The sequence below is a fragment of the Balaenoptera physalus genome, assembly GCF_965194825.1.
Source record: "Balaenoptera physalus genome assembly, chromosome: 1".
Lineage (NCBI taxonomy): Eukaryota > Metazoa > Chordata > Mammalia > Artiodactyla > Balaenopteridae > Balaenoptera > Balaenoptera physalus.
Window position 1 is genome coordinate 99,195,024 of NC_138882.1, and position 72,089 is coordinate 99,267,112.

Below are 72,089 nucleotides of genomic sequence, written 5' to 3' on the forward strand. Positions count from 1 at the left end.
ATTTAATCCATTTACATTTAAGGTAATTATTGATATGTATGTTCCTATTACCATTTTCTTAATTGTTTTGGGTTTGTTTTTTTTAATTTTTTATTTATTTATTTATTTATTTTTGGCTGTGTTGGGTCTTTGTTTCTGTGCGAGGGCTTTCTCTAGTTGCGGTGAGCAGGGGCCACTCTTCACCAAGGTGCGCGGGCCTCTCGCTGTTGTGGCCTCTCTTGTTGTGGAGCACAGGCTCCAGATGCGCAGGCTCAGTAGTTGTGGCTCATGGGCCTAGTTGCTCCATGGCATGTGAGATCTTCCTAGACCAGGGCTCGAACCCGTGTCCCCTGCATTGGCAGGCAGATTCTCAACCACTGCACCACCAGGAAAGCCCTTGGGTTTGTTTTTATAGGTCTTTTCCTTCTCTTGTGTTTCCTGCCTAGAGAAGTTCCTTTAGCTTAGAAGGTCCTTGTTGTAAAGCTGGTTTGGTGGTGCTGTGTTCTCTTAGCTTTTGCTTGTTTGTAAAGGTTTTAATTTCTCCATCAAATCTGAATGAGATCCTTGCTGGGTAGAGTAATCTTAGTTGTAGGTTTTTCCCTTTCTTCTCTTTAAATATGTCCTGCCACTCTCTTCTGGCTTGCAGAGTTTCTGTTGAGAGATCAGCTGTTAACCTTATGGGGATTCCCTTGTATGTTATAAGTTGCTTTTCCCTTGCTGCTTTTAATACTTTTTCTTTGTATCTAATTTTTGATAGTTTGATTAATATGTGTCTTGACATGTTTCTCCTTGGATTTATCGTATATGGGACTCTGCATTTCCTGGTCTTGAGTGACTATTTCCTTTCCCATATTAGGGAATTTTCAATTATAATCTCTTTAAATATTTTCTCAGACCTTTTCTTTTTCTCTTCTTCTTCTGGGACCCCAATGATTCAAATGTTGTTGTGTTTGTTTAATGTTGTCCCAGAGGTCTCTGAGACTGTCCTCAAGTCTTTTCATTCTTTTTTCTTTAATCTGCTCTACAGTAGTTATTTTCACTCTTTTATCTTCCAGGTCACTTATCCGTTCTTCTGCCACAGTTATTCTTCTATTGATTCCTTCTAGGGAATTTTTAATTTCATTTATTGTATTTTCATCATTGTTTGTTTGCTCTTTAGTTCTTCTAGGTCCTTGTTAAACGTTTCTTGTATTTTCTCCATTCTGTTTCCAAGATTTTGGATATCTTTACTATCATTACTCTGAATTATTTTTCAGGTAGACTGCCTATTTTGTCTTCATTTGTTTGGTCTGGTGAGTTTTTGTTTTGCTCCTTCATCTGCTGCATATTTCTCTGTCTTCTCATTTTGCTTAACTTACTGTGTTTGGGGTCTCCTTTTTGCAGGCTGCAAGTTCGTAGTTCCCACTGTTTTTGGTGTCTGCCCCCGGTCGGTAAGGTTGGTTCAGTGGGTTGTGTAGGCTTCCTGGTGGAGGGGACTGATGCCTGTGTTCTGGTGCATGAGGCTGGACCTTGTCTTTCTGGTGGGCGGGACCATGTCTGGTGGTGTGTTTTTGGGTGTCTGTGAACTTATTATGATTTTAGGTAGCCTCTCTGCTAATGGGTTGTGTTGGGTTCCTGTCTTGCTAGTTGCTTGGTAATGGGTGTCCAGCACTGGAGTTTGCTGGTCATTGAGTGGAGCTGGGTCTTAGTGTTGAGACGGAGATCTCTGGGAGAGCTCTTGTCGATTGATACTACGTGGTGCCCAGAGGTCTCTGGTGGTCCAATGTCCTGAACTCGGCTCTCCTACCTCAGAGGCTCAGGCCTGACACCTGGCTGGAGCACCAAGACCCTGTCAGCCACATGGCCAGGTACGTGGGTAGTTTCTTGCCTTTTAGGAAGTCTGAGGTCTTCTACCAGCATTCAGTAGGTGTTCTGTAGGAGGTGTTCCACATGTAGATGTATTTTTGATTTATTTGTGGGGAGGAAGGTCATCTCCACATCTTACACCTCCGCCATCTTGAAGGTCCCCCCTAAATTTTTTTTAAAGATTTAATTTTATTTTAATTTTTTTGGCTGCATTGGGTCTTTGTTGCTGCGCACAGGCTTTCTCTAGTTGCGGCAAGCAGGGGCTACTCTTCATTGTGGTGTGCGGGCTTCTCATTGCAGTTGCTTCCCTTGTTGCAGAGCACAGGCTTTAGGCATGTGGGCTTCAGTAGTTGTGGCACACGGGCTTAGTTGCTCCATGGCATGTGGGATCTTCCTGCACCAGGGATCAAACCCGTGTCCCCTGCATTGGCAGGTGGATTCTTATCCTCTGGGCCACCAGGGAAGTCCCTAAATTTGTCAATCCTTGATTCACCTTATGGAAGCCATTGTTATTACAATCCTATTTGGAGACTGGCCCTTGGGGGGTCCATCTCAGATGACACTTCCCTTGTAGAATCTGTTTCAGAGGGGCCACCCAGCCTTTGGCTTTTTCCCTTTGTGGGATCCCTCAGGTAACCCTAATCACTTCTCTGTGTACAGGCTGTCTGCCTCCACTGACCCACTATTTTGAGTCAGGAGAAGTAAGACAAGCAGGATGGTAGAGTAGCTTAGAGATGTTCTAGGCTCAACCTCCAGTTCTGCTACTTCTACCTGAGAAGTTATTTAACCTCTCTGAGTCTGTTTCCTCATCCATAAAATGGGGGTAAAGCAGTTTTTTACCTCTTAAAGCTGTTGTGAGTATTAAATGAGTAAACACATGACAATAGACTAGAATATTGCCTGGCACAGAGTAAGCACTATAGAAGAATTTGTTGTTATGATTATTTTTAACTTTAAAGAGGGTTAACATAGCATGGAATCTACCTGATCAACCTGGAGCATTCTTCCTAGAAGTGCAGCTAATGAGTGTGTTCAGCAATCCACCAAAATCTCTCTCTGGCACAGTCTTGACAAGTCCTGGTCCTAGGAGACAGAGCAAGAGAGACTTAGAGGACTGAGGGGATGGGGGAGGTACAAAAAAAAGGCCATATTAACACTATTGTCCAGGAGCAGTCCTTCCCCCTGTGTCACCACAGGAGTTAGGGGAGACCGTTCCTTTAGATAAAGCCTGCTGTCGTTTAAACAATGTCCAGGTAGCCATTTCAGCATTCTTTTCTTACCATCCCCGTGCATGCTCCTTCTCTGTCTCCTGCAGGTAGCCAGTGGGAACAGGGCCCTTCTCTGGTGGCTTTTAAGAAAACCCAGCTCAGGTTTGGGGCTCAAGTCACAGATGATCTTGGAATCAGGCCACCAAGGGGATGTGATAATTTCTACAGATCCACCACCAGAGGGCAGAGTGTCACCGCAGGAAATCTTGAGTCAGCAGCTGTTAAGCCCACCGACCAGCGTGCTGGGGAGAATCCTCCAGAACGCCGGGTTGCAGCTCTTCCCAATTCAGTTTCCCTGGTGCTTGGCCCAGGATCTTGGAGATCATGATGATTACAGACATTCCTGCTGCTCAAGACCTTTGCCGCAGGCTATGTCCACGCAGGTGTCTAGACATTTCTGTCCGGGGCATGATTTATCTGCTGAGGAGAAACGTGGGTGAGGGAAGGGGTGTGGGAGAGGGGTTGGGACAGAGGGACAATGGTATTAGCCAAGCATCATCCCAGGCTGGGGAATGTCACTCCCTGCTGAGGCCCCTGGAAATAGAGCATGTTCGTTTGATGCAAAGGAAGGGAAAGGAAGGCAAATCAAGATGAGGTGTTGGTTTGCTCCTCTGAGTTGCTGCTACGCTTTCACATCTTAGAATCCTGAAAGCTTTGGCTCTAATTGAGGGCCCCCATCAGGGCAGATTTAGTTGTCGGGCATTTGGATGGTCCTTCATTAGCTGGCATAAAGTGGCATAATTCCTAAATTAGCGTTCCCATGTCTTAGATCCTTCTCGCTTATTTTACCTTTTAAACAGTGTTGAGCATGAAAACAAAGGTCAGAGTGGGGTTTGGGGTGGATGGCAACAGAACTCTTGTACTCCAGTGCCTCTGCAGGGATTTAATAGATTGCGTTATCTACGGCCATGCAGAGAAGGCCCAGAGTGGTCCCACACATGTGACATAACTTTCTGGCTTCCCTATCACCTCTAGCACAGGCAGGATAAAACAGCGCCTTCACCCCAGGCAGGCATAGGGCAAAGTGTTTTGGGCCAGGAAACAGGGAGCCAGGTTCTAGCTCCTTTCGCCCTTGGCTTACTCGTATCTTCTGGGGGAAATTACTAAGCTGGTCTGGGCTTTCATTTCTTGCATTTGAAAATGTTAGTTCCTCTTGAAGGGCAGTACTGCTGGGGAGGGGAGTTTTTTTGAAATCTGGGACTTGTCTATCCCATTTCGAAATGATTACTGCTCAAGCCTCAGGAAGGTATCTGCATGAAGAACGAGGAACCAAGATTCACTGAATAGAAGTTATCAGCCAAGGTCACGGAAAGAGTGTGAAATGTCAGATTAGCCTGATTTCACTCCGTGTTCTCACACACACATTTCCTGTCCCCAGAGTTTAATTAGTCTCTCCTGGAAGAGGAAATGTGGCACATCAGGAAATACCTCACGTTTAGTGTATTATTAACCTGCTACGAAACGCCTCTTGTTGTGATAATCACCTTCCGCAACATCTCATGGGAAAATCTCTGGCAGGCAGTCCTGGGAGCAGTGTTGTAGCCATATCCATGCCCACCTCATCCCCAACACACTTTGGGGTCATTTTTTTCCCCAGTACGATCTTGGGCAAATCACTTACCCTCTCTGGTTGTCATGATGGTTACAGCATTTTTAAATTGGAAGTCAGAAGAAAATACTATTCTGCTCCCTTCCTTCTTCTCTTGGTGCTACTTCTGGTTTCCCCGAAAGCCCCATATCCCCCGCAGCAGATTCTACACTCCAGCCACTTCTTGCACTAGATACATGCAATGCTCTCGGCTTTGAATTCCCTTTCCTGCTAACTCCCACCAATCCTTTGGGACCCAGCTTTGCCATCATCTTCTCCAGGAAGACCCCCACCCTGCTCTCTCCCTGACACCACTTTGCCTGGGTTTGATGTCCCTGTGCTATGCACCCATAGCACCTACACACCCTCCACCATGGACTGCCATTGTCTAACCAATTTGCCTTCCCTTCTGGACCATCAGCTTACCTTTGTGCATCCAACATCAAGCTCTGGTCCTCATACTGTCTTTCTTGCTAAGTGCAGTTTTTAGTACAGATTTACATGCTTCTCACCCAGACCCTACTTTGGATGCCAAGTAGAAAGTCCTGGCTATGCTCTTAGATTCTCTTGCCACTGTGGCAGAACTGTACACCCGAGAAGCCAAAGCTTTTAGTCTCCATCCCAAAGGTTGGTGGGTATTTGTGAATAGTTTCTATTGAGGACTGAAACCTTCCCAAGAAGAGGAAAACACATGCATCTCATGTAGTTGACAATGGGCAGTTTTCATGTGCCCTTTAATGCTCCAGAATAACCTCAGATACAATTATCTTCTTTGAGAGAGTAGGAAACTGAGGCCCTGAGAGGGACTGACTCAGGGTTCCAGAGATAGGAAGTAGTGAAGCTGTGACTAGAAGTCAAATGGCATCTGTCCTGGACTCCAAGCCAGGGAAAACAGTGCTTCCTCATGCTTCCCCCCACCTCCCATCCTTCTAGTGTTGTCAGCATCGATCATGCCTGCAGAAACTCCAGGAAGAGTCACAAAGGCTGATGATGGAAGGAGACAGCTCTGCAAGCGCCTGCCCTCTGTGGTCTCAGAGAACACTGTGTACTCTTCCCCTCCCCATCTCAACAGTGCATCGATCCCACATTTGGAAAAATCAATGTTGGCGAAGACAGGAGAAAGATTTGCTCAGACACTTTTGTCATTTGAGGCGCCTTCAAACATATGCACACAGCAGTAGCCCTCAGCCTCTGTTCCCCCATCACAGCCTCTTACTCAGACCAGACTACCTGCTGCGGGCAGAGATGAGTGTGGGGAATTGGGACCGTGGAAGGTCAAGGTCAGAGGGATCTCAGAGGTCCCCCGGCCCAACTCCCTACTGCACAGCTGAGGAATCTGAGACCAGAGATTCAGAAGCTTACCCAGAGTTACACACTTAGGAAGTGGCAGCAGTGGGCCTTGAACTCTGGAGACCAGGCTTTAACTACTGTGCTGTCATGCTGCAAGCTGAACGCCCATCTCCTACACACCCACCCCACCCAATCTGGCAAGCACCGGCACCTACCTGCAGATGACAACACACCTAGGCCAGGTATACTCAGCTGCACGCTGGACTATTGGTCTGTTCATCCATGGTTGGCCAATAGGAGCAGAGAAAAGGAAAACCGTTAGTCAACTTGGCTTCTTCAGGGTTCCACAGGCTGTGTTGCTGTGTTCCTCCATAAATGTACATTTGCAAGGCATTCTTTTATCACCAGAGCCTGGTTTGGCTTTGGGTGGACTTATTTCTGAAGCTGAAGGGTATAGTGGCTTTTGGGCATATGAGGAAAGATCTGACAAACAGATGGCTGCTTTTGACCCAGCGGAGTCCCACAGTAATCTGCTTCCATACTGAGGACAGCCTAGGCTGGATACTCTCAAACCTCTCTCCACTCAGCACATTAACTATTCATCATGTCCTTAAATACTCTTCTGTGACGAAATGCTAAGTGACTCATTAAATATTCATCACGATGCACCTAGCACAGGGCCAAGGGTAGAATTAAGCAGAAAAAATGTAATTTCTGATTATATCTCTTTAATTCTAGGCACTGAACACCCCCAGGCAGCTAGGACTCCATCCCATTCTGAAAGGAAGCCAGGAAAGTAGGTTCCACAACATCCCTTTATGTGCTGCCAAACTGTCTTTAGAATCTTGGCAAGGAGTTCTTTCCTTTCTCTTTCTTTCTTTTTGAACTTTTAAAAACTGAAGTATTACTTACATGCATATATATATGCACCCACAGAACCACCACCTGGATCAAGACATAGAATATTCCAACAGCCCCGAAGTTTTCTTCATGCTTCTTCCCAGTCAATACCACCACCCCCATAAACACACAAACAAGAAATCACTATTTTGACAAGAAATTGTTTTTTCTTTAACACCAACTTTGATTCTTCCTTCTGTCATTTTTGTTCACTCCCTCTCATTTTTAATTTGAAGGCAATGGCCAAGCAGTTACCTACCGTCCTTTGATTTGAAGTTCATTAGAGAGGAAGCAGAGGAAACAAGAGGCTTTTAGGACAGTCTGGGGAGAGATGGTGCTGGCTTGGTCGGGAGCAAGAGGCAGAAAGGTGGAAAGGAGGAGAGACTTGTGGGATGCATTTGGGAGGAAGAGGTGACACGATCGAATGTGACAGTGAGGGGAAGAGTAGAATCAGGCATGATCTATAGGTTTTGACTTGACTTTCCCGTAGGAGGGTGATTCCATTTGTTGAAGTAGGGAAGGCAGCAAAGGAGCACGTTTGGGGGCAGGGCGAGATCAAGAGCTCTGTTTGGACTTGATATCTTGAGATACCTGCTAGGCATCCAGGTGTAAAGACCAAGTCACCTAGAGCTCAGGGAAGATGTCAGGCCTGGAGAAAGATATGTATTGGGACATCATCAGTCTATAGATGGATTTCAAAGCCTGGGATGGCATGGGATTACCCAGGTGAACAGAGCAGAGAATAGGACCCAAGACAGAGCCCTATATTTGTTCCTGGTGATGCTGATACTTGCCTTCCATAAGCTCTAACTAACATTAGAAAAGGGAAAATAAGCATTATCTAATACATAATTCAGCCTCAAGATTTAACTAATTTATTTTCGGCTTGGAAAAAATATTTTTAAATGTCCAGCAGCCTCTTGTGATGATACAAGGGAGTTCTGATAATTAATTTTGGTCAGATCAGCCATCCCCATAGGGTCCCAGTAGTCCCTGACCCAGTGAACACACACCTCTAGATGATCTCACAAGGGCTTTTCATGATTTCAGAACAATTGATTGAAACTGTATGTTTACCCACCATAAAGATGTATAAGCTAACCACAATATCAGGTTTTTCTGCTCTGACAAGAATTATATCTACTGGCAACACTGGATATCTTGTGATGATCAGCTTGGTTTGACAGTGACATGTCTTCAGTTATTTGTTTAAATGAGCAAATGTAGGACTTCCCTGGCAGTCCAGTGGTTAAGACTCTGCACTTCCACTGCAAGGGTGCGGCTTCCATCCCTGGTCGGGGAACTAGGATCCTACATGCCACGTGGTGCAGCCAAAAAAATAAAATAAAATAAAAATAATAAATGAGTAAATGTACAAGTGCCTAATCAATGCACTTTTTAAGGCAGACAATTATTTCAAAGAGTCAGTTTATTAATCTGTAAAAACGAGAAAAATAATCATTCTCACCTCTTTGGGTTATTCTGCAAGATTGAATGAGATAATGTATGTGAATTATCCAATACATGGCAGTGGTGATTGTTACTTTTGTAATTATTCTTGATACAGCACAGACTCCAAAGGGAACAAATAATAAAAGTTCCTCTTTGTGTGGAAGGTGTGGAGACCACACTAGCCTTCTGTTCTTTGAAACGTCCTTTGGTGCCAATCATAATAAACCATTGCACGGAGTTAGGGGGTACTTGCTACCAGTTCAGACATTTCTGTTTGTCAGATGGCATGACCCAACCCCTACTCAAAGAATCTTCAAGAAAAATGGGAAACGAGCCTTACTCCCTCTCAGCTGGGCCCCCAACTATAAGAACAAGCTAGCATCTGTAATGAAGAAAAAAATCCAGACTTTCCTGAGCTGACTCAGATGAGCAGTCAGTGACAGAGGTAGGCTGAAGTAATCTGGCCCTTGGAAGTAATTTCAGCTTATTTGTTATTTCGTTTGCCAGCAATATTGCCTTTGAAACTCAAAAATGACAACAATGATAATACAAAACAGGACAATTTGTACTTCCACTGTCAAGAGCCATGCCTCCCGCTCCCAGCACAGGTGGAAACGGCACACACAAAGTCTGAGAAATGGTGTGGGAGGGTTTAATTATGAAGCAGCAAGGAGGGAGGCAGGTGTGTCCAGCCCCAAGGGGAAAGGAATGACATTTTAACAAGAATATCTGATTAATGCTTTAAAGTTTTCAAAGCACTCCCACATAAATCATCCCATTTGACCTTCAAAATGGCCTTGCCGGATCGGTGGTATTATACTCATTTCAGAGATGAAGATTCTGATGCTCAGAGAAATTAAGAAACTTTTCCAAATGCTGGATACAGAACTCAAACCCTGGGTTCCCAGCCACTGTCCTCCATGGAAAACCTCAATGGCCCTGCAGCCTATGGGTCTGCCTCTGGCTCCATCAGGGATGGGTCTGTATGGCCTGAGTCTATCTTAGCCAAAGGGGTGATTCTGCAGTTAAAATAAGTGCACAGCCCTCAGGGGCCCAGGGTAATCGTTTAAACCCTGTTTTCAAGGTTTTTAACAACTTGTTTTGTGAATAAAAACATTCAGTCTGGATATCTGGATATTTTACTCTAGCTGGAGTCAACTACCTGGATACTTTAATATATACACATCTCTATTTTTGTTCTGTTTTATTCCAAATGTTTTGGTCTTTACAACTAGAATAATTCTCAGTCTCATTTTTATTTTGGCAGAAACATAAGACACTGGAAAATTATGGTTGTTCACAGTGTTCTACTTGAACTATAAAATGCCTATGTGATCCAGGGCAATTCACTTAATTCTCTAGACCCTTACGGTTCAATGAAACCTCTGGAAATGTTCTAGATCTGACTGTCCAACATGGTAGCCATTAGTCATCAGGTTATTGATAAATTGAAATGTAACTAGTGTGACTCGGAAACTGACTTATTAATCTTAATTTAAATTTAAATAGCTATATATGGCTAGTGGCTGTCATATTGGATAAAGCAATTCTGGGCCTGTATCCCTACCTATAAAATGAAGTATTTATGCTAGAATCAACCTCTCTAAGATTCCAGCCACAATTTCTAACACAATGGCACATATTAGACACTCAATAAATATTTGTTGAATAGATATTTGTAGAATAAAATGATAGCTAAATGAATAAAGAAATGAACAAATAAATTACTGAATCTTAAGGGAACATCACAAATGGAATTAATTTAGGATGTCTCCCTGGAAAATCTAGAGTTTTGAGGAATGAAGAGAAACACTGGTGTTGGCTGCAGCTGGGTGGGAATGCTTGGCATTCACAGTTCACAGTTCACATGGGAACAGAACCAGGTACAATTCAGGTCAAATTTGCCTTTCCACTTCCTCCAGACCCGGAAAAGCAGCTTCCTCCTTGGAGGTTTCTTCATCATCCAAGTGTCCCTGTGAGAAGGAGTCTCAGTGCTAGAACTATGGGCTGGGATGAATGTCAGGAAAGAGGGGACAATTGTCAGGAAGCCAGAGGGATAGCTGCCAAGACTTCCATTCCAACCCATGGGAAAGAGTTCCTTCAGACACAACTGAAAATAGCACTGCCCCCAGATGTGCTGGTTAAAACAGTTGAGTGAGTCAGGAGCTTCCATCTTGGCTTTGAGGCTCCCCTCTCCATTTCTGTGCTGAGGAGTCTCTCCCTCCAGGTGAGACCTGCTCAGAAACACTTCCTCTTCTCAACATGGATTATGGAAGGTGCCTGAGAAGTTTCAGGGGGAGTCTGACCCAGGATGCATGTTCCCTGTTGCTAGAAGACCCAGCTGAAAAATGTGCCTTTGGCAGGAACATGAGCTTGGCGTGCGGTGAGAGCAGGGGCACCGCGTTCCTCCCACCTCCTCCGTGAACGAGCACTGCCCCCCATCACTCCACCGAGCTCCGCTCAGAGCCAAAGCTTGTCAACTTGGCCAGGTTTATCCTCTCTCTCTCTCCCTTTTAGTTAACTAGATGTTTCTCTAATCTGTGAACTTTTTGCTTTGATTTTTTAACTTTGGGGGAGACTTTTTTATTGTGGTAAACATAATGTAAGAGTTACCATTTTAATAATTTTAAATTGTATAATTCAGTGGTATTTAAGTACAACATTCACATTGTGCAACTATCACCATTATCCATCTCCAAAACTTTTCATCATTCCTAACTGAAACTGTACCGTTGAATAACAACACCCCATTCCCCCACTCCCTTCAGCTCCTGGTAACAATCATTCTGTTTTCTCTCCGTGAATTTAACTCTAGGCACCTCATATAAGTGGAATCATACATTCTTTGTCTTTTTGTGACTGGCTTATTTCACTTAGCAGAATGCCTTCAAGATTCATCCATGTAGTAACGTGTATCAGAATTTCCTTCCTTTTTAAGGCTGAATAATATTCCATTGTATGTGTATATCACATTTTCTTTATCCACAGTTGGATTGTTTCCACTTTGAGGCTATTGTGAATAATGCTACTATGAATATGGGTGTACAAGTATCTGCTTGAGACCCTACTTTCAATTTTTTTGGGTATATGCCTAGAAGTGATTGTTTTAGCACATGGTAATTCTCTGTTTCACCTTTTGAGGAACTGCTTTTATTTTTTAAATCATTCCTAATTCTTTTTCTTTTTCCTTTTAGTTCTTGAATTTTATACCTAATCCTCAAATCCTATACATTTTCATCTTTTCATATCCTGGATTTTAGCTTTTCATTTGAAATCTTAATCTCATTTCTTTTTACTTTTCTAAAAATCTTGACTTCTAGCATTTTATCTTTTTATTTTGAACTTTGTCTATTTTACCTAATCTAATGTGTTTCTTTAATCTGTAAGCATTTGGTTTAGTTTATTTTTAAACCATCTCCAAATAATCCTTTTTATTTCTATAGTCTAATTTGTTTTACCTAGGAATTTATATAGCTGACTTCATATGTCTATAATGTACGTCCCACAAATTTACCATATTTCTGATACCTTTAAAAGTTTCTCTTCTGGGATGCTGTAAAGAGGTGGGGGCAGGGGGGATAAGGGAGATTGAAGTATGTCGTGGGTCAGGTTCCCTGGGAAACAGACTGAGGCAGAAACTTGCATTCAGGAGGCTTGTGGGGGAGGGCACTCAGAAACAGCACTTGTAAGAAAGTGAGAGAAGCAGAACGGATAGAGGGAGAAGTTGAACTAGGATGCAGTTGCAACCGAGGTCTTAGTCCCATGGGAGCTCTGAAACCGAGATGGACCCTCAGAGATACGGCAGTTTGAGGTTGGGGACTGAGCCTTTATTCACCTAGAACCCTGAATGCACCAGGAGGTGTAATCTTGGGTATGAAGTCCCTTCCCTTGAGGGCAATGCTGTTGGGGAGGGGATTGGTGGGTGTGTGCTAGCAGCAGATAATACTCCTGGGGGCGGGGGGGGGGGGGGAGGGAATTGAGTGATGCTGCAGTGGAAGAGAAAACATACTATATTCTAGGGAGGTAGAGCCCCATAATCCAGCCCAATGGTGGTCAGCCAATTTGGAGTAGTGTGTTAAAATTACCTGGGGAAAAAACTTGATGAGACTCTTCCCCACCAAGTACGTGTATCTTGAGAAAGAAAATCTGATCATTCTCATATACCTCCAGCACACCTTGAAGTGGAGAACTGCTGGCAAGGCCAAAATGAAATACCCCCACTTCTTATCAATGGCTTCCATGAAAGTTACGTTCAGTCCATTCATAAGACCCTACAAAATATGTGCTTTCTCTCCATGACAAGTACTATGTAGGGATGGATTCAGATTTTGTGGGGTCCAAAGATTATATAATTTGGGAGATCTCTTCAAGAAAAATAATATAAAATTATGAATATTAAATTGGCAGGCATTGCCCAGGGCCTTGGAGCAAGCCCATGCAAGTTAAGGGCCCTGGAGCTAAGTTTTGCTAGCTTTGCTGTAAATCCTTCTCTGGTCCAAGGCCATTACTGCACAGCCTGGCTGAAAAGCCTCCCTCACAATTTCAAGAAGGGTCACTTCCCCTGGAGGGCTACACTGATAAGCTCTTGAGCTACCTTCTCACTTTAGAGAGCCCTGAGGAATTCTTCCTTGGCTGAGTCCCAACTAAGTCTCTCCTCAGGGCAAGTGATCTCACCTGGACACCCTGAAGATACTCCATTTCCAGGAACTGGTTGGACTACCTTAGACCAGAGGAATGAGGCCAGGCAGATGTGGGCCGTTTACTGGGAGCAGGGGATAAATTATCTAATGATAAAATTAGTAATAATAGGTAACAATTGTTAAACATGTGGCATATGCCAGCCCTAGTTCTAAGCACTGTATATGAATGATCACATTTAATCTTCATAGGCACACTAGTCGGTATATATTATTTCTATTGCCATTTTACAGATGAGGGAATCGAGGCATAGAGATTTTACATAATATGCCCAGAGACTCACAACTAGGAAGCAGTACAGCCAGGATGAAAACTCAGGCTCTTACTCCAGAGTGTTGGCCCTGTGATGATGCCCCACACCCACCCCCGTGCTCTATGAGAAGGCCAGGGGTGGCTTGTGTGTGTTTGCTGCTCCTTGTTAACTAAAGATCCTCACTTCAAACATGACCAATTGAGATCCTATGGTAAAGACTCCAGTGTGTTAGGTTTTCTGAGAGTTTTAAGGTTCTTTGCTGAAGAGTTTTAAGTGTTCAAGTCAAGTAAAGCACTCAAGGGATGCTTAAAAGGGCAGATGCTGTACTTTGTGTATGGACCCTTCAGATGGATCCAGAACAGAGTCTAAAGCATGCTTTCAAAGGTCAGCTCTTTGTTCCCCCTCAAACTAACATGTTTAAAGTCACCTTTCATTTTAGGACATTCTTTTTCCATGGCGGGGGGCGCTGTTTATTTCTGTGACTGTCAAAAGGAAAAAATAGGAATTTTGATAACAGTTGTGGTGAATGGGCCACCCTTATCTCATTCAACCTTTGCTCCACAGCTTGCTTGAACAGAATTCCTTTCTCCCGGCTTTGATTCATTTTCCTGATAAGGTGAAGATTCTCCGCCTTACCACACACTGCCCAGTCTGCTCAGACAAACAGTCTCCTTTTGAGGATAATCTGTGTTTATTCTCCAGGTTCAAATAACATCTCTGGAGATCTAAACACCAGGATTGGCAGTGATTCCAATGAGCCCTTGTTTCAAGTTTTTAAGGAATGAGTAGACTCCCATAGACAATTCTTTCACAGATAGATTTATTAATCTAAATTTTTAAAAAATCCTTGCCAAATGTATTTTCTTCAAAAAACAGTGGTACAGAATGGTAGTACATAGAATGAATCTCAGGGAACTTACATTTCTATCTATATTGTACATTTTATGTTGTGGCCAGCCTTTTTTTTTGCTGTGGTCTGAGTAAAAAGTATACATTTTCCCCCTCACTTATTTTTGCATAGCTTCCCTGGAGTCTATCTGTACTTATGATTGTGCTGGGGAGGTCAGGGGCCAGGCAATAAATGCACCAGGTTTCTCTTGCTCTATTTGAGCTGTTACCATCAAAGAATCTTTTAAACCTTGGATGCCTCAAAGGAGAGGTTTCTCCTCTCATCTCCTCTGAATAGATTGCCATTACCTTAAAATGATTTTATTCACACTCTGCTCCAGCAAATATAGCACTTACCCTCCTGGTGCCTTGCTTGACAGGGAAGAAACATGTAAAGGAGATATCAGAGGAGGCCATCCAGGAATTTTTCAGATGACTTTATCATAGACTTCCTATTGCCTAAGAAAACTCAAAGCCATAGGAAAGCACCTAAGAGTGACTGTTATAGCCTCTATGGACAGGAAGTGCTTATGAGAAAAGCTACATGATCTTGATATTGATCCCAATTCTTGATGCTTGTGCAGAACACGCCTTTCACCGCTCTAAGAGTTGGAGGAGTTGGAATGTGATTCTGATGTCTAGTGGACACCATTCAAATGGAGTGAGATAAACAGGGATGTGTCCTGGACTTTTAAAAAATTGTATGCAAAAGACTTGATAACACTGGTGTGATACCCACACATTCCCACTGCACCAAAAAGAATACAAAGATAACATTCTCTTATATTAAAATGGCAAAAATATGCTCAATATCACTAATCATTAGGTAAATGCAAATCAAAACCACAGTGAGATACTACATCACACCCATTAAGATGGCTGCTATCAAAAACCCCAGAAAATAACAAGTGTTGGTAAGGAAAGAAATTGTAGAAGAAATTGAAACCCTTGTGCTCTGTTGGTATGAATGTAAAATGGTACAGGTGCTATGGAAAACAGTATGGTGGTTCCTCAGAAAAACAAAAATAGAATTACTATATGATCTAGAAATTCCACTTCTGGGTAAATACCCAGAAGACTTAAAAGAAAGATCTCAAAGAGATACTTGTACAGTCATGTTCATTGCAGCATTATTCACAATAGCTAAATCGTGAAAGCAACCCAAGTATCCATCAATCGATGATAGATAAACAAAATGCGGTATGAACATACAATGGAATATTATTCAACCTTAAAAAGGAAGCAAATTCTGACAAATGTTACAGCACAGATGAACCTTGAAGATATTATGCTAAGTGAAATAAACCAGTTACAAAAAGACAAATATTCTATGATTCCACTTACATGAGAGATCTAGAATAGTTCATAGAGACAAAAAGTAGAATTGTGGTTTCCAGGGTCTGGGAAGAGGGGGAGTGGAGAGTACTGTTTAATGGGTACAGAGTTTCAGTTTTCCAAGATAAAAAGAATTCTGGAGAGATGGATGGTAGTGATGTTTGCACAACAATGTGAATGTACTTAATACTACTGGACAGTACCCTTAAAAATGGTTACGGTGCATCTTAAAGGACATATCAAGAAGGGTTCACTGTTCAAGGTTAAATGTTCTATGAATGTCCTACTGAAAATTGTTATGGCTAGGTTGGTGTTTCACCTGCTTTATTTTTATTCCTCTGCTAAATTCATTATGGCATTGTGATCACCCAGTTGGTGGTTGAATCAGACCCCAAGTTCCTATGAATAACAAAAACCTGAAAAATAAAGGTGTAACTGAGGCAGAAGTCCAAAGGCAGGTAATTCAGGGCTGACATGGCCATTGCACGGTCAGCAGAGACCCAGGATTTTTCAGGATCTCTGCTCCATCATCCTTGATGTGTGGTCCTCAACTTTGTGGAGCAAGATAGTTGCTGGGGCTCTAGCTATCACACCAACACTCCAAAGAGCAGAATGGAGAAAGGAGGAAGAAGGGCTAATTACATTCAATATGAGAAAATTTTCAGAAATCCCACATAACATTTTCACCTATATATCATTTTTTAAATTTTAGTCACATGATCAAACAGTCTCTTAGATTGTCAATGATGTGTCCATACAAAAGTCAGTGTTCCTACTGGGCATATACCCTGAGAAAACCATAGTTCAAAAAGAGTCATGTACCAAAATGTTCATTGCAGCTCTATTTACAATAGCCAGGACATGGAAGCAACCTAAATGTCCATCGACAGATGAATGGATAAAGAAGATGTGGCACATATATACAATGGAATATTACTCAGCCATAAAAAGAAATGAAATGGAGGTATTTGTAATGAGGTGGATGGAGTTAGAGTCTGTCATACAGAGTGAAGTAAGTCAGAAAGAGAAAAACAAATACAGTATGCTAACACATATATACGGAATCTAAGGAAAAAAAAAAAAAAGGCCATGAAGAACCTAGTGGCAAGACGGGAATAAAGACACAGACCTACTAGAGAATGGACTTGAGGATATGGGGAGGGGGTGGGGTGAGATGTGACAGGGTAAGAGAGTGTCATGGACATATATACACTACCAAATGTAAAATAGATAGCTAGTGGGAAGCAGCCGCATAGCACAGGGAGATCAGCTCGGTGCTTTGTGACCACCTAGAGGGGTGGGATGGGGAGGGTGGGAGGGAGGGAGATGCAAGAGGGAAGAGATATGGGAACATATTGTATATGTATAACTGATTCACTTTGTTATAAAGCAGAAGCTAACACACCATTGTAAGGCAATTATACTTCAATAAAGATGTTTAAAAAAAAAAGTCAGTGTTCTATTATTTCTAGATAGAGGGAAAGTTGATATCCAGAAGACAGTTAGCAATCTCTGCCACAGTTGGAAAGAGACTAGACAGATAGAGATGAATTTAATTTCAAATCCCATCTAATTTCTATCCCTCCATTGCTCTTCACTTCAGGATAAAGAAATAGCATTAGCCAAAGCACAAAGCCTTTAATATTTGGCGTGTCTCTAATATTAGGCAAGTTGTTTAATTTCTTTGTGCCTCAGTTTCCTCACCTGTACAAAAGTTAATCTAAGTAAAGTGTTGAAGACAGTGCCTGGCATATAGTATGCTCTGTAAAACTGTTGATGTTGTTGTCGTTGTTATTATTTTCCACGCAGCCAAAAAGAGTGAAGCAGGAGGCGTTCTCTTGGTGCTGAGAGACACTAAGGGCTTCCTCCACAGCCTCGCCTGGTTTTACAGGGGTTGGTCAATGCAAGGAGGACTCCTTCCTGAAGCGAGAAGAGGATATGGATTTTGGTGAATTTGGAACAGGACTCCACTCCAGATTTTTCTTCCTTCGAGATATTCCTTGCTTTTTCGTGGGCTCAGGCTTTAGGCTAGACACCTCCAGGCTCAAGATCCAATTTGTCTTTCCTGAAAGCCAGACCTGGACTCAGTTGAGGCAACATCACTTTAATGACCCTGTTCTGCATCTACTCCCAGAGGAAGGGAAGCTCATCTTGCAGCTAGAATCCTGCAGCAGGAAAGAGCTTATTCTCCCTATCCAGCAAGAGGCCGACAGTCCCCTACAGCTACTCTTCAGGGCCAGAGAATTTCCGTGGGAGTCTCCAAAAGCATCAGAAATCCCAGCTGCAGTTCTCCGCTTCAAAGAAGAAGAGCTTAACCCCAGTCTAATTTGAAAGAAAAACATCTTCCCAAGGGCCTCGGGAATAATTAATATAACTCTGAAAATAAAATCATTTCTAATAGCATAGCACTTTCCCCAGGTAATACTTAGATTAGTTTGAGGAGAGTCTTGCCAAGATGTAAAACCGGATGCTGAAAATGATTTCTTACTCCAGCAAGATTGCCACTCTATATTTCATGAGAGCAACAGCAAAGTGGTGTTGTGAGGTTGGTATCATCATCACTATCTTCAAGATGAGGGAACAGCGGATAGGAGGGTGACGGAGCTGAGTGAGGCTCAGTCCCGGGACTTCTTATACCAAAACATGTATAATTTCCTGCTGACCAGCATGTGGTGCTGTTGTCCACTATCTATTTCTGGTAACTCTCTCCTTCTGACTTCTATGATCCTAACTTCCTCTGTTTTTTCTCCTTATGTAACTGATTATTCTCCCCTCTCTTTACTGTCTTCTTTTCATCTGCCTATTCCTCAGAGACTGACAAATCGCAATAAGGCGTTTCAGAAATATATCTCAAATCCAACCTCTCCTTTCTTTTCTATTTTAGATTTTTAAAAATCCAAACACATAATTTTAAAAGGCAAATAGTGCTAAAGTGTATATAACTGAATAGAGCAATCCCATTCTCTCATCAACCTGCCCCATACTGGTCCTGCTTCCAAAAGGCAGAACTTCTGCATAAAGCTGTGTAGGTTGTGCAAAACTCAATTTGGGGGGCACCGTTTAAACACTTTGCGATGGGAATGGCACCCTCCAGACTTGTGTAGTGCATAACCTTCACCATCATATATAGTAGCCTAGCCAAGCTGTAGCCACTTTCAATTCTTTTAGCTATTTCCTCTAGTATTTACCTTTATGATTCTAGATGATAAGCCTGTATGGCTTTTTCTTGATTCTCCAGTATCTGTTATTATGTACAGAATTTCTCTGATAATGAATGATTACTTCACTTTCTCAAACTCACCCCATGACATCTCCTCTTTTATCTTTTTATCTGAATAGTTACATCACAATTTCATTTCAATCAATATTCAATATTCAACCTAATTGGGACCACATAAATACTGTTTACTGCTATATCAAGTAATGTACTATTATTGTGGTTGCTTCCTTGTTCAACTGTAGCTTTTTTGCAGGGTTAATATGTGCCTTTTTCCCCCAATTTTCTTAGTATTCTATGTACCAATGACTATGCATTCAATCCTCCCATTTCCTCCAACGACTTCCCAAATGCAGTTTGCTATCATACCATATATATATACATATATATGGTATGATAATATATATGTATATTTTTTTTGCCTAGAGAGTTATCTCCTGAGCCTTTAATCTTCCTGTTCTATGGACTGGTTCCTCTCTAGTCAGCTACATGGCTCTTGTCCTGAGACTTTCCTTCACCACTAGCCCAGAAATTTTCTTCACCTTTCTCCCATCCTTCTCGGATCTCATGCTTCCTCTTTCCTTGTTGAGTGGAGCATATCACCTAGTAGCTTCTTCAGACATGATACATTGGAGGTAAGTTTGTTGAGATTTTTGTGTGTCTGAAACATCTTTCTTCTGTCATCACAAACTTGATAGTTTGGCTAATTGTACATTCCTAGAGTGGAAATAATTTTTCTTCATAATACTGAATGTAGTTCTTCACTGTCTTCTAGCTTCAAGGGTAGCTGCTAGTTACTAAACCTTTGTACATAACCTGTTTTTCTTTCTGGAATATTTTTCTATCAATTCTTTAGCCCTGGCATACTGAAATTTTATGATGTGTCCTGGTGCAGCCTTTTAAAAACTTTATTTTGGAAGGAACACTTTTTAGTCTTTTAATACCTTGGTATTTTGGTTTTCCAAAATGTCCTCAAATTATTTCCTTGATAATTTTGTTTCATCCATTTTCTCTGTTCAATCTTTCTGTAACCTCTATTAGTTTGATATCAGAGGTTGAATCCTCCAATTTCCTTATCTTTTTCTCTCTTATCGTTTATATCTTTGTCCCTGTGTTCTGCTTTGAATATTTCTTCAACTTAATCTTCCAATTTTTCTTTTGAATTTTTAATTTAATTATATTGCTAATTTACAAAAGCTTTTTCTTATTCTCTTATTGTTCCTTTTTCACAGCATCTGAGGATGCTAATTACTGTTTTCCTTAAAGTAAGATTTCTTCTGCTCCTTGTTTTCTTGGAGTTCTTTTTTTCTCTCTCTGCTTTTTATGTTGTCAGCCTTTCTAGACCCTGTACTTTCTGTTTATTTTTAAGAGTGAGACACTAAAAGACTGATTAGAAGTCCTCTGTGATTGGGCAAGGCTTGATGACTGCTGGAGTTCAAATTACTGACTGATGTTTTCCTTGGGGAAGCGTGTGTGTGTGTGTGTGTGTGTGTGTGTGTGTGTGTGTGTTTGTGTGCACGTGCGCCCTTCCCTCCTCCTCTGCCAGGGCCACTGGGATTCTCCAGAGAAGGATGCTTCAGTCTCCTCTCATGAGGGTGTAAAGGCAGCTTGTCTTCTATAGGGTAGGGGAAGGGGACTCAATACCTCACCATTCAAGATGCAGCCTTTCATGTAATTCCTCTCTTTTCAGTTGGCCACCTCATCCAAGCTCTCTGCCATGCCTGGTGTCTCTGAATTCATAGGTCTTCTGGTTCAATTGCTTTAGAGAATAAATCCCTTCTCTCCCATCAAACTGAGAGAGGGATAATCACCTTGAGGTACAGGGTGGGGTCCTTGAGGTCTAACCAATCCTTTTACACACTTTCAATGTATTCCTCTTTTTTTCAACTATATACACCTCCACCTTCCATAGCACTTAGTACCTCTAGACTTTTGTTCTCTTTTGGGTTCTTCAGAATGAACAGCATTGCTTCTCACTGATATACCCATCCACAGTCCCCTAACTTTAATCTTTAAAGCTTTCTCTGCTCTGCCAAATCAATTCCCAACATTCCAAATAGTTTTTGTCTTTATATATTGTGGTTTGGGATTATGTCTCTTTTCCTAGTTTCACCAGTGATGAAACACATGTTTTATTCTAGTCCTTCTTATTGCTTTGGTGATTTTTAAAAGAGAAGTAAGAGAAATGTAAGCTTAAAACCAGAAGACACTCATCCCTTCCTTCCTCTTCCACTGCTTAATTCACATCTTCATTGACTTTCACCTGTACCTTTGAAGTATCATCTAGCTGTTCCCCTGGTCCAATTTCTTTCCTTTCCAGTTCATCCTTCACAGATGCCCTGACCTGATTGCATCCCTCTCCAACTCAAGAACTTTCAATGGCTGCACTTTGGTTTCAACCAAACTTTCCAGTTTTATTTACCTCCATATTTGTAAACTTTATTTTCCACCAAGCGTCTCTTGAAAAGTTGCCATATGCCAAGGCCATACTAAGCATTGTAAATACAAAGATGGAAATACAGTTCATGTATTCAGAAACCACAGAGTCAGAGACAAGTAAAGAAATATTCGTTCTACCTGGCATCTGCTTCTCATCCCCATATCTGTCTGTCAAAATTCTATCCACTCAAAGGCAGTCTTAAGCAACAAGCCTCCTTTATCTCCGTGTTGGAATTAATCTCTTCCACACTGCCCGCACACTCCCCTGAGCTCTTTCTGTGTACTGCCGTTAGAATATTGAATCCAGATTGCCTTGAATATGGCTGTAGGTATGTCTGTCTCCCGCACCTGATGGAGAAGTCCTTGGTGGTAAGGAACACAAAGATCTCTATTATATCAGAAAAGTGTTTTGAAAAAAGCATAAACTCAATAAAAATATATTGGAAATAATCAAGCTTTCCTGTTACTGAATTTAAGGAAAAGTGTTTAGTTGGCATTTATATAAGGGACACTGAATTGCTTTATTTATCTTTTGATGTTTAAACATTTATTAGCCCTTTGTGGACCAGACTCTGCCATTCACTGTGGCTACAAAGATGAAAAAGACAGTCATATTGTAAAGTGGCTCACGGTCCAGCAAGGAGACGATAGTGCAAACAACTGCAAAAACATGCAATAGGTGCTGTAAGAGAGGAAGGAGCAAGGCAGAAAGGGTTTAGGACTCTGCCTGGGGAGGGAGAGGGCACCAGAAAGAAGGTGCTATGCGGCTAAGATGTGAAGGATGAAGAGCAGTTCCCTAGAGAGAGAAGAAATAAAAAGGGAATTCTAATGGATGTTATTTTCACTTATGACTGTATTGAGGGGGAAAAAAACCACAATTCTTGTTCAAACAGATTTACCCTTTTGATATTCAAACACTTAGTAAGGACCTACTAAGGACCAGGTCCCATGCTAAGTAGATATTTTTTAATAATAAATTATTATCTCTAAAAAGTAGATAAAGGAGCAGCACATTTTAATTCAACAAAGGACTTTATAGAGAATTGCAATTAAGTAGACCAGGTAAAGTGTTCTGATGATAATTCAAAGAAAAAGCTTAGAAGAATTCATGTAGATGACACATCCCTTAGGCAGTTTCTCTCAAATATCAACTGTCCCAGCAAGCATTTGGCAAGAGATACATTGCAATCAATCCCTGGTTGAATTCTCCGATGAGGGTCAGAAATGCCATCATTCTGAGCTGTTGATTAAAGAGGGATTCACATGCTTTACATGCCAGATGTGCAGGAGGTGGGGCTGATGGCCTGTGCTAGATGATTAGGAGCCTGATATATATTCTCTCTCAGAGACAGGGGCAGCGTTCTTCTCAAAGTGGTGGAGGAACGAAGTGTGTGTGTGTCTGTGTGTCTGTGTCCGTGTCTGTGTTTAATACTGACCTCATGCCAAGCACCATGCTATGCACGTTACATTATCTTATTTAATATTCACTGAGATAATCTTGAGATAGATGGGTTCTAGAGATGCCTGCTGACACAGAAAGTATTTATTTTCTTTTATCTATTATTGTTATTATATATTTTAAATTTTAGCAGGGAAACTGCCAGCCAACCCTCAGTATATGTAAATACAGATAGTCACTTTGGGACATATCTTTCTGTCTAGTGAAGAGTTACTTGAGTAGCCTCTCTTGCTTATGTAAATATAAAACAAATGGATAATCCATGCCCGAGAGAAGGTTATAATAACACCTGTTTTGTGATCAACTATGCTTTTCCCTCCTAATTCCTCTGAATATGTGGAACTCATAGGTAGAAAGGGACAGTGCACATTTGCATAGGGCCAAGAAGCTCCAGGAAGCTATGACATGAAAGCCTTTACTTTTGAGATTCAACATTATTAGAACCTCTTGGAATAAGTGCTCCCCCAACTTAGATATCAGCTCCACAAGATCAGGGTTCACCTCTGTATCCACAGGACCTACATGGTGGCTAGCACATAGTAGGTGCTCAGTAAATGTTCTTGAATGACCTTAATCCCCTAATTCTTTGCCCCACACCCCTGCTCCCAAGTTTTCCAGACTAAATATTTACTCTTCCTTTAACTTTTCATTCCTGAAATAACTAACCAAAAGTTTCAGCGCTTCTAAAGTCTTTTTATATTTTCGCACTCAATTGAAAATTATAAAATCATGTCCTCAAGTAGAAGAGAATGTTTGTCTTCTTATTACTATAATAATTCTCTGGTTGCAGAGAATGTGCAACCAGATTATCTAGTATTTGTGCCTAGTTGTTTAAATAGATAAGCTAAAAAGAGGCGGTAGGTAATAAGAGGGTATTATAAAGTATTTAGTATTGAAACTGTATCCACTATTAGGCAGATCCTACTCCTTTCTGATTTTAGCAGTAAGATTTCTTCACTGGAAGCTGTGATAAATTTATTGTTTTGAGATGGCATGTTGTTTGTAAAAAGATTTTTTTAAATTTTTATTTTATGTTGGAGTATAGTTGATTTACACTGTTGTGTTAGTTTCAGGTGTACAGCAAAGTGATTCAGTTATACATATACATATATCCATTCTTTTTCAGATTCTTTTTCCATATAGGTTATTACAGAATATTGAGTAGAGCACCCTGTGCTATACAGTAGGTCCTTGTTGATTATTTACTTTATATATAGTTGTGTGTATATTTTAATCCCTAACTCCTAATTTATCCCTCCCCCCACTTTTCCCCTTTGGTAACCATAAGTTTGTTTTCGAAGTCTGTGAGTCCGTTTCTGTTTCGTAAATAAGTTCATTTGTATCAATTTTTTTAGATTTCACATATAAGCGATATCATATGATATTTGTCTGACTTACTTCACTTACTATAATCTCTAGGCCCATCTATGTTGCTTCAAATGGCATTAATTTATTGTTTTTTTATGGCTGAGTAATATTCCATTGTACATATGTACCACATCTTCTTTACCCATTTCTCTGTCAATGGACATTTAGGTTTCTTCCATGTCTTGGCTATTGTAAATAGTGCTGCAATGAACATTGGGGTGTATGTGTATTTTCCAATTGTGGTTTTATCTGGATATATGCCCAGGAGTGAGATTGCTGGATCATACAGTAGTTCTATTTATAGTTTTCTCAGTAACCTCCATACTGTTCTCCATAGTCGTTGTACCAATTTACATTCCCACCAACAGTGCAAGAGGGTTCCCTTTTCTCCACACCTTTTCCAGCATTTATCGTTTGTAGACTTTTTGGTGATGGCCCTTCTGACTGGTGTGAGGTGATACCTCACTGTAGTTTTGATTTGCATTTCTCTAATAATTAGCGATGTTGAGCATCTTTTCATGTGCTTTTTGGTGTAAAAAGATTTAAACTTTAGCTGAATTCCACTCAAAGTGTTTTAAAATGACTTTGTAATCATTATTTAGGTGTTTTTAGAACTCTTTATAAAACTAAATCAACAGCCTATTAATCTATGAATTAGAGGAAATCAATGTTTCAATTTGATTCAATTAACATACATTGAAAACCAACTATGTGCCAGGCATTATGATATGAACAAAAGATAGAAAAATGTAAAATATGGTCCCTCCCTCTAAGAAGCTTACAGTCAGTAGAAAAATGTAAAATATGGTCCCTCCCTCTAAGAAGCTTACTGTCTAGTAGGGCAAGATGGATGACTAAAGAAGTGGTTATGATGCAGAGAGAAGAGATGGAATCAGATCTAAGGAGCTGCTCTTTTATAGGACAGAGGCAGTGTCTATCCATTGTAACAGGAGAGAAGGCAAAGTGGACATTTACAGATATATGTAGTTTCTGTTCTGAGTTGAAGGGGGGTTCATTCCATCTTAATCTTCTTTATTCACTAAAGCCTCTATTACTATTATGTGTATGGTCAGACATAAGGCAATAATATTTAGGTTTAGAATAAGCTTAAAGGAGACATGCTGACCTTCAATCTTGTCTCAAATATCTGTCTGAAGGATTGAGATAAACAATGAAGGGTAGACAATTAAATAGTCAATAATGCTGGCTCCTTGTTAAAGATGTAAATGAAATTTCCTCTCAATTTATTCTACAGACTATCATAAATATATTTAAATTGCTATAGTAAATGGTCTTGGCTGTAATTTCATCTTTTGGTCAAGCAGCTCTCCTTGGAAAAGAGACCAAGAAGAACAACCTTCAGACCAGATATTCTAGAAATCACTGCTATTCTGGCAGACAACTCTCCCACGCTATTATGTCTGTCAAGAGATGTCTGAAAAATATCAAATTCAAGAAGGTGTTTTCTTTTTCCCTGACATTATTACTTTTTAAATATGTTCCAGGGCACTATGCTAGGCACTTTCCCTACATTATCTCATCTAATCTCACAACAAATCTATAAAGAAAGCTCTATTGTCTTTCCTTATTTTAAATGAAAAAATAGAGCCACAGGCAACCAGGATATAAGGCCCTTGTGGGCAGAGATTGTTGTTTCTTTTGTTCCCTGCTATATCCTCAGAGCCTAGAACAGAGCCTGAAACTACATAGATGCTCATAAATATTTGTTAAATGAATGAAAGGATGGATGACTAAATGGTAAAGAATTTGCTCAAGGTTACATAGCTAGAAAAGAGTAGAGTCAGGACTCCAACTCAGGTCTGTTGGATTGCAAAGCCTCTGCTTCTAACTCTGATGATTTATTTTCTGCCCATGGCTTGAAACTGCCTTTTTAATCAGTTGCAGACAACTCAAAGATTAGAATATCCATTATTTCCAGAGGCACAAATTGGCAGGCTGAACCTGTTAGTCTTGCCAAGAGACTAGATTGGGAGTGGAGGAAGCAGTCCTTGTTTTAAGGGGACCCAGAGAAAGGACCATTGATGGTTAATTTACTCTTAGATTCCATCAAAGTTAGGGTCTTTGAAGATACGTTCTGAGGGTTGAATAATAGCTTATATGTAATGGGCTTAGCCTGGTACTTGAGACATAGTAAGTACTTAACACATTGTTGCAGGAATGAAGGAATGAAGGAGATGACTGTACATTTTGTAGAACATAGTAGCTGCTACTAAATTTTTGAAAGTAACTGATGGTAGAGATTTAGAGTGACTTTAGATGGTAAAACCATACCCAGCGTGGTTGCCTGACGCATACATTAAATAATCATTTGAAAGATTGAGTGAGCCTTCTATTTGCCTTCTTATTTTAATATAACAAGGAGATTGGGAAATATATTTTCAAATTTCTATTCTAAGCACTTTACAATCCTCACCTAACCCTCATAACAACCTTTGAGATAGATATCATCATAGATGATCCCACTTTACAGATTTCATTTCAGCCTGTCAATAATCTGTTGAGCTATGATTTGAGAGGAAACAGAGGCACAAAAAGGCTAAGCAATTTGCCAAGATCACACAGCTGGTAAATGCAGGGGTAGGATTCAAAAATCAGGCAGCCTGGGTTTGTCTGTGCTCTTAACCAGGACACTATAGCAAAAAGAATGGTATAGTCAGGCCTAATTCCTAAGTCGTATGGGGTCTGGAACTGGCTGTCCCTATGGCCTTGGGTAAAGACTGTATAACAGACAGCAAAGTAAGTATTTGTGATACATCTGATGGCGCCAGAGTGGGGTCATGAACTCACAGTAAGCTTTTTTGCACACCTGAAATAATAAAACCTGTGCCACCTACTACTTAGAGAAGAGCAGTACAGGACACTGATAGATACAAAAGTGTTATACATAAGTAGGGGACTGCTATTCATTGTCCTCCTCCAGTTTCTCTCTTATAGCTTTTAGGTTACTCAGCCTGAATATAAACTCTTTAAGGTCAGGGTCTGAACTCCCGTTTCTTGTTAGGTCTCACTCAGGGGCAAACACAGGAGATCCCCATAAATGCTCATCAGCAATGTCTTACATTGCTCTTTAGAAAGAATATCTGGAGCCCCAGCAATTTTGATTACTGTCCCTCTGGCTTATAGCAAAACCAATTGTCTGTCTGACTTGATTATATTTAAATGAAACCCCAAGGCTATAATGTAATGAGGTGGGAAAGAAGTAGTTGCTGTTCATCAGATTCCTAGAAGCATGTTCATGGGACTGGGTCTGGATATTGTCTTAGTTCCTTGTTAAGACCTTTAGAGTTTACGTCTTTGGGAGACGAATGCCTAATCAAAGTAAACAAACAAAAACAAAAGCCAGTTGGTCCCTTCACTGAAGTATGGCCAGGTTTTACCCATAGCATTCTTTCTTTTCCTTACTCACGTGGTGACAAAGGCTATTTAGGATCATAGGCAAACACATCTGATTACAAGCAATCTTCCATTATCCTGTTGACATCTTCCTATTCTTTCAAAAGCACATAAGCAGCTCCTAATAGCAAGACTTCAAAATAAATGAAGCAAAACTTGAGCGAATTAAAGGGAGAAATAGACAATCCACAATCCTAGTTGAAGATTTTAATACTCATCACGCAGTGGTTGATAGAATCAAATAGACAAAAAAATAAGAATATAAAAGATTTGATCAACACTATCAATCACCTAGATCTAATTGACATTTATAGAGTATTATACTATATCCAAAAACCACATAATACACATTGTTTTCAAGTACACACAGAATATTCATTAATATAGGCCATATTCTGTGCCAATTAAACAAGCCTCAATAAATTTCAAAGGATCAAAGTATACAGAGTATGTTCTCTGTCCATGGTCAAATTTAATTTAATGAATGACAATCTAGAAAAGGTCCAAATATTTATAAATTAAGTAACAATAGCCATGGGCCAATGAAATAATCACAAGGGAAATAAGGAAATATTCCTAACTAAATAATAATAGTTCCACAACATATTAAAAACTATGGGATGTAAGTAAAGCAATGCATATAGGGAAATTTATAGTTTTAAATATCTTTTTAGAAAAAGAATATAAAATGATCATAAAATCAATCATCTAAGCTTACTTCCACCTTAATAAGCTGGAAAAAAAGGAGCAAATTAAATTCAAAGTAAGTAGAATAAAATAAATACTAAAAACAAGAACAGAAACAAATTAAATTTTTTAAATGGACAAACAGCAAATAAAATCAACAGAGTCAAATACTGATTGAAAGGATTAATAAAATTATAAAATCTACCTGCACTGATTGTGCAGTTTGCAAAATGTGATTGAAATTTTATGCTCTTCCCATCAAGAGGTGGAATCTGTGTTCCCTCCCCTAAGTCTGGGCTGGACTTAGTGTCTTTGCTTGTAACCAATAGAATTTGGTAGCAGTGGCACTGCTTTACTTCCAAGCTGTGTCAGACAAGGCCAAGCAGCTTCCACCTGGTTCTCCTGGGATGATTGCTCTGAAGGAAGACACCTACTATGCTGGAGAGACCACATGGAGGCAACCCATGAACAGCACCAGCTGAGGTCCCAACCAACAGCAAACACCAACTGCCAGCCTGTGAGGAAGCCATCTTGGACATCCAGCCTAGCTGAGTGTCACATGATTGACACCCCACCTGACAGCTGAATTCAACTACATTAAGAACCTCAAGCAAGAACTGTTTACTTGAGGTCTTCTCTAATTTCTGACCCACAAAATTATGAGTAAGTTAAATTGGTGGTTTTAAGTTGCTAATCTTAGGGATAATTTGTTATGCAGCAATAGTACCCCAAACACTGATCAAAGCCAAAAAAGAGAAAATATAAATTTCCAATATCAGGAGTGAAGGAGAGGACCACACTATAGACAGTACACACATTAAAGGAAAATAAAACTATACTATGAACAACTTCGTGCCAATATATTCAAAATTTAGATTCGTGGACAAATTTGGAAAAACACAAATTACCAAAACTGATAAGACATAGAAAATATAAAGCCATATACCTGTATGATAACAAAAAGAAATTAATTCATATTCATATTCAAAAATCTTCCCACAAAGGAAACCCCAGTTACAGATAATTCAACAACAAATTCAATCAAACATTTAAGGAAGAAATACTGATATTACATAAACTCAAAAAATATAAAAGCTAATTAGGAACACTTTCCAACTCATTTTGTGAGGCCAGCACAATCCTGATATCAAAGACAAAGACATTATAAGAAAATGAAAGACTATTGAGACCATTAGTCTCTCATCAACATAGATGCAATTATCAATGTTAGCAAATAATATACAGAAATCCATTAAAAGATAATAAAATCTAAGTGAGTTTATCCCAGGAACACAAAGGTCATTGAACATTCAAATATAAATTAAATTCAACATATAAAAATCAATTGAGGGGGCTTCCCTGGTGGCACAGTGGTTAAGAACCCGCCTGCCAATGCAGGGGACACGGGTTGGAGCCCTGGTCCAGGAAGATCCCACATGCTGTGGAGCAACTAAGCCCGTGCACCACAACTACTGAGCCTGCGCTCTAGAGCCCGTGAGCCACAACTACTGAGCCCACATGCCAAAACTACTGAAGCTCACATGCCTAGAGCCTGTGCTCTGCAACAAGAGAGGCCACCGCAATGAGATGCCCACGCACTGCAGGGAAGAGTGGCCCCCCACTTGCCACAACTAGAGAAAAGCCCTCGCGCAGCAATGAAGACCCAACACAGCCAAAAATAAATAAATAAATAAATAAATAAATAAATAAATAAATAAATAAAATTTAAAAAAAAAATCAATTGAATGTCCATATAGTAGCCACAAGCAAATGAAAAATAAAATTTAAAAAATATCATTTGCAAGAATATCAAAAAGATTAACTATATAGGAATGTCTCTAATGAAAAATGTGCAAGATGCCTACTCTGAAAACTACAAAACATTGCCAACAGAAATTTTAAGACTTAAATAAATGGAGGTATATGCCATATCACGATTGCAAGACTCAATATTGTTAAGATAGCCATTTCCTTCAAATTAATCTATAGATTCAATGAAAAACCAATCAAAATGTCACAGACTTTTTAAAAGAAATTTGAGCTGATTCTCAGATTTTTACGGAAATATAAAGGATCTAGAATAGTGAAAACAATATTTTAAAAACTGAGGAAAGTGGGAAGACATACTACTTGATTTCAAGAGTTACAATAAAATACAGTAGCCAAGTTGTGTGGTACTGGAATAAGGATAGACAAACAGGTCCAATGGAAAAGAACACAGAGTCCAAAAATGGTTCCACATGTATAGAGTCAATTAGGTTTTGACCAAAGTTGATTCTATGGGGAAAAGAAATTGTTTTTAACAAATAGTATTGTAACAATGATATCTATATAAGATAAAACAAACCTGAACCTCTGTTTCACACTTAACACAAAAATAATTTGGGATGGATCATAGACCTAAGTGTAAAAGCTAGAACCATAAAATTATAAGAAGACGACATAGGAGAATATCTTTCTTCTCCTATACCTTGAGGAAGGCAAGGATTACTGGAACACAAAAAGCACTAGGTATATAAGGAAAAAAATGATACTTAATAAATATTTTTAAAAATCATTGTACTTCATAAATATTAAAAGTTTCTGCTCATCAAAAATCACTATTAAGAAAATAAATAGGCAATCCATAGACTGGGAGAAGATATTTGCAATACATATATCTGACAAAGGACTTATATCCAAAATATGCAAAGAATTCCTACTAATCAACAATAAAAGATAATTTTTTAAAAAATATGCACCAGATTTGAACAGACACTTCACAGAATGTGATATATAAGTGGCCAATAAGCACATGAAAAAGTACTCAACATCACGAGTCATCAGGGAAATATAAATTAAAACCACAGTGAGGTACCATTTCATGCCTAGTAGAATCACTAAAAATCAAAAAGATTGATAATACCAACTCATGGGTGAAGTCATGGAACAACTAGAACTTCATGCATTGCTGATGAAAGAAGCTGAAATAAATTTAAACATGTATCTACCTATGACCCAGAAATTATACTCCTAGGTATTTATCCCCAAGAAAGTAAAAACAAACCAAAACAAAGTCCATAAATGGCTTCTACAGGAACACTCAAAGCAGCCTTACTCATAAGAACCAGAAACTATAAGCAACCCCAATGCACACTGACAAGGGAATAGATAAACAAATTGTATTATCTTCATACAGTGGACTACTATTTAGCATTACAAAGGGATGTACTGCTGATACGTGCAATAACATGGACAGATCTCAAAAACATATGTTGAGTGAAAGAAGTGAGTCACAGAAGAGTCCGTACTTCATGTTTGTACTGTATGATTCCATTTATGAAGTCCAAGAACAGGCATAACTAATCTATGGGAATAGTAATCAGAAACTGTTTGCCTCTGGGTGGATGGAGAAATGGGGGATCAACTAGATATGGAAGAGTACATGGAAATATGCAAAGAATATTTGCATACTGAAATATGCAAAGAGTACATGGAAATATGCAAAGAACAAAAGAGTACATGGAAACTCTTTGGAGCTATGGTATGTACATAGGTGTGTGTATACAATTGTCAAAACTCATCAAACTGAACACTTAAGATCTGTGAGTTTTATAATATGTAAATGATACCTCATGTAAAGATGTGCATGTGTGTGTAAACATACAAGCGCGCGCACACACACACACACACACGTGCTTCATATCCCACAGGGAGACTCCCCAATCCAGTCTCAAAGCTTGGTGAGGGAGGGGAATTCAGTCTAAGACTCCAACTAAATGAAAACAGGAGGGGTTGTAGAACAGAACTAGAATGCACTGACCTCACTCCCCACTACCATAACCCCCAGAGTAAGGTCATGGGTATCTTGCTATGGTGAGTAAATGATTGAGCAGGTCTGGGGACGAATACCACGGGAGATCCGACAGAATAGGATTAGGGGAGTTGTCAACTCTCCTCCAATGTCTGTTTAGGCTCCTCTCTCCTTGTGCTGGGCTGGGTGCACTGCATTGGTCTGAGCTTACACACTGATGTTTCCTCTTCTGCATCAACACCCTGAGTAATTCTGCAGCTAAATAAAAGCCTTCCTCCTTTCTCCCATCACCTCACCATAGTAGTTTTCTAGTTATTTTAATGAGAACATTCTATTTCATTATATCTCTATAGGCAGAATATCTTTTTTATTTTTTATTTTATTTTTTTTAAATAAATTTATTTATTTATTTTTGGCTGCGCTGGGTCTTTGTTGCTGCGCACAGGCTTTCTCTAGTTGTGGCGAGCGGGGGCTACTCTTTGTTGCAGTGCGCAGGCTTCTGATTGCAGTGGCTTCCCTTGTTGCGGAGCTCAGGCTCCAGGCACATGGGCTTTAGTAGTTGTGGTTCGTGGGCTTCAGTAGTTGTGGCTCATGGGATCTAGAGTGCAGGCTCAGCAGCTGTGATTCACGGGCTCAGTTGCTCCGCGGCATGTGGGATCTTCCTGACCCAGGTCTCGAACCCGTGTCCCCTGCATTGGTAGGCGGATTCTTAACTACTGTGTCACCAGAGAAGCCCCAGAGTATCTTTTTAATGCCCTTCCTATCTATTCTTCCCTGCTTCTCATTTCACTTTCAGAAATGTTTTTAAGATGACTCTCTGCCTGGGCTTTTCAAATTTTAATGCATATGAGTCACCTATGGATCTTATTAAAATTCTAGTTCTGATTCAGTAGATCTGGGGTGGGGTCTGAGCTTCTGCATTTTTAAAGAAGTGCCCAGGTGGTACTGATGTATTGGTTTGAGGATCCCACTTTAAGTAGAAATCTCTCTGTAATATGCTAGCAGTACAATAAGTGCTGTTCACTCCTCTTATTTGCAGGGTAGGTAAATTAATGCAGAGTGTGGTGTCAGAAAGATGGCGAAGAAAAAAGCAATTCTGATTCTCTTTCTCTCTCTTTTTCTCCATCTCAAACCCTGCCTTTCGTGCTTCTTGCTACGAGACAAATGACTCTGTTTTCCTAAGATCTATACACACCCGCCCCCAGTGACAGCTGTCTTCTTCTAAAGATGTATCAGAGAAGGAGGGAAGGCAGGATTACTCATCAGAGTCATGATTTGCTCTGTCCCACACTGCAGACAGAAAAACTGAGGCATGAAGAGGCAAATCTTCTGAACTATAAACTAATACGACATAAAAGTGCTACTATTTACAACCACAATTGTATGACATTAGAATTAGATATGTTGGCCAGGATTTTCTTAGTGGCTTATGCATTGAAATGATAACAGCTCCTTTCCTACAGTTCTTAGATTAAACCTTAGATCAACCTAGCATTTTAGAAGGGCTCTGGATAGCATGGCAAGGCATTTCTTTCCACCCCATGTCTTCCAGTTTCTGACTGATACTTACTGTTTTCATTCAACAAACATTTACTGAGCATCTACTAGTCCAGGCTTTGTATAGTTATTGAGAATGCTGAGAAGAATAAGCTCATTTCTTACCCTGCAGGAGACAGACACACAAAGAAATGATGAGATAAAGGAAGAGAATAGTTATCAAGCAGGCACCACCTGCCGGAGGTGATGCAGCCTTTTTCAAGTGGCCTTGATAGAGGTGGGCACAGAGTGCTTAACTCTGCCAGGGGGAATGGAGAAACTCAAGACCAGTTTCATTTGAGCTCTGCCTTGAGAAAAGAGCAGCAGTTCCTAGGTGGACAAGGCACAGACGGGCATTCTAGGCAGTGGGAGGACAGCATGAGCAATTATGTGGTATTCAGGCCGCGGGTGGTCCTGGGTGACAGGAGTGTGAACCGTGGGATGGGGGTGGATAGGAGCAATCCCTTCCATTTGCAGTCTTTCGAGTTTATGCAGTATCTTCACACGCTTTATGTTACTTGATCTGAACAGCCTGCACCTCCATCCCCAGTCATAGCACTAATTACCTGTCAGCTGGAACGAGGGAGGCTTAGGACACACCTAGGAAGGGCTAGAAAGGATGTTAATCAAAGCCACTCTGAGAAAGTGATTAAAATTTCCAATGTGCTCTACAAGCCTTCTGCTTCCCCGGAATTTTCAACACAATTATTCAGTGCAATCCCATTCTTTGAGAGCCAGCAGCTCTCCAGAGAGGCTTCCCGAGCAGCTCTGACATTTCAGAATCAGAGCCTGCACTCCAAGCTGGCTGAGCTGGCCCGACAGCTCCCTCTGCATCTCCAGCAGCGACCTGGATCTACCTGACAGTGCCCTCTGTTTTGGACCAAGCCTCCGGCACACCTCCGCTGGAGGCCTCAAACAACTCCGCTGGCACATAGCCAAGATCTGAGGCCTCTCAGATGCCTAAGGTATGCAGAATTCTCAAGAACAGCTGCTTAAATACAATGGCTCTCAAACATCTCTGTGTGTATTTCATGGCCCCGGTGTGTGGGCTGCTTTTTAAAAGTTCAGGTGGTCTGTTCCCAACCCACAGATTCAGATTCAGAGACTTTTTGAAGCCAGCCCTGAAAATCCACTTTTAAAAAACACATCTGGGACTTCCCTGGCGGTCCAGTGGTTAAGACTCTGCACTTCCACTGCAGGGGCACAGGTTCGATCCCTGGTCAGGGAACTAAGATCCCACAAGCCGCATGGCATGGCCAAATAAATAAATAATTTTTAAAAATTAAAAAAACTGAAAAACACATCTTCCAGTCGACAGGGATATAAACCAAAGTTTGAGAATATCGGTGTTAGGGTTTGGAGATCTCTATAGTGAGAGAGTCTAGACTCCCTCTCTCCACTTTATGAGTTTTCCCCGGGCTCAGTTTCTGATGCGAAACCAAAGGTAATGTTGGGAGTCACAGATTAAACCTCATCAAGTTCCCAGTGCACACTATGACTCAGGAGTGGAGGAGAGAATGACCTTTGTTATTATTCTTTCAATCCCATTTGCTGTGACATGTCCTTCTTGCCCCATCATGCCTGTGACAAAAATTACTAAGTGACCCGGGAGATACTGAGGGCCTCTGCCCCACCCTTTGCAGGGAACACTGAAGCCACAGGAGGATGGTGTGAGCCTTCCCATAGGACACAAAGCCCCCAAGCACCATCATCTGTTCACCCACAGCAGCCTCTCTGAGCCTGCGTTGCCTGCTTGGGCAAAGGAATCTTTGAAAACCATTTCCAGCCTGGCTAATGATGCAGCGCTTCAAAAAGTGTCACCAAGATGAAAAACAGCTCACAAGTGGGGAGTCTTTGTTATTTTCACCACCACAGCCGGCAAGAAGCTCCTGCCAAGCAGGATCAAACTTCTGGGGAATGTTTTTGAAAAGCTGATGGAAACGAGGGCCTCTGTCGCGCTTCTGTCACACCTCACCCCAGCGTGTGCGGAAAGCTTTCTTGGAATGGATGTTAGCTGGTCTCGGAGACACACAAAATCCTTGTCTCCAGCATCACTGCCATTTTCACTGCAGACTTAAAGCTGTATTCTCTGGTTTCTAATGCAGAAAGGGCAGGGTTAGAGAAACGATCTAGGCTTTTTCTAAAATAATTGGAGCTGGATAAAGTGCTGTCTAAAAAGATGTCTCCCAAAGATTCCCACCAGCCTGAGCCTGAGCTGAGCTAATTACGTACATAATTTCCTTGGCTCCTGTGCTGGGGTCCAGGTGCCCTCTCTGTCCACTGGAAGCTGAGCCATCTGCCAGATACCTCCAATAGCATGGGGGCTGACCTTTCTGCTATGATATTTATTTTACCTCTGCCAACTTTTTCAGCTAAATAGCAGGGAGGGGATTCCCCCATCCAGAGTCAGCTCTAGCCTTCCATGGTTCCTTTCTCCAATCTGTTAGGGAAAGGATCCTGGATGCACTTAGAAAGGGAGGAGATAATGTTTTCTTAGCTGTTGAGCAATGAAGATCAAGTCCTCCTTGCCAGGCTCAAAGCAGAGAATTATTCGTTTCTTTCTCCAAGTAGCACTTGTGTGTCACTGTGAGCAGCAGACAAATCTAGAAAAGTGAATCCATACTGTGGATCAGGACAAAGGCAGGAAAAAAATTAAAAGTGTCCTTTGGAAACAAACAAAAAAGAAGTTGAATAAAATGACCATCTTTAATCCACTAGTTATTTTCCCCCTCCACAAACTTTCAGCCCCAGTTTGAGTTTTCCTGGGATTTAGGTAGGGTTTTTTTTTTTTAATTTATTTTTATTTATTTATTTATATTTTTGGCTGTGCTGGGTCTTCGTTTCTGTGCGAGGGCTTTCTCCAGTTGTGGCAAGCGGGGGCCACTCTTCATCACGGTGCGCGGGCCTCTCACTATCGCAGCCTCTCTTGTTGCGGAGCACAGGCTCCAGATGCACAGGCTTAGTAGTTGTGGCTCACGGGCCTAGTTGCTCCGCGGCATGTGGGATTCTCCCAGACCAGGGCTCGAACCCGTGTCCCCTGCATTGGCAGGCAGACTCTCAACCACTGAGCCACCAGGGAAGCCCTAGGTAAGGTTTTATGAGAGAAATGAGATTGAGCACACAGGGGTGAGCACAGTGATGGGGGTTGGGGGGTGGAAAGGTGTGCACTCATCTATAGATCACCCAGCCAAATAAAACACCTAGGGAGTCCACACCAGATTAATTCGGCCAATGAATCAGTGACAGGCAGAATGTAATTGCAATACAATAAGAGCCAGAAACATGGAAATATCCTCAACACTTCCCTCTCTCCCATCCTCCACATCCAACCCATCATCAATCTTACAGGATCTGACTCTTAAGTCTCTGTTAAACTCATCCTCCTTCTCTCTATTCCCACAGCTAAGGCTCTAGTTCAGCACCACTTTTTCTTGCGTGAATGACTGTAACCGTCTCCTGATTAGCCTACCTGCCCCTTCCAATCTACTTTTCACATAGCATCCTGTGTGCAAATCTCATGCCATTCTCTCAATAAAACCCTTCAAGAATGTATTTTTCTCCTTTCTTTCCCAGGCCTTGCTTTTCTCTCCAAAGCCTGAGATCCTGCATAATCTGGACCCTGCTTATTTCTGCAGCCTCAGCTCATGACTTCTTGCCGCAAACAGTGGGCTCCAGCAAACTAAACTACTCTTGTGCAAAATAGACCATGTGCTCTTTTACTCTGGGACCACCATGCATGCTGTTTTCTCTGCTTGGGACAATCTTTTCAATACTCTTAAGCCCACTTAGTAAGCTATTTCCTGCCTGAAATTTAGGTCTCAAATAAAATGCCATCTCCTCTAGGAAGCCTTTACTAACCATCAAGGCAGCTGGGCAGTCTCTCCTCTGTGCTCCCATAGCACCTTATGCAGCCCCACTTCTATTCTATCCTCCAAGAGAGCAGGGCCTGTGGCTATCAGGGTCACCACTTTATCCCTAGCCCTGGAGAAGAGAACAAAATGGACTCAATAAAGATTTTTTTTTAATAAATAAATTTCTGTGTCTCTGATTTTTTTTCTACTTAATGTTGGAGAGATTACACCTATACCTTATTTCTGTCCAAACACCGTAAAAATTATCCCCTTACTTTATGGGATTAAAGATAAACTAGTATCTTTTTCTCACCTTTCCTTTTTTTCCCCAAGGCCTGCCTGTCAAGAGGATCTCCCTCATTGCATTTTGGTGGAAATTTTCTTTAGTGCCGTCTCTATACCAGTTTACCCCTTGAGCTATGCTCAGTCCAATTCAATCTCCTGAAATCAATGTATAATACCTCAAGATCATAGTGTACTTGTCTGCACCACTTATCTGGGAATCAATCAAATGCTGCCTTGTGATAGCTCTTCTACTCCTGTTTTAAATTGTTATTATTACTCAATATTTCACAGCTTTATAGCATGTCTCCTGACAATACTGTAAGTCCCTTTAGAACTTAACCATTTGGGGGTCCCCTCACAGCTTCCCCACAGGAAATAAAGCACATCTAACAAGGAAAGATATAATGAAATATTGAATGAATAAATGAGTGTTAGGTACTCAATACAGATTAGAGCTGTTAACTTTTTGGCCAACATTGAAAGAGTTTACAACAATTGGCCAGAATTTAAAAGTGACTAAGGTAAATAACTAAAACTTAAAAAAATTTTTTTGAAATGGTCTGGCTTTAAGGTAGGAGGCAAGACTTATCCAGAATAAATTAATCCTGCCAAATAGAATCGAGGAACACATAAATAATTCTGCTGTTTCTGTTAGCGTCCAAGAGAGGAAGAGTGTCTCTGTAACTGGGAGGGGATGGTCTCTATCAGGAGACCTCTCCCAAAGATCCTCCCACCTCCAGTGACCCTAGGAGGGCTGCTGAGTGAAGCAGCTAAGATTCTGAGGCTTTTGTCTTAATTTTGCCTTGGCCCTCTATCAAACAATGGGAGGAATTCTTGGGTTGGAGGTCAAGATACTTCAATTTATTTTCAAGATCAGCTACAACGTATGGTTTTGTTGGCCAAGACATTTAATGTATCTGAGCCACAGTCTTAGATGTTTATAAGGATTCTAATGCTTAGGCTGTCTACCTCATATGCATGTTATAATGATCAACTGGAGTTGGATAGGATGACACTTCAGAAGAGTTTAAAGAAAAACACACATGTGAAATATTAACATCATTACCTCTTACCCATTGGCTAACTTTCTTGGGCTTTGGTTTCTTACCCCACCCACAACCCTCAGTCCAGCAATAGAGCAATGATGGGGTTGAGTATCCGGTAAAGTTTTGTTGTGATTTACCATTGTAAATCATTTCTTATGAGGAAACAGTGTAGAGGAAAGTGGAATCCTCCCCAGTCAGTGGTCTTTTCTCTAGATCTTTTCCACAGAAAATCAAGTGTCAACTGTTTATTTTCATTGCTAAAAGGATGTCTTGAGAGTCCACCAGTGCTAATATTGTACTAGATGTATTGTACTAGATTGTATTGAGATAAGATAAATAAACCCTAATAGGACTCATTATGTGGTAGGAAAGATCCATGAACATGTCAACCTGATTCTGAAGGTACATCACAACATGGCAGCTGCAAGATGCAAGGAAGAGGGAACAGAGCGTGGCTTTAGAGTCAGACCTGATTTTTATAATTTCAGTATATGTAATAAGAGCCATTCTTGAAATAGGCGCATACTAAGTCAGAGGCATGAAGGGGTCTGGGGGAGCTAAGGCTGACTTCCTAAGCCACTCTCAGACATCTTTGTCAACCAGGCACACACCTGGGGCATTTTAGTATTGATCATACCATCTCCTTCTCAATGAAAATAGTGTGGAGATCTATGTCTCATCACTCCCCCTCAACCCACCACCACATCTCATAGATAACAGGCACTTCCAGGGCAAGGGCCCCAATTTATGGGCTGTACTTCAGCACCAAGGACAGAGGCACACCATCTTCTCCACCTTCAGAGGTTGACCATGATTTGGGGACTGAATTTAAGACTGCACCAGTCAGGAGGATTAACCAAGATGGCGGAGTAGAAGGACGTGCTCTCACTCCCTCTTGCGAGAGCACCAGAATCAAAACTGGCTGCTGGACAATCATTGACAGGAAGAACCTGGACTTCACCAAGGAGGATACCCCACATCCAAGGACAGAGGAGAAGCCACAGTGAGACGGTAGGAGGGGCGCAATCAGAGTAAAATCAAATCCCATAACTGCTGGGTGGGTGACTCACAGACTGGCGAACATTTATACCACAGAAGTCCACCCACTGGAGTGAAGGTTCTGAGCCCCACGTCAGGCTTCCCAACCTGGGGGTCCGGCTACGGGAGGAGGAAGTCCTAGAGAATCAGACTTTGAAGCCTAGTGGGAATTGATTGCAGGACTTTGACAGGACTGGGGGAAACAGAGACCCCACTCTTGGAGGGCACACACAAAGTAATGTGTGCATCGGGACCCAGGGGAAGGAGCAGTGACCCTGGGGGAGACTGAACCAGACCTACCTGCTGGTGTTGGGGGGTCTCCTGCAGAGGCGAGTGGTGGCTCTGTTTCACTGTGGGGATAAGGACACTGGCAGCCGAGGTTCTGGGAAGTTCTCCTTGCCGTGAGCCCTCCCAGAGTCTGCCATTAACCCCACCAAAGAGGACGGGTAGGCTCCAGTGTTGGGTTGCCTCAGGCAAAACAACCAACAGGGAGGGAACCCAGCCCCACCCATCAACAGTCAAGTGGATTAAGGTTTTACTGAGCTCTGACCCCACAGCAACAGGGAGGGAACCCAGCCCCACCCATCAACAGTCAAGTGGATTAAGGTTTTACTGAGCTCTGACCGCCACAGCAACAGTCAGCTCTACCCACCACCAGAGCCTACCATCAAGCCTCTTAGATAGCCTCAACCACCAGAGGGCAGAGAGCAGAAGCAAGAAAAACTACAATCCTGCAGCCTGTGGACCAAAAACCACAGTTACAGAAAGATAGAGAAGATGAAAAGGCAGAGGGCTATATACCAGATGAAGGAACAAGAAAAAACCCCAGAAAAACAACTAAATGAAGTGGAGATAGGCAACCTTCCAGAGAAAGAATTCAGAATAATGATAGTGAAGATGATCCAGGACCTTGGAATAAGAATGGAGGCAAAGATTGAGAAGATGCAAGAAATGATTAACAAAGACCTAGAAGAATTAAAGAACAAACAAACAGAGATGACCAATACAATAACTGAAATGAAAACTACACTAGAAGGAATCAATAGCAGAATAACTGAGGCAGAAGAACGGATACGTGACCTGGAAGACAGAATGGTGCAATTCACTGCTGCGGAACAGACTAAAGAAAAAAGAATGAAAAGAAATGAAGACAGCCTAAGAGACCTCTGGGACAACATTAAACGCAACAACATTCGCATTATAGGGGTCCCAGAAGGAGAAGAGAGAGAGAAAGGACCAGAGAAAATATTTGAAGAGATTATAGTCGAAAACTTCCCTAACATGGGAAAGGAGATAGCCACCCAAGTCCAGGAAGCGCAGAGAGTCCCATACAGAATAAACCCAAGGAGAAACACGCCGAGACACATAGTAATCAAAGTGGCAAAAATTAAAGACAAAGAAAAATTATTGAAAGCAGCAAGGGAACAACGACAAATAACATACAAGGGAACTCCCATAAGGTTAACAGCTGATTTCTCAGCAGAAACTCTGCAAGCCAGAAGGGAGTGGCATGATATACTTAAAGTGATGAAAGGGAAGAACCTACAACCAAGATTACTCTACCCGGCAAGGATCTCATTTAGATTTGATGGAGAAATCAAAAGCTTTACAGACAAGCAAAAGCTAAGAGAATTCAGCACCACCAAACCAGCTCTACAACAAATGCTAAAGGAACTTCTCTAAGTGGGAAACACAAGAGAAGAAAAGGACCTACAAAAACAAACCCAAAACAATTAAGAAAATGGTCATAGGAACATACATATCGATAATTACCTTAAACGTGAATGGATTAAACGCCCCAACCAAAAGACATAGACTGGCTGAATGGATACAAAAACAGGACCCATATATATGCTGTCTACAAGAGACCCACTTTAGACCTAGGTACACATACAGACTGAAAGTTAGGGGATGGAAAAAGATATTCCATGCAAATGGAAATCAAAAGAAAGCTGGAGTAGCTATACTCATATCAGATAAAATAGACTTTAAAATAAAGAATGTTACAAGAGACAAGGAAGGACACTACATAATGATCCAGGGATCAATCCAAGAAGAAGATATAACAATTATAAATATATATGCACCCAACATAGGAGCACCTCAATACATAAGGCAACTGCTAACAGCTATAAAAGAGGAAATCGACAGTAACACAATAATAGTGGGGGACTTTAACACTTCACTTACACCAATGGACAGATCATCCAAAATGAAAATAAATAAGGAAACAGAAGCTTTAAATGACACAATAGACCAGATAGATTTAATTGATATATATAGGACATTCCATCCAAAAACAGCAGAGTACACATTCTTCTCAAGTGCGCACGGAACATTCTCCAGGATAGATCACATCTTGGGTCACAAATCAAGCCTCAGTAAATTTAAGAAAATTGAAATCATACCAAGCATCTTTTCTGACCACAACGCTATGAGATTAGAAATGAATTACAGGGAAAAAAACGTAAAAAACACAAACACATGGAAGCTAAACAATACGTTACTAAATAACCAAAAGATCACTGAAGAAATCAAAGAGGAAATAAAAAAATACCTAGAGACAAATGACAATGAAAACACGACGACCCAAAACCTATGGGATGCAGCAAAAGCGGTTCTAAGAGGGAAGTTTATAGCTATACAAGCCTACCTAAAGAAACAAGAAAAATCTCAAGTAAACAATCTAACCTTACTCCTAAAGAAACTAGAGAAAGAAGAACAAACAAAACCCAAAGTTAGCAGAAGGAAAGAAATCATAAAGATCAGAGCAGAAATAAATGAGATAGAAACAAAGAAAACAATAGCAAAGATCAATAAAACTAAAAGTTGGTTCTTTGAGAAGATAAACAAAATTGATAAGCCATTAGCCAGACTCATCAAGAAAAAGAGGGAGAGGACTCAAATCAATAAAATCAGAAATGAAAAAGGAGAAGTTACAACAGACACCGCAGAAATACAAAACATCCTAAGAGACTACTATAAGCAACTTTATGCCAATAAAATGGACAACCTGGAAGAAATGGACAAATTCTTAGAAAGGTATAACCTTCCAAGACTGAATCAGGAAGAAACAGAAAATATGAACAGACCAATCACAAGTAATGAAATTGAAACTGTGATTAAAAATCTTCCAACAAACAAAAGTCCAGGACCAGATGGCTTCACAGGTGAATTCTATCAAACATTTAGAGAAGAGCTAACACCCATCCTTCTCAAACTCTTCCAAAAAATTGCAGAGGAAGGAACACTCCCAAACTCATTCTATGAGGCCACCATCACCCTGATACCAAAACCAGACAAAGACACTACAAAAAAAGAAAATTACAGACCAATATCACTGATGAATATAGATGCAAAAATCCTCAACAAAATACTAGCAAACAGAATCCAACAACACATTAAAAGGATCATACACCACGATCAAGTGGGATTTATCCCAGGGATGCAAGGATTCTTCAATATACGCAAATCAATCAATGTGATACACCATATTAACAAATTGAAGAATAAAAACCATATGATCATCTCAATAGATGCAGAAAAAGCTTTTGACAAAATTCAACACCCATTCCTGATAAAAACTCTCCAGAAAGTGGGCATAGAGGGAACCTACCTCAACATAATAAAGGCCATATATGACAAACCCACAGCAAACATCATTCTCAATGGTGAAAAACTGAAAGCATTTCCTCTAAGATCAGGAACGAGACAAGGATGTCCACTCTCACCACTATTATTCAACATAGTTCTGGAAGTCCTAGCCACGGCAATCAGAGAAGAAAAAGAAATAAAAGGAATACAAATTGGAAAAGAGGAAGTAAAACTGTCACTGTTTGCGGATGACATGATACTATACATAGAGAATCCTAAAACTGCCACCAGAAAACTGCTAGAACTAATTAATGAATATGGTAAAGTTGCAGGATACAAAATTAATGCACAGAAATCTCTTGCATTCCTATACACTAATGATGAAAAATCTGAAAGAGAAATTATGGAAACACTCCCATTTACCATTGCAACAAAAAGAATAAAATACCTAGGAATAAACCTACCTAGGGAGACAAAAGACCTGTATGCAGAAAACTATAAGACACTGATGAAGGAAATTAAAGATGATACCAACAGATGGAGAGATATACCATGTTCTTGGATTGGAAGAATCAACATTGTGAAAATGAGTATACTACCCAAAGCAATCTACAGATTCAATGCAATCCCTATCAAATTACCAATGGCATTTTTTACGGAGCTAGAACAAATCATCTTAAAATTTGTATGGAGACACAAAAGACCCCGAATAGCCAAAGCAGTCTTGAGGCAAAAAAATGGAGCTGGAGGAATCAGACTCCCTGACTTCAGACTATACTACAAAGCTACAGTAATCAAGACAATATGGTACTGGCACAAAAACAGAAACATAGATCAATGGAACAAGATAGAAAGCCCAGAGATTAACCCACGCACCTATGGTCAACTAATCTATGACAAAGGAGGCAAAGATATACAATGGAGAAAAGACAGTCTCTTCAATAAGTGGTGCTGGGAAAACTGGACAGCTACATGTAAAAGAATGAAATTAGAATACTCCCTAACACCATACACAAAAATAAACTCAAAATGGATTAGAGACCTAAATATAAGACTGGACACTATAAAACTCTTAGAGGAAAACATAGGAAGAACACTCTTTGACATAAATCACAGCAAGATCTTTTTTGATCCACCTCCTAGAGTAATGGAAATAAAAACAAAAATAAACAAATGGGACCTAATGAAACTTCAAAGCTTTTGCACAGCAAAGGAAACCATAAACAAGACGAAAAGACAACCCTCAGAATGGGAGAAAATATTTGCAAATGAATCAACGGACAAAGGATTAATCTCCAAAATATATAAACAGCTCATTCAGCTCAATATCAAAGAAACAAACACCCCAATCCAAAAATGGGCAGAAGACCTAAATAGACATTTCTCCAAAGAAGACATACAGACGGCCACGAAGCACATGAAAAGCTGCTCAACATCACTAATTATTAGAGAAATGCAAATCAAAACTACAATGAGGTATCACCTCACTCCTGTTAGAATGGGGATCATCAGAAAATCTACAAACAACAAATGCTGGAGAGGGTGTGGAGAAAAGGGAACCCTCTTGCACTGTTGGTGGGAATGTAAATTGATACAGCCACTCTGGAGAACAATATGGAGGTTCCTTAAAAAACTAAAAATAGAATTACCATATGACCCAGCAATCCCACTACTGGGCATATACCCAGAGAAAACCGTAATTCAAAAAGACACATGCACCCGAATGTTCATTGCAGCACTATTTACAATAGCCAGGTCATGGAAGCAACCTAAATGCCCCTCAACAGACGAATGGATAAAGAAGAAGTGGTACATATATACAATGGAATATTACTCAGCCATAAAAAGGAACGAAATTGAGTCATTTGTTGAGACGTGGATGGATCTAGAGACTGTCATACAGAGTGAAGTAAGTCAGAAAGAGAAAAACAAATATCATATATTAATGCATGTATGTGGAACCTAGAAAAATGGTACAGATGAGCCAGTTTGCAGGGCAGAAGTTGAGACACAGATGTAGAGAATGGACATATGGACACCAAGGGGGGAAAACTGCGGTGAGGTGGGGATGGTGGTGTGCTGAATTGGGCGATTGGGATTGACATGTATACACTGATATGTATAAAATTGATGCCTAATAAGAACCTGCAGTATAAAAAAACAAACAAAACAACTAATACTAAACTTTCATTGGGTTATTTGTATGGAAATATGTTAATATAAATGTTTCAGACATTACATGAAATTCCTAAAAATCTTATATTTGTATTTGTATGGAAATATGTATGGAAATATGTTAATATAAATGTTTCAGACATTACATGAAATTTCTAAAAATCTTATATTTGTATTTGTATGGAAATATGTATGGAAATATGTTAATATAAATGTTTCAGACATTACATGAAATTTCTAAAAATCTTATATGTTCTGGTATAATGTTATAAGTAATAATCCTAGTTATTACTTTAAAATGTATATCTCAGAAATAACTAATTTTCTTGTCAACTGCAAAAAAAAAAAAAAAAGAATGCAGCCTAGGAGCAAACCTTTATTGTTTAATATACAGTTAACACTACTTAACTGCACATGTGATTTTCAGTCAATAAAACAATGAGCATGAAATTTTTTTAAAAGAATATTAACATTATTTATGGAGAAAACAATGTCATGATTAGGCTTTTTTGGCTTGATAAATGTATTCTTTGAAACACTTTTACATTAGTTGAGATGCAGGAAGAAGGGTAAAACAATGACAGGAAATTTTAAGAGTCCAATCCACAATACAGGGATTAGGGTTTAATTGGAATCAAAATGCTCATTTCAGAAGCTGGAATCTTCCTGACTAATAAGTATGGCTCACCTCCGGTTTCAGCTCCACTGTTCAACTTATTCAAAGGCCAAATTTTGTACAAGTAAACTTTTGTAGGTAGTTCTTATATATAGAATGTGTTTTCCCTTCTCTTTTTCTTTCTCTCTCCAACCCTCCCTGCTCCAACCCATACCCACACAAATGCACACAATGGCCTTTTTTCCCTTAATAAATGTTTATATTAGAATAGACTTAGGTTTACAGAAAAGTTGTGAACATAGAGAAGAGGTACCCCACACCCAGTTTCCTCTGTTATTCATGTTTATATTAGGGTGGAACATTTGTCCTTAATGAACCAGTGTTGATACATTATCATTAACTAATGTCCATAATTTGTTCAAATGTCCTTAGTTTTTTTTACCTAATATCCTTTTTCTGTTCCAAGACCTCATCCAGTATGCCACATTACATTTAGTCATCATGTTTCCTCAAGTTCCTCTTGGTTGTGACAGTTTCTTAGACTTTCCTTATTTTTGATGACCTTAACAGTTTTGAGGAGTATTTTGTAAAATGTCCCTCAATTCAAATTTATCTGATGTTTTCCTCACAATGAGACTTGGATTATGGGTTTTGAGAAGAAGACCATAGAGGTAAAGCGCTATTCTCATCACATCACGTCAAGGGTACATACTATTTACACGACTGATCACTGTTGACCTGAATCTTGATCACCTGGCTGAAGCAGTGTGTGTCATTTCTTTACTGTAAAGCGACCCTTCTCCTTTCCATACTGTACTCCTTGGGGGGAAGTCACTAAACACAGTCCGCACTTAAGGAATGGACAGTTATGCTCTGTCTCTTTGAGAGCAGAGTATCTCCATAAATTATTTGGAATTCTTCTGCACTGGAGTTTTGTCTGTTGTTCCCCACTTCTTCATTTTTTCAATCATTTTAAAAAATAAACTTATTTATTTTTGGCAAAAAAAAAAAAAAAAAGACTGCACCAGTCAGTTTAACCTAAAGTCTATTTTATTGGTGTTCTTTCCTCACTAAGCTGAATAGTCATATACCTGAAGCACTGGATAATTTTGATACCATGTGCCTTTACTGACCTGGACCCTGAGATATAGGAACTCAGTGCTTAGTGGCCATTGCCAACTTTAGGACTGACATTCTTGCTCACCTACAGCCTAGCTGTCTGGCTCTATGCCTGCTGTTTAAAATCCATCTGCCTGTCTCAAAAATTGCCTTTCCATGCCATGGTTTATTGTTTTCTGTTCTACTTCACAAATCACATTTCCAAAGGCTAATCCAGATGAATCCTATCAACATAGTAGAACTTAATTTATCCTTGAGGCCACAGGAGACATTAGGTACCAGGATTATAACTGGACTGACTAGGTAAGGATTAATCAGTAAGGTCAACAGAGCAAGAAGAGAGAGGACACAGGCCCAGTGAGCACTCTTCCATGAGAGGTTTTGTAATAGACCATGAGCTTCTTGAGGACAGGAACTAAATTTTTTTACTACTCTGTTTTCAGTACCTGGCACATGGTAGTCATTTATTAAGTGACTGTTAAATAAATGAATAGTTGTAATATGTATCTCAGAACCCTATATAAATTTGATTTTATTTGAATAGATGTGGTCCTTCCTTCAAGGAGCTCACAGTCTAATAAGGTAAACAGAGTCATATGGATGCAAGTTTAAAACAAGATATAAAATACAGAGCTGTACACAAGGTTTATGGAGGACAATAGTACAAAACCTAGAGCGGGCATACAAGGCAAAGTAGAATTCAAATAAATGGAGACAGCATTGATTTTGTAAACAGGTAAAATTTGCACCCATGTGACCTGGAAAAAGTTTATTAACTTCTGGTCTTCATTATATATAAGTTGCTCATTCACAGAAGGCAAAGCATTCCTGATTCACCATATTCCCAGAGGAATCAGAGAGCTTCATTCCCTCCAAACCAATACAACTGGCAAGTTTTCTCTGGCTCTCAGCCTATTCCTGCCCTGGGTCATTAAGCTGTGACCAGAAACAGTCTCTGGTTTGGCTTCCTCATCCTGTCCCAGAACTACTGTTCTGGTCTCAGGGCACTTGTTCCTAGACCCCGGTCCCTGATGTGATCCAGGTGTCAGGAGATTCACAATCTGGTTCTGGCTTTACCAGTACTTTCTGTGTGTCTTTGGACAAAGCAGTCTCCACTCCATCTTTCCTGCCTTTCTCCCATTACTCACTAGGTGCACTGTTTACCACACAAACAAGACCAGCTATTCCTGATCATGTCTCACGTTTCCTCACCTGTGTTTCCTGCTCATGTGTGTCCTCATACCTGTGGGAGGCTCCCCCATTGCAAGCTCCACCTATAGAAATCCAAACTAGCTTTCCAAGCTCATTGAACAAAGCCTTGAACTTTCCTTGCTTCCCCTTATTGCCCTAACTCTCCGCTCTCTTTACACAGCGATTGTCAACCCTGACTTCCCACTAGAATCACATGAAGAGATTATAAAAACACCAATGCCTGGACCTCACCCCAGACCAATCAAACCTGCACCTCTGGTGGTGGAGTAAGTATAGTACTAAAGCTTCCTAGGTGATTGTAATGTGCACCTAGGGTTGAAGACACTGCTGCTCCACAATAGCTTCATTTCCTCCTATAGTGTTTGATACCAAGTCATAAACTTTTTGGTGGCACAGATTGTCCACTTATTTTCTGATTCTAGAACAATGCCTTACCCGTAGTAGGGGCTCAATAAGTAATCGTTGAATTGAATTGTTCTGGGTTGAATTGATCACCATTGGAATAAAAACAATTGGACACTGGACCCAGATCTGCAACGAAACAGCTATACAGACATGGGCAAATCACTTTCTTTGATGTGTTTTTCAACACCACCAAGCAATTCCCCAATTCTCAGTGGACATTCCCACAAATTTAACTCAATTCTGACACTATCTACCTGGAGATAGCATCAGATCCTACAGGTTAACTGCTCAGTCCCACAAGACTGCCCCCACTTTAGACGTCAATCACAAGTCCAGGTTGTTACATGTGCTTCCAGCTGACTGGTTATAAATCAGAGGTTCCCATAACCTCCTCACTGGGTTTGATTAACTTGCTAGAGAGGCTCACAGAACTCAAAGAAATACTTACATTTAGTCATCTATAATAAAGGATATTATAAAAGATACAGATAAACAGCCAGATGAAGAGGTACATAGGGTGAGGTCCCAGAGAATCTCAATTGCAGGAGCTTCTGTCCCTGGGGAACTGGGGGACAGCACCCTCCTGACCTGTTTACCAACCCAGAAGCTTATCACATCTTGTTGTTCAAGAGTTTTTATAGAGCTTTAATCTGCAGGCCCCACCCCTTCTTCTTCCCAGAGGTCTGTGGGTAAGGCTGAAAGTTCCAACCCTCTAATCACCTTTTTTTTTTCCTAATGCCCAGTCCCATCCTGAGGCTTTGTAAGGATCCATCCTCAGTCACTTCATTAGCATAAATTCAGGTGCGATTGAAAAGGCTTATTATGAATAACAAAAGACATTCCTATCACTTAGGAAATTGCAAGCGTTTTAGGAATGCAAGACCAGATATATTTCTTATTATACCACACTTCCCTTCTTTTGTTCTCCTAGCAAGGAGAATTCTTGGCTCTCTCTCCCTACACCCACCTCTCTGCCCTCCTTTCTTTTTCTTTTTTCCAAGATAATAAATGTTCATTGTTGTTTTAAGTCACTAAGTCTAGAGTAATTTTTTTACACAGCATTAGCGAATAATTCATTTTCTTTTTCTTAAAGTCTGTGATCATAATTGCTGTTATACTTACTAGTTTGTTAGATAGGTATCAAATCTTCCAGATCTCTCTCAAGGTGGTGATTTGTTCTTTTTTTTTTTTTTACCTTTTAAAAAAAATTGTGGTATAACTGACATATAACATTATATTAGTTTTAAGGGTACAACATAATGATTTGATATTTGTATGCAGTGTGAAATGATCACCACAATAAGTCTAGTTAACATCCATCACTCTACATAAAATGTTATTTTTTCTTGCTATGAGGCCTTTTAAGATCTACTCTCTCAGCAGTTTTCAAATATGCAGAACAGTATTATTAACTATAATCACCATGCTGTACATTGTCACTTTGACTTAATTATAACTGGAGGCTTGTACCTTTGACCCCCTTCAGCCATTTCTCTCCCCCCCCCTCAACCCCACACCTCTGGCAACCACCAATCTATCCTCTGTATCTATGAGCTAGGTTTATTGTTGTTGTTTTAAATTTCACATATACGTGAGATCAGAGAGTATTTGTATTTCTCTGTCTGACTTATTCATTTAGCATAATGCCCTCAAAGGCCATTCATGTTGTTGCAAATGGCAAGTCTTCATTCTTTTTTATGGTTGAATTGTATTCCACTGGGTATATATGTGTGTGTGTGTGTATATATATATATATATATATATATATATATATATATATATATATATATACACCACATCTTTTAAATTAATCCATCCATTGATCTGCCCTCCTTTTTGCTCACCCCTACTCCTTGTTTCTCCCCCAAAAGAGGAAAAGCTATTGTGATTGATGATGAGAGCCTAAATTGTTGATTGGAACACATCTCTCCATAGGCAGAATCACTGTTTTCTTAAAGGTGTCACCCCACTCCTCCTTTGCTTGCTTGCTTCCATTGCCTCTGGGAGGATATGTTGCAGCCAGACCTGGCACCTTTGTGCAAGCCAGATATTCATTCTCTCTCTCTCTCCCCAGCCCCTTCCTCTGAGGTTCCTTTCTTTATTGAGGGTGGAAATACTTTAAGGCTTGCATTGAGACTTGGAGAAGATATTGGAAGTTCATTTGAGGCAAAAGCCACATTCTCCATTGAGATTTATGGAAAAGATCTACAGTGAGTCGAACCATCTTGTGACACTCTGTATTCCATATGGCTACTATTCCTTGAGTGTTTCTCCCTTCACACTCTCAAGAGGAAAGATGAATGGAGAATTCACCTAGTTCTGAATCCTTGCTCACAGTGTCATCAAAACCCCATCCTCACTTCTAATTGGCCTCATTTTTCTCTTTGCAAAGTAAGAGAGTTCTCCTAGATAGCCAGGGCTGCTTCTTGCTCTAGGACTCAAGAATTATAATTGCATAAGAAATAATAAGCCTTGAGATCAACTGGGGGAGGAAAGAGGGACAGTTTTTTTCTTCCTCTTCCAAAATACTCTTTGCCCTCCTCCTATTCCCATGCTATGTACCACATACAGCCCAGCACTCCAACACCTTCCCTCACTGTGGGAGGTGTGAGAGGAGCTAGAATTTCTGCAGAGCTATTTTGGTGCTGCCCAGAGGGTAGGTGAACTTGAGAGCAAAGTAGGTGAGGCTGAAACAAAACCCACATCCTGCCTCTGCCCCCAAACCCAGGCAGAAACAGGGCAGGGCTTCTTCTCCAACCAGTTACATCACCTACAGGAGCATTTTGACAGCAACAGCTATGACCTCTTTTATCTTAAAGCCAGATCTAGCCTCCAAAGAGAAATGTAGAATTGTATCAATAAGCTAATTGAATGCTAAAGAACCCTCAAATGTCTTCTGGCAGTGGGGGAGGAAATGTTTAAACTTATTCGTTGTTGTGATTGGTTTTCTTATCATGCACGAGCTTATTTATCTGTATATTTTGTTACTTTATTATTGTCAAGTTTGCACCTTACTGCAAATTGTCTTGTCTTCCTCAGAATGTTTTACCAGTGCCACACTGCCAGGAGCTGGTTTATTATTTTTTCTACATGTATATCGTATATATGTTATTTTTTCTACATGTATATCATATATAAGTTATTTTTTTCTCTTGCCACAACACCCAGCACAGTAGTGCTTATGTAGGACTATGTTATGTTAGTTTCCTAGGGCTGCCATAACAACATACCACAAACTAGGTGGCTTAGACCAACAGAAATTTATTGTCTCTCAGTTCTGGAGGCCGAAAGCCCAAAATCAAGGTATTGACAGGGCCATGCTCCCTCTGAAGGCTCTAGGAAAGCATCTGTTTCAGGCCTCTGTCTCAGCTTCTGGTAACATCAAGTGGTCCATTACTTGTAGGTACATCAGTCCAATCCTCAATCTGTACACAGGGAAACACAGGGAAAACACACGGAAAGCTGGTGTTTTCCCTGTGTCTTTATACCATCTTCCCTCTGTGCACGTCTGTCTCTGTGTCCAAATGTCCCCTTTTTCTTTCTAATTGGCCATGTTCTTATGAACATGAGTCATATTGGAATGGGGCCTACCCACATGACCTCATTTTAATTTGATTACCTCTGTAAAGACCATATTTCCAAATAAGATCAGGACCATATTTCCAAATAAGATCACATTCTGAGGTACTGGGGGTTAGGACTCCAGCATATCTTTTGTGGGAAAACCCGATTCAAACAATAACATATGTCAATTCTTTATTTCTTTTGTATTAGTATAGAAATAACCAAAATGCTTTAAGTAGTTGGTTGAATAATGAAGTCCAAAGTTCTTTTCCTTCTGTGCATTTGCATCATTGCTCATAAACATGCAGTTGCTTCTGCTTCTTGGGACAAACCATGGTATCATTGAATATCAGGATCCCAGGATGCCTTAGAGACCATCTGTCCCAACCACCCATCTGTGGCTTAAATCTCCCCCAGAACATCCAAGACCCATGGCCACCCAGGCTCTGCTCACACACCCCTGTGCCAGGGAACTTGTTGGGGTCTATTCCTTCTATGATCATGCTGCTCCGCGGCATGTGAAAAAGTTCTTCCTTATACTGGACCCAAATCTCTCAAATTCTGCCACAAAGAGTCAAATCCCTAGTCTGGGGTTAAACAGAGGACTTCAGATATTTCAGAGGTTGGGAGGGTGGTCATGTGCCCCATCTGTTCTCTACCCCAGACCCAAGCAGCCTCAGTTTCTTCCACCCAGACCACACACAAGACCAGAGGTTTGATCTGTACAGAGCAGAGTAGGACAGTTACAATCCTGTCATAGTTCTACAAACGCGGCCTGAAATTACATTGACTCTCACAGCAGACACCTCTCTAGCTCCAACTTTTCTTTACACAGTTAAGTTCACTTCCTGTTTAGAGTCCGCAAGATCAATTATGTATCCTGATCAAGTCATGTATTCAACGTTTACTAATCTCAGTAAAGCCTTTTGTTAGGGGCTTTCATTATCTTACCTAATCCTCACAGATAATCTGGGTGGCACAGTAGATTTTTCTGTCCTAGCATGCTGTCTTTCAACCCCTGCTCAGGCTGCATAAAGATAGATGGACCTTGGGCCTGAAACACTTTCTTATCACGAGATAAAGAGTCCTCACAGCCTGTGCTGGACTTGTCACCGTGTGGGAATATCTTTCTCTGTTTCAGACTCAATCTACAGTCTTTTTATTTTTTAATTTTTTATTTATTATTATTTATTTTTGGCTGTGTTGGGTCTTCGTTTCTGTGCAAGGGCTTTCTCTAGTTGCGGCAAGCGGGGGTCACTCTTCATCGTGATGCACGGGCCTCTCACTATCGCGGCCTCTCTTGTTGTGGAGCACAGGCTCCAGTTGCGCAGGATCAGTAGTTGTGGCTCACGGGCCCAGCTGCTCCACAGCATGTGGGATCTTCCCAGACCAGGGCTCGAACCCGTGTCCCCTGCATTGGCAGGCAGATTCTTAACCACTGCGCCACCAGGGAAGCCCTCAATGTACAGTCTTTTGTTCAGCTGAGCCATGTGTGTCAGAAGGCGCCTGGCCAATCCCAATGATACATCTGTCCTCTGCAGGGAGGGAACAGGGTCCTCCTGTTGCACCACAAGAGGGCCAACTGCACCGTGTCGGCTGCCAGGAAGGACCCGCTGGCCATGGGAGACCAACGCCCACTACTGAAGCTGATCTTGCTGTGTCTCTTCTCTATGTGTGTAAAGCACTGTTCCATTCAGTGCTTGATTGTATTGTGCTTTCCTTGTGGGCAGTAAGTGCTCTGATTTCTACTCCTGATAATAGGCAACAGATGCCACTGGCTCAACGCAAGCCAAGTGAATTTTCTATTACAGTGTGTCACCACATCAAAATTACTATTTAAAAGCCCCAGTTTGTGGTGGCAAAAGGTTGGGCGCTTTCCAGAGCAAGAATCCAACCCTTTTGGATCTTTGGCTCTGTCCAAAATGCCTAAGTAAGGAATGTAGGCAAACAACTGTTGGATTTGTGTAAATAATTCAGGTCCAATGTGATTTTTATCTTTCAAATTGATCTTACCTATTGGCTGGATTCAATACATAGAGTTAACATCTGGAAACTCAAGATGCTACTCCACCCTGTAGTGATATGAGTGTTTCTGGTCATCTACTCCTCCTGTGCTTTTGTTCCATTTGTATCTTATCTCCATGACTCTGTATTATGTGCAACTTGCAAGCCCTTGGGAAGTAGATATGAGACATAAATGATTTGTTATCATCATTATTTGAGTTTTTAAAATACCATGGGCACTGTATTCAATTCTTTCCAGATAAAAACTCGTTTAATTCTCACAACAATTCTGTGAAATAGGTACTATTATTATCCTCATTGAAACTGTGAGGAATTGAGACTTAATGAAGTTAAACAAACGGGCTACATTAATTAAATTATGGCTTATCAGCACACTATTTACCAGTTAAAAGAAAGAGATATCTTTATTCACTGACGTAGAAGATATTCGGGATATAGTAAAAGGAAAAAATAAGTTGAATAGTAGTAATAATAATAGATGGTATATAACAATTTGAGAAAAATATATTTTTATTACAACATTCATTAAAAAATAATGAAAGAATATATATCAAGGCTTCAACAGTGGTTATCCTGGGCTGATAGAAATTTTAGGTAGTGAACTTTTTACTTTTCATGTTAAATATTTCTGTAATTTTAAATTTATTTTATTTGTTGGGTGTTATTTTTTTTTAATGGGTGTAGTCAGAAAAAACATTGATTTAAATAAGTTGCCCACACAGTTAGTAAGTGGTGTAGTGAAACTTAGGTTTGACTGCCTCTAAAACCTGAACTCTTAACCATAATGATGAATTAATAAACACCATTAAATTACAGCATTAATGCCCATTTTTCTGAATTGAGTCTACTTCTTCTTGGAAAGAACAAGAGCCACGGATTAATTCCTCTCCATTTTGATCAATTTAGAACAAGCAAGCTTAGGGACAGAGCAGTGCTGAATTCTGCTGGAAATATGGACAGGTACCTGAATTCAGGAGACAGTCATAATCAGGACTTTAGATCCCCATAAAGACCTGAGCTCTTCGCATTCTTCCCACTCCTCCTAATACTGGGAGAAATGCAAGAAAAAAATTCAGTGGTCCTTTGGGTCATTTAACATAACAAATCAGCCTGAAGGAAGAGATTTCCCCAACCAAAGAGGAAGTTTAAATGCTACTGAAAATTCATAGGTCAAACTTTCCATCTTCATTGTGTTTCCCCCAGGCCCTTTGTGGTAACAATAAATAAAGCTAGTTCCCCCTTATCTGGAGGGGCCCACTCCCCTACAGATGGCTGAAGTCCCCTCTAGAGGGACATGGCTCTTCCCGTATCTTCTTCACAGAAGTCTTCAGGCTGGCTGAACCTTCCCAGGCATCACCATACAAAGTGCAGTCCATGGGCCACCAATGTCCACACCACCCGGGGCGGGGATCGAACACAAGTTCAAATCCAGCCTGCCATTTTTGTCAATAACTGCCCATTTTTGTCTCTGAGGTTGTATTGGAACACAGCCACACCCATTGGTTTAGCATTGACTAGGGCTGTTTTGTACTAGCTACCACAGACGAGGTGAGTAGGTAAGACAGAGACCACATGGCCTGCCGGGCTGAAAATATTTGATATGTGGCCCTTACACAGAAAAACCATGCTGACCCCTGGCTTAGGAGCTTATTAGAAATGCAGAACTTCAGGCCCCATTCCTGATCCCCAGCAGTTGCTGAGTACATTGAAGTTTGAAAAGAAATAGCACTGCCCTGGAGGTCACTCAGCCATTGCTCTGCTTCCATGTCATCCTTAGGAGGTGTTGAGCCGGCAAAGGATGTTCTGAGAGTTTAGGGGCCTAATGACCCACTGAAGCCCAAAAGCAGGAAAACACATTTATCAGTAAAAGTTGGAGGAGGGGCCTGACCAAAGGCTGCAGAGTTGAGCTGACCTTCAAGAAAAATTGAGATCCTCAAAACCTCAAACCCGGGACTTCCCTGGTGCTCCAGCACTTAAGACTCTGCACTCCCAATGCAGGGGGCCTGGGTTCGATCTCTGGTCAGGGAACTAGATCCTGCGTGCCACAACTAAGAGCCTGCATGCTGCAACTAAAAGATCCTGCATGCCACAACTAAAAAAAAAAAAAAAAAAAGATCCCTCATGCCACAACGAAAATTCTGCGTTTCCCACTAAGACTCGACGCAGCCGAATAAATTAATTAATTAACTACAAAAAAAAAAAGATCCTCAAAACCAAAAAGATTTAGATAATGAAGAATCTCCCTCTTGATGGATCTCACAGCTCCTGCTTTTTTCAATCTGGATACAACTGTTTTCTGGGAAGATAATTGCCTTAGAGACTCCATGCCATGTTTCAGAGGCCACTAGGAGCTCCCTGGGCAGGACAAGGAAAGCCAACCTTGAGGGATGCAAACAGGCTTCCAGCAGCCTCCTTGGATGCTGGGTCAGAGTTGGAATCATCACATGGGGCGGCTCAGCGTGTCAAGGGGAAGGAACGTGCTAGGGTCAGAGGCCCATTGCCTTCTCCATCTGGCTTGGCTTCCTTCTGCACTTTGGCGCCTGACCCATGGGGGAGCCTGACCCAAGGGGGAGCTCCTGCAGGGCTGAGGGAAAGACAAGGCCTCACCTGGAGAACACAGGAAGGAGGCCCCTTGGGAAGTGTGTCAGAGGGCCATCAGGCCAAGCTTCTTTAAGGAAGGGTCACCTTGGCAGCCATGCTGCCAATGACCCCTCAGGGTTGGACTTTCTTTTTTCTGCACAGGGAGCTCCCAGGGATCTCTGAGGAGTAAACCAGAGCCTTTTTCTAAGGTAGTTCTCTCCCCCAAAACAATCACACGGAGAATGAGAAAAACAGCGGTCAGTTAAGAGGGGGATCCTCAGACGCTCAGACTCTGGCCCAGATTCCCACTTCCCGGACAGAGCCGCAGCTACCTAGACCCTACATGCTCCGCGTCCCAGCCCCACGCTGCTGGCCTCCACGCTCCTCAGACGCCCAGTTCAGGCCTGGCCTTGCCCTTCAGTTCAGGTGTGCCCCATTGCCTGCCTGGGATGAGGTGGCTCTTTCTGACCATGATGTCACCTCCTGCCCTGGCAATGCACCCTCACTGGGTCTGGGTAATTCCCCCGTGGACTAAGCAGGCCTTGGAGACCCTCCATCACCTGGGCACCAGCTTCTGTGGTGTTCCCTCCACCCCCAGCAGAACAGAGAGGACTAATTTCAGGTTGTTGTCAACAAGGCATGACCTTTACCACCATTCCCAATTCTGAGTCAGGTCTTCAAACCCAGAATGCCTTGGTCTGTAACCTCTTGCCTGTGGAATTGCCCAGGACTGGCCCAGCCATGAGGAATGTCAGAAACAGGACAGCTCCCTTCCTGGGAACCTGGCTGCCCTTTAGAGGCATCAAGAGACACGTGCAGAGCTTCAAGGAGGGTTTTTCATGAAAATGACTGAATTGTCCTATTCTTTCAGATTTATGGGGACTGGACAGCCCCTTAGCTTGTGCCTCCTCATGATTCCAGGTTGCTAGCAACTGCTGGTCAGTTTGTGGGTTGAGAGTAGGACATTTCCTTTAATTTGCTCATTTCTACTCTTCTCTGGCCTCTGACCAATTATCCTAACTCTAGAAAAGTACACTCCTGGTCAGTTTTATGTGCTCAGCTCTGTGCACCCTACTCATTACTTGCAGCAAAATGTTCTTGTGCAAGCATTTCAGCTGCTCTGCTGTTTCTTTGGCCCTTCTGCCTCCTTTTGAGTAATTCTTGAGTCCCCTATTCTTTTGCTGACTATTCTCTCAGGCCCTCCTTCCCTCTACACCTTCTACCCGTTCCTGTTGAGACCTTCAGGTGGACCCTGGGGACTGGCTGTAGGGATGCCAAAGTGAGTGGAGCCTGTTGGGATCCTGAGATCCCCATGGGAACAGGAGGTGAAAGCCAGACCCAGTGAGGACTGCAGGGAAACTGGGGGCAATGAGAGAAAGGAGCCCGTCTTTCTTCCCTTAGCTCCAAGCATCTCTTGCCCCTGATTTGTAGACAAGAAAACACACACACATACATACACAATAACAACAAAAATACCTGAGTTAAAGAACTGGCTTTGCACTTATTCTTTGTTTGATTCTGGGAGTATTAATTACTCTCTGTAAGGAACTTATCCAAAGAAATGGGAAGAATAACAACTAACCTGTAGGATTATTGTAAGAGTTAAATGAGGAGGCACATAAAACATACAGCAGTACCTGGCCCATAGAAGTGATTAAGGAAGAGAGGCTTCTTTTGTCCTGGAGATTCTTTCTCTGCTCTTCCCCAATGATTTCCCCAACATTTAGTCTCCCTCTAAGAAAGGAATGGTCGAATATATTTATCCCAGTACCCTCAACCTCTCATCCCAGATTGACTCCTGGGTCAGTTAAGGAGTGGGAAGAAGGAAGGTTTGGGGAGCAGCAAGTGGTTGGTAGGTGACTAATACTAAGAGGGATCATTTACTGAGGGCTGTTATTAATCCTCACAGCAACCCCAGCAGTTGAAAAGTTGAGGATGCTGCAGTTCTGCCAAGTAAGCAACTTGTCCCAAACCACACAGCCGAGCCTTAATTTGAATCTGGACTGACTCCAAAGCCCACTAGCTTTTCCATTATATCTTTTTTTTTTTAACATCTTTGTTGGAGTATAATTGCTTTACAATGGTGTGTTAATTTCTGCTGTATAACAAAGTGAATCAGCTATACATATACATATATCCCCATATCTCCTCCCTCTTGTGTCTCTCTCCCACCTTCCCTTTCCCACCCCTCTAGGTGGTAACAAAACACTGAGCTCATCTCCCTGTGCTATGTGGCTGCTTCCCACTAGCTATTTTACATTTGGTAGTGTATATATGTCAATGTCACTCTCTCACTTCATCGCAGCTTACCCTTCCCCCTACCCGTGTCCTCAAGTCCATTCTCTTGTAGGTCTGTATCTTTATTCCTGTCCTGCCCCTAGATTCTTCAGAAACTTTTTTTTTTTTTTAGATTCCATACATATGTGTTAGCATACAGTATTTGTTTTTCTCTTTCTGACTTACTTCACTCTGTATGACAGACTCTAGGTCCATCCACTTCACTAAAAATAACTCAATTTCGTTTCTTTTTATGGCTGAGTAATATTCCATTGTATATATGTGCCACATCTTCTTTATCCATTCATCTGTCAGTGGACACTTAGGTTGCTGCCATGTCCTGGCTATTGTAAATAGAGCTGCAATGAACATTTTGGTACATGACCTTTTTGAATTACGGTTTTCTCAGGGTATATGCCCAGTAGTGGGACTGCTGGGTCACATGGTAATTCTATTTTTAGTTTTTTAAGGAACCTCCATACTGTTCTCCACAGTGGCTACATCAATTTACATTCCCACCAACAGTTCAAGAGGGTTCCCTTTTTCCACACCCTCTCCAGCATTTATTGTTTGTAGATTTTTTGATGATGGTCATTCTGACCGGTGTGAGGTGATAACCTCATTGTAGTTTTGATTTGCATTTCTCTGATGATTAGTGATGTTGAGCATCCTTTCATATGTTTGTGGGCAATCTGTATATCTTCTTTGGAGAAATGTCTGTTTAGGTCTTCTGCCCATTTTTGGATTAAGTTCTTTGTTTTCTTGATACTGAGCTGCATGAGCTGCTTGTAAATTTTGGAGATTAATCCTTTGTCAGTTGCTTCATTTACAAATATTTTCTCCCATTCTGAGGGTTGTCTTTTTGTCTTGTTTATGGTTTCCTTTGTTGTGCAAAAGCTTTTAAGTTTCATTAGGTCCCATTTGTTTATTTTTGTTTTTATTTCCCTTTCTCTAGGAGGTTGGTCAAAAAGGATCCTGCTGTGATTTATGTCATAGAGTGTTCTGCGTATGTTTTCCTCTAAGAGTTTGATAGTGTCTGACCTTACATTTAGGTCTTTAATCCATTTTGAGCTTATTTTTGTGTATGGTGTTAGGCAGTGTTCTAATTTCATTCTTTTACATGTAGCTGTCCAGTTTTCCCAGCACCACTTTTTGAAGAGGCTGTCTTTTCTCCATTGTATATTCTTGCCTCCTTCATCAAAAATAAGGTGACCATATGTGCGTGGGGTTCATCTCTGGGCTTTCTATCCTGTTCCATTGATCTATATTTCTATTTTTGTGCCAGTACCATACTGTCTTGATTACTGTAGATTTGTACTATAGTCTGAAGTCGAGGAGCATGATTCCTACAGCTCTGTCTTTCTTTCTCAAAATTGCTTTGGCTATTCAGGGTCTTTTGTGTTTCCATACAAATTGTGAAATTTTTTGTTCTACTTCTGTGAAAAATGCCTTTGATAGTTTGACAGGGATTGCGTTGAATCTGCAGACTGCTTTGGGTAGTATAGTCATTTTCACAATGTTGGTTCTTCCAATCCAAGAAAAATGGAGAGATGATATATCTCTCCATCTGTTTGTATCATTTTAATTTCTTTTATCAGTGTCGTATAGTTGTTTGCATACAGGTTTTTTGTCTCCCTAGGTGGGCTTATTCCTAGGTATTTTATTCTTTTTGTTGCAGTGGTAAATGGGAGTGTTCCCTTAATTTCACTTTCAGATTTTTTGTCATTAGTGTATAGGAATGCAAGAGATTTCTGTGCATTAATTTTGTATCCTGCTACTTTACCAAATTCATTGATTAGCTCTAGTAGTTTTCTGGGAGCATCTTTAGGATTTTTTATGTATAGTATCATGTCATCTTCAAACAGTGACAGTTTTACTTCTTCTTTTCCAATTTGGATTCCTTTTATTTCTTTTTCTTCTCTGATTGCTGTCACTAAAACTTCCCAAACTATGTTGAATAACAGTGGTGAGAGTGGGCCACCTTGTCTTGTTCCTGATCTTAGTGGAAATGGTTTCAGTTTTTCACCATTGAGAACGATGTTGGCTGTGGGTTTGTCACATATGGCCTTGATTATGTTGAGGTAAGTTCCCTCTATGCCTACCTTCTGGAGGGCGTTTATCATAAATGGGTATTGAATTTTGTCAAAAGCTTTTTCTGCATCTATTGAGATGATCATATGGTTTTTATCCATCAATTTGTTAACATGGTGTATCACGTTATTTGATTTGCATATGTTGAAGAATCCTTGCATTCCTGGGATAAACCCCAATTGATCATGGTGTATGATTCTTTTAATGTGCTGCTGGATTCTGTTTGCCAGTATTTTGTTGAAGATTTTTGCATCTGTGTTCATCAGTGATATTTGCCTGTAATTTTCTTTTTTTGTGACACCTTTGTCTGGTTTTGGTATCAGGGTGATGGTGGCCTCGTAGAATGAGTTTGGGAGTGTTCCTCTCTCTGCTATATTTTGGAAGAGTTTGAGAAGGATAGGTGTTAGCTCTTCTCTAAATGTTTGATAGAATCTCCTGTGAAGACATCTGGTCCTGGGCTTTTGTTTGTTGGAAGATTTTTAGCCACAGTTTCAATTTCAGTGCTTGTGGCTGGTCTGTTTGTATTTTCTATTTCTTCCTGGTTCAGTCTCGGAAGGTTGTGCTTTTCTAGGAATTTGTCCATTTCTTCCAGGTTGTCCATTTTATTGGCATATAGTTGCTTGTAGTAATCTCTCATGATCCTTTGTATTTCTGCAGTGTCAGTTGTTACTTCTCCTTTTTCATTTCTAATTCTATTGATGTGAGTCTTCTCCCTTTTTTTCTTGATGAGTCTGACTAATGGTTTATCAGTGTTGTTTATCTTCTCAAAGAACCAGCTTTTAGTTATATTGATCTTTGCTATCGTTTCCTTCATTTCCTTTTCATTTATTTCTGATCTGATCTTTATGATTTCTTTCCCTCTGCTAACTTTGGGCCTTTTTTTGTTCTTTCTCTAATTGCTTTAGGTGTAAGGTTAGGTTGTTGATTTGAGTTTTTCTTGTTTCTTGAGGTAGGATTGTATTACTATAAACTTCCCTCTTAGAACTGCTTTTGCTGCATTACAGAGGTTTGGGGTTGTAATGTTTTCATTGTCATTTGTTTCTAGGTGTTTTTTGATTTCCTCTTTGATTTCTTCAGTGATCTCTTGTTATTTAGTAGTGTATTGTTTAACCTCCATGTGTTTGTATTTTTTATAGTTTTTTTCCTGTAATTGATATCTACTCTCATAGCACTGTGGTCAGAAAAGATAGTTGATATGATTTCAATGTTCTTAAATTTACCAAGGCTTGATTTGTGACCCAAGATATGATCTATCCTGGAGAATGTTCCATGAGCACTTGAGAAGAAATTGTATTCTGTTGTTTTTGGATGGAATGTCCTAAAAATATCAGTTAAGTCCATCTTGTTTAATGTGTCATTTAAAGCTTTTGTTTCCTTATTTATTTTCATTTTGGATGATCTGTCCATTGGTGAAAGTGGGGTGTTAAAGTCCCCTACTATGATGGTGTTACTGCCGATTTCCCCTTTTATGGCTGTTTGTATTTGCCTTATGTATTGAGGTGCTCCTATGTTGGGTGCATAAATATTTACAATTGTTATATCTTCTTAGATTGATACCTTGATCATTATGTAGTGTTCTTCTTTGTCTCTTGTAATAGTCTTTATTTTAAAGTCTATTTTGTCTGATATGAGGATTGCTACTCCAGTTTCTTTTATTTCCATTTGCATGGAATATCTTTTTCCACCCCCTCACTTTCAGTCTGTATGTGTCCCTACATCTGAAGTGGGTCTCTTGTAGACAGCATATATACAGGTCTTGTTTTTGTATCCATTCAGCCAGTCTATGTCTTTTGGTTGGAGTATTTAATCCATTTACATTTAAGGTAATTATTGATATGTATGTTCCTATTACCATTTTCTTAATTGTTTTTGGTTTGTTATTGTAGGTCTTTTCCTTCTCTTGTGTTTCCTTCGTAGAGAAGTTCCTTTAGCATTTGTTGTAAAGCTGGTTTGGTGGTGCTGAATTCTCTTAGCTTTTGCTTATCTGTAAAGGTTTTAATTTCTCCATCGAATCTGAATGAGATCCTTGCTGGGTAGCGTAATCTTGGTTGTAGGTTTTTCCCTTTCATCATTTTAAATATGTACTGCCACTCCCTTCTGGCTTGCAGAGTTTCTGCTGAAAGATCAGCTGTTAACCTGATGGGGATTCCCTTGTATGTTGTTTGTTGCTTTTCCCTTGCTGCTTTTTATATTTTTTCTTTGTATTTAATTTTTGATAGCTTGATTCACATGTGTCTTGGCGTGTTTCTCATTGGATTTATCCTGTATGGGACTCTCTGCACTTCCTTGATTTGACTGACTGTTTCCTTTCCCATATTAAGGAAGTTTTCCACTATAATCTCTTCAAATATCTTCTCAGACCCTTTCTTTTTCTTCCTCTTCTGGGACCCCTATAATTCGAATGTTGGTGCATTTAATGTTGTCCCAGAGGTCTCTGAGACTGTCCTCAAGTCTTTTTTAAAAATACATTTATTTATTTATTTATTTATTTTTGGCTGTGTTGGGTCTTCGTTTCTGAGTGCAGGCTTTCTCTAGTTGCGGCGAGCGGGGGCTACTCTTCATCACGGTGCACTGGTCTCTCACTGTCACGGCCTCTCTTGTTGTGGAGCACAGGCTCCAGATGCGCAGGCTCAGTAGTTGTGGCTCACGGGCCTAGTTGCTCCGCGGCATGTGGGATCTTCCCAGACCACGGCTCAAACCCATGTCCCCTGTATTGGCAGCAGACTCTCAACCACTGCGCCACCAGGGAATCCCTGTCCTCAAGTCTTTTCATTCTTTTTTCTTTATTCTGTACTGCAGTAGTTATTTCTACTATTTTATCTTCCAGGTCACTTATCTGTTCTTCTGCCTCAGTTTTTCTGCTATTAATTCCTTCTAGAGAATTTTAAATTTCATTTACTGTGTTTTTCATCATTGTTCGTTTGCTCTTTAGTTCTTCTAGGTCCTTGTTAAACGTTTCTTGTATTTTCTCCATTCTGTTTCCAAGATTTTGGATCATCTTTACTATCATTACTCTGAATTCTTTTCCAGGTAGACTGCCTATTTCCTCTTCATTTGTTTGGTCTGGTGGGTTTTTACTTTGCTCCTTCATCTGCTGCGTATTTCTCTGTCTTCTCATTTTGCTTAACTTACTGTGTTTGGGGTCTCCTTTTTGCAGGCTGCAAGTTTGTAGTTCCCATTGTTTTTGGTGTCTGCCCCCAGTCAGTAAGGTTGGTTCAGTGGGTTGTGTAGGCTTCCTGGTGGAGGGGACTGATTCCTGTGTTCTGGTGCATGAGGCTGGACCTTGTCTTTCTGGTGGGCGGGACCGTGTCTAGTGGTGTGTTTTTGGGTGTCTGTGAACTTATTATGATTTTACGCAGCCTCTCTGCTAATGGGTGGGGTTGTGTTCTTGTCTTGCTAGTTGTTTGGCATGGGGTGTCCAGCACTGGAGCTTGCTGGTCATTGAGTGGAGCTGGGTCTTAGCGTTGAGATGGCGATCTCTGGGAGAGCTCTCGCCGATTGATATTACATGGGGTCAAAAGGTCTCTGGTGGTCCAATTCCCTGAAGTTGGCTCTCCCTCCTCAGAGGCTTAGGCCTGACACCCAGCCAGAGCACCAGACCCTGTCAGCCACATGGCTCGACGGTGGACTGTTTAATCTCAACAGTCATGTTAGATAGCGATTTGACAGCATGTAGTAAAATGTTACATTTTGGTGAATCACAGGCGCATTGGTAAATGCAATCCTATCCAAAGGATATGCCATACACTCCTTAACTTAGTTCTATGATCCTTTATTTCCTTTGCACTTGTCCTGTTTCACTTGCTCATAAGATGCCACATCCACAGGCCTCTCACCCAGGACTTCAGAGCAGAGTTCCTAGTGTGAATGGCTGTGTCTTTATATCTTGATACATCCTATGAAAATGGGGAAATAAGTTAGAGAGGGGTTTAGAGGAGAGAGGGAGTGAGCATAGGGAGAAAAGAAATGTGAATATGGGTAGGATGGAGGAGGACAGGGAGAGTTTAGGAAGGAAAGAGTTCAGGGGAATGGAAACTCCAGGGCTGATCCTGCACCCTGTGGCCAGGGCTGCAGGGAAGCAGGGAAGCTGGTGTGCACACTCCCTGGCTCCCCAGCAAGGTTGCTGTGGATGAGGCTATTCCAGGCTCTCAGTGCCCTGAGGCTCCTGGGGACTGAGTAGGCGTGCAGAAGAGATGCATGACTCCTCTTTAGTCTCTCTCAGAAAGAGATGGAAGAAACAATCCATGGGGGAAGGTGGGTGGTGGGAGAGGGAAGGCCCAAGCTGACATCTTGAGGAGTGTGAAATGGAGAAGTCAGATTTTAAGACTTTTCTTTTATCTCTGCTCTTCTTTAAGGATGAATTCGGGAAGAGCTTCTCCTATATTTCCTGCTTTTCTTCTCATCCCCCTACTTGAGAATTGTTCTGGCCACCCAGGAGCTATTTTGTCTAAAGCCAGAAAAGGGAAGAATAGCCACACAGACAGCTTTCCACACCCAGCCTGGACCACTGCTCCTCACCTGTCATCCTCAGTTCAAACTAGCAACAGCCTCCTTCCCAAACCTCTCCTAACCCCAGGGCAGAGTTAGTCGGCCCCTGTCTGGGCACCCACTTCACTCTGTTCTCATCTCAGTCACTCAGCCTCTTACACTGTTGTATTTGTTCTCAGGTATGTTTCCTCCCCTGGACTCTGTGCATCTTGAAGGCAGAGTCTGTGTCCCGTTTATGCATGAACTCCCAGCACCCAGCGCAGTATCAGGCTCAGAGCAGAAGCTCAGTAAGTAAATTTGGAAATGGCATTTACTGACCACCTACTTAGGACCAGGCTGGGAACACAGAGATGGACACCCTAATTTCAAGTTGCTCGTGGTCCGGGGGGAAGGTTTTTTTAAAGCACGTAGTAAGTATACAGAAAGTAGGCTCCCTGGCAGGAAGGTTTTGTTACCATGACTATCATCATCACCAATGTCTACCTAGTTCCCAAGAGTTCCGCCTGGATATCTGTAGGGGACTCCAGCTCCTTCCCCTAGAGACAGCACTGCAGCCACTTCCCACCTTCAAGTACCAACAGCTGTGTGACCTCCAGGTTCCAACCCCACCCTGCTGCTCAAGGTGCCCTAGAACACATGCCCCCACACTCTCTGAAAGTGGTTCTTTAGTTCCCCCCACCAACCATGAGCCACTCAGTGGGACAAAGCACCAACCACCCTTTAGCCTGGCCAGTTACTGACCTCTTCTTTCCCTCCAACTGAGATTGGTCCATTTCACCATCACTCAGCCCACAGCTACAAACAAAAATTACCTTCTAAAAGGGATCAGAGAGGGCAGAGGACTTGGAGTATCTCCAGGACCAGTGTCCTCAGCAAACTAGAACCAATTGCTCAGCACTGCCACCCCACTCAGTGTCCTCCTCTGCTCTCTTTGGATATGACTGAGGTGGCAAGATGGAGGATGATCAAGTGAGTGGCTATTTCTACTCTTCTCAGCAGTGATGGAAATGGATGAGGGAGAGCTGAGACCAAGAGGAAGAACTTTGGCCCTGAGCCAGTCCCATCCTGACAAGGCTGGGGCAGGGCATTCTTGTCCTGATTTTCATCACGGAGCTCCAGGCAGACTCACAGGAATGAAGAACTTGGCTATGGGTCCCGCCTATGGCTCTAGCCTTAATTTCAGACTGGTTGATCTTTTTCCTGCAGGATTGTAGCTTCACATAGGAGCATCTTTCAGGGCTACTGCTGCCCCAGTCACAGCCTCCCCCCATCAGGTTCTTAGCCTAAGCCCGGTTTCTCTCAATGTCCCTGATTCTTCCTGTGCCTCTGAACTTGGTCAGACCAATCCTGACCCTGGAAAATCCAAGAACCAATGACCCCATCCTTCCCCTCCCCACACCACCATCCCAGCCCAGCAGTGAAGCTCCCAAAAGGGAACAACAAGACAAAAAATGGGAGCAGGAGCAAGATATGGAAGGTAGAGTTCGTGTTTATAAACAGCTTTTCCAGCCCCAGAAGAGTTTATAAACTGCAGCTGAGCTAACTTCTTGTCTGGTATCTGGGATGTACCTGCCTTGGGAGGAATAAAGGAGGGAAAGGCAGTCAAACTCTTGCTGGGAGTCATAACTCTCCATTTAAAAGCTCTCAGACATGTTTATATAAAGATCCACAGAAGAACAATTTTGAGGTTTTGTCTCTATTTCCTTTCAAAGAGGTTGTTTTGGGCACAGAAGTAGAAGCTGCCCGAGAGTCTGTGAAGGGTCTCACTCTAGGGGATGACACGGCAGCTGAATAAAATACTAGGAAAGAACTGTTCAGGATGAGAAAAGAGACAGAAACAAAATTAACCATCTCTCCCTATCCCCACCCCTCCCTTCAACCTATGAAAGTTATTCCAAGATCCTGGGAAGAGGAAGCAACAAACAGCTCTTGCTCTGCATTTATTGGTCAGGCTGGAAAGAGGAAAGCAGAGGTAGGAGGTGTCTAGAGAATGACTGAAGGAAGAATTGGATGACTTTCATGATGGAGAGTCTTGTTAAGGACTCAGGCTCTGAAGTTAGAGAGATGTGGGTTCAAATCCTGGCTGTGCCACTTATGAATTGTGTGACATGTTTCCCTTTTGCATCTGTGAAATCGATTATCTGCCTTGTAGAATGCCTTGAGGGTTAGCTGAGATAATATACTTAAGCTAGCACATGCTAACAATGGGTATTTTTTGTTATTTTTATCTGAGACATTAAACATTCTCTAGACCTGATATACCACATAAAGCATACAGACAGAGAGCATTTAGGAAGAAAAAGGCCCTGGGGTGAGGGGGCATCAGTAGGTTTGCTGAGGAGACATGATGGGCTGGTCTTGAGTTCTTAGCCCCTGTGGGAGGCAGTGCCCAGACCTGTCATGCTGAGAAAAGTTGGAGGCATCCGAGACGTTGTCTGCTCTCTTTCCCCTTCCCCATCAAAACTTGCCTTGATGACAGTTGTTTACAGGTAAGTCAAAATTTAAGCTAATCTTCTATTCCCCCCGCCAGGGCCACTTGCAAGTGAACTCCTTGGTGTTTTGTTTTATTTTTTGGTAGAAATAAAGGGTTGGTCAATTATTAAAGAAAACAAGGTAGGGAAATAATAAGTAGGGAGTAATAAGCAGGGAAAGTATTTGAAGGCAAGGAGCATGCATGCCCTCACTGAATCATACTCTATAGGCAATAGGGTGTGTAGGAGCTGAGGCCAGAGGAAGGTAGACCAGATGCCCAAATCAGGGGAGGCACCTTCATGGGGTGACTAAAGGCTAGAAGGAGGGGAAAACAGTGAGATGGCCCTGGAGGAAAATTGGGGAACTCAGACAGTCTCCCGCTCCATTTCTACTCATCACTTTTCCTCTTTTAGTCTATACCTCCTTTAATTCTGCTTCTTATCCAGTGGCTTTGAAGTTACCTTGTAAATATTTTTCAAATCTCATTAGGTGGGACTTGCCTGGTGGTCCAGTGGGTAAAACTCCATGGTCCCAATGCACGGGTTCCGGGTTCGATCCCTGGTCAGGAAACTAGATGTCGCATGCATGACACAACTAAGAAGTCTGCATGCTGCAAACTAAAAGATCCTGTGTGCTGCAACTAAGACCTGGCGCAGCTAAAATAAATAAATAAATATTTAAAAAAAAATATCACTGGGCAGAAAAACATTCTCTCTGCCCACTGAGTGAGCATTAGGCTGACTTTTCTCAGTACCTTCAGTGCCCACCTCCATCCTCCTCACCTCTGAGCTCAGAAAACAGGCATCTGCCTGCAGCAAACACAGATCTGGCCTCTGTAGACTCAGGCCCGCAGGGCAGAAAGAAAGGAGCCAGCTAGATTCCTCTTAGGATTCCCTACCTAATTAACGAACACTGTGGGCAAGCTGGGGAAGACAAGCAGGGAATTGAAAGAAAAATAACAACAGAAAAAAATATATATATCACCACCTTGTCTTTACATAACACTTTATATCTTCCACAATTCTTATCTATTTGCTTTCATATCTATATTAGATTCCTAGGGCTGCTGTAACAAAGTATCACAAACCGGGTAGCTTAATACAACAGAAATTTATTCTTTCACAGTTCTGAAGGCTACAAGTCTGAAATCCAGGGGTAAGCAGAGCCATGCTCTCTCTGACAGCTCTAGGGAAAAATCCTTCCTTGCTTCTTCCTAGTTTCTTGTGACTCTTGAAAATCTTTGGTTTTCTCTGGCTTGTCACTGCATCACTCCACTCTCTGACTCTGTCATCACACGGTCTTTTTGTATGTGTGCACCTCCGTGTGTCCCTTCCTCTTCTTAATAAGATCATCAGTCATTGGATTTAGGGACCACTCTAATCCAGTATGGCCTCATCATAACTAATTACATCTGTAGATCCTCTTTCCAAATAAGGTCACATGCCAAGGTTCTAGGTGGACATGTATTTTGGAGGGACACTATAATTGCTACCATATTACTCCCAGGGATCTTGTCTTTTAACTAGCCCCTTTCAGGCAAGTATTCAGCTGTGATCACAAGAGTGGACAAACCATTCACCCCTCTTCTTCCAGGTCTGCCTCCAACTTCTCTGTGATAGAAAGTTTCTCCCCATCCTTGCAGATGCTATTCAAATATACTTACCACAGATTGTGTCTCTTAAGTTAGGTTCCCCCAAAAGCAGACCCTGAAACAAAGATTTGACTACAAGAAGTTTCTTTGGAAGGCAATCCCAGGAAGCACCTTTATGGGAGTGGGAGAAGAGGGAAGGACGGGTGTCAACATAGGGTTTGCCCTTGTTCAGGAAGCTGTGGGCAACTGGGGCTCACTTTTCCTAGGAACTTCCAGGCGAGTGTGTAGAACAAACTCGGAATTGATCCACCTGAGGGATAAGGAAGTTGCAGTATTTATGCCCCAACTCCCATCTGTCATTAGTTGAAGACTGCTCCCAGGAGCACTGACTCAGCTCACTTCAAGCCTCGCTGTGCACAGGCTGAGCAGGCCCTGAAACCAGAGAAAGTCCCAAGGCAGAGAGAGTCACAAATGCTTCCAAGAAGGAACCAGTAGCTTATTCAGGAATTGAGAATGTTAAGATGATGTGGACACAAGCACTCACAGTTTCTGCTACAACTAAGAAGACAAGCCCTTTCTAAGTTCCTCTTACATAGAAAGTGCTCAATAAAAATTTATTGGATTGAATTGGCAGAGATCAATTGAATAAAGGAGTAAAGAACAAGGAGCATTCATTCAGTGATTAAACAAAGATTTGTGAAACGTCCACCACATTCCAGGCACAGTGCTAGATCTTAAAGATGGCAGCCCTGTGTAATTTTGTGCTTGGTACAGATTTACTACCCTTAACAACCAACCAACTAATCCTGGCATTCTTCCATTACAACCTTGAGGTCTTCCAGAAGAACTGACCTTGCCTGAATCAGCAAATACAAGCTCTATGTGTCTCTGATGGTGAAAATATTTTGTAGCATGTGGAGCTGATACTATCTTCCTATGCTGTCTCATTAAGCTCTCATTCTTCCCAGTTCTCAGATTCACAGAGCAGAAAAGCCCTCACTGGGTATTCTGGACCAGCTATGACAAACAAGTCTCAAATATTTGCTGACCTCTGTCCTGGATTTTCACCAGTTTAGGAAGTTAACTTGGTAAATCTGAACCTTACTACTGAGTAGACACAAAAGAAAACGTTACTCTTGACATTGAGACCTTATCCATCCATCTTCCCGACACCCCAAACCATCCCACACCGTTTGGACTTACTACTCCTTTTAAGGAGATGTCCCATGACAGAAACTCTCCCCCTTGCCTCACTCCCTGCTCCAGAAAGAATTATTCTCTCAAGGTCTTAGTAATACATTTTCTTTCTGCTGTCATTCCAGAGTGAGCCAAGCCTACATTTCAGACAATTCCAGAAACATCCCCTCTCCCAACAGCTGAGCAGTCTAGTGAAAAACATTCCCCAAGGGCAGACTTGTCAGAGACCAGAGCAGACTCAGGCAGCAGATTCTGCCTCATGTCAAACCCTGCTTCTGTCCCTGCATACTGAGGAGCTCCCTGCCTCCCTGCCTCCCTCGGTCCCTTGATGTGCGCTTTTAATATTCATCTCCTTCTCCCTCTCTTGATGTGAATTAAAAGAGCAACTTGCATACGGTATTCTTCTTTTGGAATCTAAAAAAAAAAAAAAAATGGTTCTGAAGAACCTAGGGGCAGGACAGGAATAAAGATGCAGACGTAGAGAATGGACTTGAGGACATGGGGAGGGGGAAGCGTAAGCTGTGACAAAGTGAGAGAATGGCGTGGACATATATACACTACCAAATGTAAAACAGCCAGCTAGTGGGAAGCAGCCGCATAGCACAGGGAGATCAGCTCGGTGCTTTGTGTCCACCTAGAGGGGTGGGATAGGGAGCGTGGGAGGGAGGGAGACGCAAGAGGGAGGAGATATGGGGATATATGTATATGTATAGCTGATTCACTTTGTTATACAGCAGAAACTAACACACCATTGTAAAGCAACTATACTCCAATAAAGATGTCAAAAAAAAAAAAAAAGAATCCTTAAAAAAAAAAAAGAGCAACTTGCAAGGCAAACAAGAGGAAAATAACAGATTGCGGCTGCTCATTAAAGCTCCAGCTCAATAGAGTCTGATAAGAGCTAGGAGATTGGTTCCTCCTCTCAGTTGAGGGTGGGGAGTGGGGGGACACGATAATTACAGTACCTTAGATCTGCTCTGAGGTCAAGGGATTTTACAGATAAAAATGCATTTTTCTTCCTGAAGCTTTACTGCCTGGTGGAACCTCAGAGTCT